General features: G+C 36.7%; 2 protein-coding genes across 2 annotated transcripts in view; both read right to left on the bottom strand.

The window, feature by feature from the left end:
- The window catches only part of CHST2 (carbohydrate (N-acetylglucosamine-6-O) sulfotransferase 2), a 3592-nt gene extending 1969 nt beyond the window's left edge, over window positions 1–1623 (bottom strand). The window contains exon 1 of the mRNA XM_010001676.1: window positions 1471–1623. Coding sequence (XP_009999978.1) covers window positions 1471–1623 — 153 coding nt within the window. The remainder of the gene's footprint in view (window positions 1–1470) is intronic.
- Window positions 1624–13220: 11597 nt separating this feature from the next.
- Window positions 13221–46209, bottom strand: U2SURP (U2 snRNP-associated SURP domain containing). The gene is made up of 25 exons (XM_010001649.1): window positions 46117–46209; window positions 44919–45033; window positions 44367–44500; window positions 42384–42451; window positions 40889–40983; window positions 40773–40805; window positions 40589–40671; window positions 40161–40326; window positions 38838–39049; window positions 37845–37888; window positions 34478–34582; window positions 33287–33353; window positions 33031–33194; window positions 32259–32421; window positions 31675–31754; window positions 30566–30653; window positions 29232–29354; window positions 27855–28011; window positions 27380–27475; window positions 26744–26810; window positions 25586–25748; window positions 18577–18687; window positions 16047–16165; window positions 15050–15226; window positions 13221–13737 (listed from the first exon to the last, which is right to left on the bottom strand). Exons 1-25 carry the CDS (start codon window positions 46207–46209, stop codon window positions 13599–13601), a joined length of 2862 nt encoding a protein of 953 aa, XP_009999951.1. The 3' UTR covers window positions 13221–13598.
- Window positions 46210–55255: the final 9046 nt, after the last annotated feature.

Below are 55255 nucleotides of genomic sequence, written 5' to 3'. Positions count from 1 at the left end.
CAGCCCGGCCGCGGGAGCGCAGGCCCCGGCACCGGTCACTCCTTGGACAGCGGAGCTGCGCCGGCAGCAGGAAACAGGAAACAAAACAGGCGCGGGGGAACCGCTACAAGGCCTGAAACGGATGAGGTCCCTGCTTCAGCGGCCAGCGTCCTTAATTTGATATTTGCTAATTTCTCAAAGGTCCTTGAAGAACTTCTCCAAAAGCATCAAAAGCCCCTGAACTATGTTCCTGCTATTGCTGGGACAGACGTGTGTCTTCCGCCAGTTCTTGCAAATATTTTTATAACCACTGCAGCTAAGTGGGCACTTCACAACTGTCTGTTTAGTCCCCTTGAACTGACACCAGCGGGCTGATTAACTGGCTTGGGGAGTCGTGCTGCTGCCCCGGGCCAGCCCTGCTCCAGCACGACCACTTGCAGGGGGTGCTGGGGCTGCTGTGTGCCGGCCGCAAGCCGCGGCAGGCCCTGAACTCAGCGCCAAGGTGAGTCTTCTGCTGGGGACAAGCCAGGAGAGTTCGTTCGCAGGCACACAGCCAAGACTCACCCTCCCAGCTCTTCATGAGCTCCTCCAGAACCAAGAGCAGAGGTTGTCTCTGCCCCAGACACCCAACTCAGCAGCTGGGCAGTGATGTACCCAGAAACTCACCATCCCAGAGCAGTTATCATGGACTACAAGATTGTCATCGTTAGTGTGCTTTATAGCTACAGCATTGCATAAAGTGTAACATAAGCTGTGGTGCAGTGCCAGCAGCATCGTGCTCTCAAGATGACACACATCCCCAGAATGCACCTGAGAACAGCACTGGGTATGTCCAATGTGGATGGTACTCTTGTGGGACCACAGGCTCCCCATGCCACTGAGCTCTGGGCAGTGCCCAGGGACTCTGGTCTGTCAAGGCATTCTCTCAGAGGTTCCCCCCTTCCCCTGACGGTGACCAGAGCAGGCAGAGGGGTGATCACATGCTACAGAAGCATTTGGTGACTCCTCTTTCTGTTGCTCTCCTTTCCCAGCAGCTCTCACAGCTTCACAGCCATTCACACTGGGATTTCTCCACCTTTCACAGGATATATACAGCCCACCTCTATAGGACAGGCAGTAGGTTTCGCCTGCTTGGAGGGCTGGACCTGGCTCAGACAGATCCCTCCACAATGGATGAGACTGACAAAAGCATTTGCCACAACACTGATCTTCTGAATGGCACTTACCCAACAGTACAACACACACTTGTACACTCATAAAGTGGATAAAACACCAGTTCAGCTGGTATGTATCTCGTCTGGTAGTGCTCTGTTCAAAACAGGGAAGAAAACAGTACAATAGGGTGAAGGAGCTAAATGTGTAAGCAATCTCTATATCCCTTATCAAAAGGATTTATGTACTCCTCCCAGACTTCCTACAGGAATATTAACAGCCAAGCTGACTCTACCAAAAAGCTTATAAAGCTTAACCTTCTAGCCCCAAAGTGCAGGGTAACATCTGCTCTTCCCTGCTCACTCCTCTAAGCCATGAAGCTTCACAGGGCTGGGTGGCAGCACGAGAAGAGCAGGAGTGAACCCCTGCTCCGAGACGCTGCTGCCGCCCACACCCCGCTGTCCTGCGGGAGCTGCCGCCGCCAAACCCCATGGGACAAGTCAGGGATCTTTCAGAACCTGGCACTGACTCTGGTGGCAGTATTAAAATGTTACTGTGACTTTTTCTATAGAAATAACTTGTCAATAGCAGAATTAAAACAACCACTAAATACCTGAGAAAAATTTGTATTGCATCAAACGGTGAAGGGGAAGCCATTTTTACCTACAGTGCTCCAGAGGGAGCATTTAAAGCCACATTCTGCAAAAATAATTTGTATCTAGTTGCCAAAATAAACCAAATGAGCTTACAACAGCTGACTTGTAATTCTAAACGTAGTATATAATAAAAAAGAATATACCTCTGAGCATCTTTGCAGCATAAAACTCTTGCAGTTATTTTAGTCTCTAGTCCTAATCCTTGAGTTCTTCACATAAAAATTTCACTTCTGCTTATATCCCTGTCATAAAGGTACAGAACAAATATTTATGTGGCTTTACATGCTCACTAAAGATGAAGTGACCTTCACCCAGTTAAAGCAGAAATGTTTCTTTTTAATTTTGGAATGCTCTGTAGTAGCATCAGTTAGGCTGCGTTAAATGTTAAGTAACAGCAGTACTGAGACATCATAGTTCATAAAACAGTATCCCCTGCCAATATTGTACTGCAGCACTAATGCAATGAAGAACAGAGACTACAGAGAGCAAAACCAATTCATAGCAGTGAAAAATCATTAAAATACCATGAAGTTCAAATTAGTAGCTTCTTTCCCTTTCACTTGGTTGAAGACAGGTATGGAATTTTGAAAAAAAACCTAAAAAGCCATCTCCACTCCTTACACAACTTAAAATTTAGCAAGTTAACAAATAAAGATAAGCAAATATGAACTGCAAGTATAACATTTGAAATGGCAAAACTAATCAGTAAACCCAAATATTAAAAGTTGTAATTGGATTCTGCATCTTCCCTGGTGTTACACAGCAGCTACATCTCTCTGAATCAGTGAGTGTATGAGTACTGACAGTAACATTGCCTCCCTTATACTGCTCCACCTCTACCTTGGAAAACATGGGGCTGAGCAGCTCTTCATTTGACCTAAACCCTGCAAAATGGAATCTTATTTTTTCAAAACTGGAGTTATATATGTATTTATTCTGTGCAGGTGGAATCAAGCACCCACGCAGATCTCAACTGAAATCAATCAGGTTCAGTGCAGCTGCAATATTCGATCCTCTCAGAACAAGTTTCAGACTTGGTAGTCAAGTTATCACTTTAAGCAACTCAATATCAATGAATATTTCATAAGTTTATATGGAAAAGTTTTATGCTGCCAACTTTAAATTCATACCAAGTTTGTTGTGGTTTGTTTTTTGTTGTCGTTTTTTTTTTAATCATCTACGCATCTGATGGGAAGTTTGTTGTGGTCTTTTGTTTTTTTAAATTATCTACACATCTGATGGGAAGTATTACAAACATAGCAAAAAAACAGATCGATCACTCTGCAGATCTGTTGACAGAGCTGAGACACACTGTTCTGGGACATGGTCACTGTATACATAGAACTTGGGTTAAAAGGATTCTGGATTTTTCCTTTGCACTGTGGGATTTAAAGTATTTGCAGATCTCCAAGAGAAAGAGTGCAGGCAGGAAAGTGGGCAGCAGCCATCAAGAGCTGCAACAGTGAGTTCTTGGCTGTGCTGCAGGCTGGTGGGTTCCAGCTCTTCAGTAAGGCATGGCAGTGTGCACAAGCAGAGCAATGGACTGTGACAGTAATTTTAATTCCCACAAATAGCTGAAAAGTTCACATGCACCCAAGTTTAAAATACAGATTTCTAAAAGTGTAGCAAGATGGCACCAGTGAATCAATCTGCTACTTCCAAGTGCCAACAAAGATCACCATCAGGCAGCTGGCAGTTAAGAATTTATCTCTGTTTCGGCTCAGAAGTAGAGAAAAGGTACGTAGACTTATCATAGATAGGAAGATAAAAGAAAGCGATAGGGCAGGTTTTCTAACAAGCAGCCCAGGGACAAGATCCACACCAAAAGGGACTCTTACAACTTATCCTGCATCCTACCTATATCCTGCCCCCAAACTTAAAAAAATACAATGGAATAGAGCCCCAAATCAGTGAAATATTTAAGTATTTGCTTCATTTTAAACACTAATGTAGCCAACTGAAAACTGAATTAAAATCAGCACCATAGTGAGTTATTTTATGTGTTTCCAAATAATTTCTAGGGCAAAGTGTTTTGCTTAGTCTCTCAAACCTAGCTTGGAGAGCAGGTAGAGGGTATCTCAGCAGGCAGCTCAGGTTTGAAATGGTCTTACCACCTCGTCTATGTGCAGAATCAGTAGAATAAACTTGAGTGATAAATTCCCCAGTAAGTGTCTAAAAGAGGAACATTCTGCAGCTGAACAGATAAAGCTCTTCTCAAATTTGTTCAGACACTTCAGTGTACATTTTCCACCCTCTATTTCACTTCGTGCAGTCTAAATTAGGCTCATTAGTTTCACTATACTAGATCACTTATGTGAAATAAGAAAAGTTTCCTCTCCTCAGGAAGTAAAATTCACCATTAAAAAATACAATTTAAAAATCCCAACACTTTACAAACACATTACTTTCTGTGTGCTTTGATAGAGCAGAAAAGACTTAATCTTTTCCTGTGCAGGTAGTTACACACTACAAAGTCTGCAGTGAGCAATGTATAAAGTGAAGGGTAAGTAACTGTGATTAAAATTCTCCAAATTATACTACGAGAAAATTTTTTTTGTTTTGTTGCATTAAATACTGAAATACTTTACATTGCAGTTTAATTTTATATTTAGTAATTATTTTATGATAGTTACATCTAATATTTAAACAACCCAAATTCTGACCAGTTGAATTACTTCTTCCCCCTTCAAATCATACTACCCCAGGCAGGATTCTCAAACATTCCCCCTCTAACATATCTTTATTTAAGTGATGGGGCTGCAAAAGGTTTGATCCTTACAGGAATATTTCCTGACGTTCACAAGGATGGAGTGGGCACAAGATGAAATTTTCCTGAAGTCAAACTTTAGAAAACTTTTTTTTATTTTAAAACAATTGGGTTTTGTATGAAAGACGGAGGTTTATGCTGTGTTGATTAAGAAATCCTTCATCTAGCCTAATTTATTCAGGATAAATATAGAAGTTGAATTCCTCAAACATTGCTCAAAAGTGAGATTCTTAAAGCTAATACACAAGTTAGATTACACAGTGTGAGCAAAATTCATACAAAATTAAGTAGCTGCCCAACCTTGGAGATCTATGAGTTTATTTAAGACTGTATTTTGGCAACACCACTTGGAATAGGTGAGAAAAACCTGCACAACAGCCTTTAAAATTAGCGATGTTTATATTTTGCACCCTTCCATTTAGTACTGTGCATAACAGCTTATTTAAAGTCTCCTGCAGTAGTAGCAGCTGATTTCCCTTGAAACACACTTGTTTTCAATAACACTGAAGTCTTTAGCAGCCATTTGATAAAGCAATTTGCCTTCTGAAGCACTTGTTTTTTCCTGGATGTTCCTTCTGAACTGTGCATGCAGAAGCAACTGGCAAGGACCAAAATTAAACTAGCTACTCATAAGCCAGAAATACAGAGGGAAGTGGACAACCCATCTGCAGCAAGCTCTTCCACTCCCCTTTCTCCTTTATATTCAGCTCCAGTTGCACAGGTGACATTTTCAATAATTTTACAAATTCCTGTTTGTGCAGCTGAAAGAACTACAGAACTTTATGAATGTCCTCAGGACACAGCAGTGTAGATAAGTCTCTATTTGACTTTTATTAAAATTAGACATCCTGTCTCAGCTGTTGTGTAACTGTTTTATATTCTAAAGGAAATAAAGATACTCTACTTTTATAACTGCATACCTTAAGACAACGGGCAACACATTGTTTCACAGCAAGGGTTTCCAAAACCTATGGCAGGCCTCACGTAACAGCTGCCTTGGGATACATAAGGATGTGCCTCCCTACAACCAAAATGACAAACTAAATTAACATGAATGTTTCAGTACGCTTCACCTTCCTGGTCTGCAGTGCCCAGTAACCCCTAAATCCCTTCAGCTGGTCAGTGCACCTCTCCCTCTCATCAGAATCCCCACAGCGGGGGGCTCTGCTCAGGCTCTGGTGCCACACAGGGCAGCAGCCCACGCTTCTGCTGAGGGACTTGCTCCCCGAGGACAGCAGACACCACGCAACAACAGTCCCTTGGATCTAAGCATTCAGATGATGGAGCAAAACAGCAGGTCCTCATTTGACTACAGATTGGACAATTTTCAATCCCAGCAAAAAGAGTCCCCAATCCTTGTCTTAAAATTCAAATAGAGAGCTCAGGACAAAAGAGAGTGAGAATTCAGTGTTGCTCACATAACTAACATACAACATGCTACAAATTACTGTCTAGGAAAGATCTTGAAACTACTCCATTGCATCTGAATGAAAATTCAGTGGGTGACATAAACAATTCACTATTAACTCTTGAAAATCTTGAGGATTTGAGAAAAACGGACTTTTCATCTGTAACATTATCAAATTTCTACTCCATATCACAGTGAGGACCTTCTCCAGGCTAGCATGAAAGATGAGCACGCCTGCTGGAACCTAACTGCCTAGCGATCAAGCTTTATTGTAAACTATTATTATCATCATCTACTTTAATTAACCTATACTCTATAAAAACAGAGAACAAGAATCTATAGCCTCTCAATTCATACAATGGTCAGAATTCAATCCCAGCCTTATGTCTTAAATTTTATGGCCAGTTCTTTTCCACTTTGCCCAAGGCAATATTCTCCATTCAGTTAATCAGCAGATAGTTCTTTTCCCAAAGTGCAGAGAAAATAAGCTAAAATCCTAGGGGAGAAAAAAACAACCAACCAACCAAAAGAACAAAAAACCCCAACCAAACAAAAAAAACAGCAACCCAAAAGATGCAGATTTTATTTTTAAATTACAAGGATCAGCTGTAAAAAAACTCTATACCATAAGTTCTAAAGGTTCATTTCCAGTCTCAGAGCTTCTCTGCAACAGGGTGGTGTCAGCTGCTACAGTATCTAGCAGGTGAAAACACCTGGCTACATCATTCCTAAAATATCAAAGGTGTGCTTTTTTAGAATGGCTAAAAAGATGAAAACTGGTTTCCACATCCAGTGATGATTCTGGTGATGATCTTGATTGCTATTAATGACCTGAGAAGGTGAATCCTGAGCACAGCCCAATTTCCTGATCCATCTTCCATATATTCAAATTGCATGCATGAATTCCACCCTCCTCTTCCCACACTAACTAAATTTTGTACTCAGAACAGTCTGTCATACAGAGTTAACCTATTCTGCTACATTAAATCTTTTTCATGAAAGATTACACAGACTTTATGCTTGCCCTTTCTCCATGCTCACCTTTCTACAGGCACATTTACTAGACACATGTTCTTACAACTGAAATCTCAGACCTAGATCCAGCCTCAGAAGCCCAAGAACCAGAATCAGGAAACAGATTCCACATTTAGCTTGCAGGCAACCTTTTAACAAGGTCTTGAAGAGTAAAACTGATGATCTGTATTTAGGGCAAGCAGCTACAGGAAGTTTTTCAGTTGTGGCAAGAATAAAAACAGAGCAGGTAGGTCCAGGGACATCACATCTTACAGTGTTTCTTAACTGTCAGCTCTAAATGAAGCTTGTTGGCAACTGGGACTTGGAATCTCTCCCTCAAAATAATGCTCTGGGGTCTAACAACATTCAGAGTTCATATTCCAGCCTTCCCCATCTTGTGGGGGTAGCTGAAGTCTTTTCACAGATCTCACAGAAACTAAATTAACTTGGAGGCATTTGTTTCTCTCTGATTTGACTGATGGGTTTGAGCATCATTACAGAAAAGGGGAGACAACAGCTCACTGCTGCTAGGAGAGATGGCTCCAGTTCTGTCTCCTTCCTTCATGCACCTCCTCACATAAAAAACCTGCCTACCCTGCACTCCTGCCTTTCCAAAGGGATAGTGGTTAAATGAGTGCTAGAGCGGGTGGCGGGAAATGTCATGAGTACATGAGCAGGACGCAGCGTGCAGCATCGACTCAGCCCATCTTACCAAAATACTCCAAATACAAACACTGGAGGAAGTTACATGTTACATGTGAACTGTTACCAAATGAGGACCATCCTGATCACTGTCCAGCACTGTTCCCTGCTCTGAGCCAACTCAACTCACTAAGCCAGCAGAAAGGCAACCAAGTGACAAGCATACAAAACCCAAGTGTTTTCCTTTAAATCAGTTGAACTGGCTACTCAGAGAGCACAAAAGGCAGCAGAGAGGACAGGAAAGAGAACAGGTGGCACAGGGAAGGTGAGGACAGGACCTGCACCCCACAACAACAGCAACAAGCTGCAATGCTGGCCCAGCCATAAAACACAACCTCAGGCTATGCCATGGCATGGGTTCCATTTCCTCTGCCTGATGTTCCTGCAAACAGTTTTAGGTATTGAAAAGCTGCTCATCATCTCAGCAGCAGTTCCAAGGGGAGGTTTTCTTTGTTCAAGGGAGGATTATACAAGCAACCACACAGTGAGTAGCCTGTGTCTTGTTAACGAGTTTCTGAGAAGCAAAGAGGTCACCGCTGACAGCAGAACAGCAACAGCAATTACAGTTCAACAACACAGGCAGAATCAGTGTCAACCAGCAGAAGAGCTGCTGAGGCCAAAGAACTGCCCTTAGCATAAAACACACAAACATCAGTCTTTTCAAGTTAAAAATAAAACCATTTCTGGATATCGGCAACTGACCATTTTATTGTCACCATGTCATTTGGAAAATGTTCTGCATAAAATACAAAACCAAAAGCAAGTAAGACAAAAAAGTTAATGTGAAACTACCATTTCCTCTTTAAACAACCACAAACAGAAAACTTTCCAGCTTATGACAGAGTTACACAGTAAAACATCCCTGCAAAAGAAGACATCAGAAGTGACAAATGGCTTACCCATGAAAACTGCCTGTGGTGACAGAAGCAGGTGGAGGGAAAATATTATGCAATTGTTTAAGACTTCTGCATCCCGTGTGGAAAAAAATACACATGGACAAAATCAAAGTAGCATTACTAGGTATGATTCTTACAAGAGTGGCTTTATGAAGGATCATCAGTTGGAGCAGCAGCATGAACTGGTGCTATACTCAAAGTCTTGCAACAGCTCAGGCAGTAATAAGAACAAAAATAAATTTTCAAATACCACTGTAAACTGTTTAAATAAAATACAAGTTCATTAACTCCATGGCCTTATTTAGAAAAGTAAACTCAGGTAACTTTCAGAATTGAATGCTAGTATCAGGATTGTAATTTGATATATCTGATGATACTAAACAATGTATTTTAAAATAACTAAACTTATCTTCTGGATTATTCCAGTAGTGCTGTCTTCAGCAGTAGAGAATTCACTTCTCTTGTTGGACCTTCATTACTGTCCTACATTCTAATGTTTTCAGCAAAGAAAATGATAGAAAGTATGCCAATATTTACTAAAAAGGCAGCAATACAAATATCCTTCACAACTACCTTTACCTCAAGACAGCGAAATCTGTATGTCCTTATGTAACTATTCAGAGTAGATCATCAATAGCCGAGAAACATCTCACCCCATAATTCCTCAAGCAGCTGTATGAAAGTACAGCAAGCCAGCAATCTAAAACTAGATACAAAGTTCAGACCTTAACTCATTTGCAGAAATACAATGTTTCTAATTTTTATTACAAGCATTAATTCCAACAAAGGACTGTACATGCCTGTGGAGGAAAAGCCCACATGCAAGCTGCCTGAAGTCATCAAAGACATGCCATTTTTGGCTGATCTTGCTTTTCTCATCACAATATTCTAGTTTTTAAGTCATGTTATATGAACTTCTTTAAGATACCTTCCTCTTACAAGCACAGTTCAGAGCACTATTTTCTTTCAACATACCAAAAACACATCTCAAACATCAGTTGATCCTCAAGAACCCCTGCAGATAAGACTGGATTTTGTATTTTAGTGCTCCATGACTTAGTTGTCTCAGACGGTATGCCTGCCAAAGTGGAGGTCTGATACAATTTGTACACAGTTTCTGCTATAAAGTCTGTCTCAGAAATTTATTAAATAAAACCAGTATATTTCAAAGCATTCCAATAAAGGGGATAATCATACGTTCATGGTTGAAAATGCATGGGAGTAGTTTTACATGCAGAAAAACACAATGGATACAATAATCCAGCAACTTTAAAGGGTTCGCATGTGCTTAGGTAGAGCTGCAATCTCAGTACAGAAGGGAGTTTGTAAATGCAGAAAGCAGGAGTACATTGTGTCACTGGGAATGAGGAACTCACATTAGCAAAAGTTGTGATGCTAAATATATGCTTTGGAAAACAGTATCTGTTACCCTTGTTTGTAATGTTTTATTCTTACACTTCAAAACCTCCAAGGGGCAGGGGGAGAACACATGCACTGTGCCTGGTGCCCAAATAACCTGACCATTGACTTTCAGAAACCAACTCTTCCTGAAACAGTATTACAAAAGGTTTATGCAGCTGGTGTGGAGATAAGTTAAAGGAAGTCACAGAGTTTTAAAAAGGCAGTTTAAATATAAACACTTCTGTAATACTAGTAAGAAAAGCTTTTCATCATCATCAGGAGACTCTGTGCCACCAAGCAGCTTTTCTTCACTGAGACAGGGCCCACGTGCTCACAGCGGGAGAGTCTGAGTCTTACAGAAACACTCAGAGAGGTGAGTTCTGGTTAAGAAACAACACAGATTAATTTGTAACTCGGAACCTAGAAGGCCTTCACCAAGTATCTGAATGTCCTGCTGAGTGCTGGGTAGGCTTCACCAAACTACCAGCACAACAGCCTCCAGTACACACCTGGGAATATACCACACACCTTCCATACCTAATGTGATCCCACAGCAAGATGGGCCTCACCAGCTGTTGTCTCAGGCTGCAGGGGTTACTCAGCTGCTCTAGAACGTAGCTGTATCAGGCTACACTCAGTTTCTCTGCTTTGGATAAATCTAAAATCTAAAGCATGAGTATGTACCTCAGGTATCATCCGTAAGGCAGGGCAGGAGAGGACAGAGAGCCTCCTTACTCCCCCAAACCCACAGCAAAGGGTCGAGCGCTGACAGACTGGGGGATGTTAGAGGACAGTGGGCTCGCTCCTCCTGTACAGGCACAAAAAACATTTGGAAACACTCCACGTGGAAACACTGCATCATACCTCCTCAGGCCAGTTTTTTTCACAAGAACATTCTGAATCCCAGGATCCATGTTTAAATTACCCCTATCCTACATCAACTATATGATTTTTCACCCCAAAAAGCTGCAGAAACGAGTCACACTGTAATGGCACAACTATACCTTGTCACTGCAACATGACCTAAGGAAAAATAATTTTCACAGGCAGCTTAATTTTCAGACTTCAGTATTAATCTGAATCTTTTATGAAAGACTTGTTACCAGATGCTGTCTCCTCTGCTCTTTCCTTTGCAGAAAAGCCAAGCTATAAACAAAATTATTTTTAAAAGAAGGGAAGAAAATTTAAAAAGTAGGATAAAAAGATGTTCTTTTCAACAGGACAAAAACCAGACATCCAGCTAAGTATACAGATTCTTAATTGCTCTTACAAGACTGTTAGGTACAAAACAGCTTTTCTAAAGCCCAGGCTATGAAGCAAAGAACAAGAGGTATGAGAATGGTATTTAGAGAATAAAGATACTGAAAAAAGGTATTGCGTAATAAACCTGTTACAAAATAAGTCTAATGGGTAGCTCCTTTAGCTCTCTAGCTACTTGGCTTAAGCCTTTTATAATCACTGATGAGAATTTTATAAAAGCTGAAATAAAAATTAATTATTGAAAAGTATGGCTAAACTATAATGCTAAGTGATTTTCTACCCTGAGGATTTTTAGCTATTAAATGAAATACATAATTGATTCTAAAGACAGAAAATTCTTGTGGCAAACTATCTTTAGTCTCACTTCACCTAGAACATTGTCATTTATCACTTCTCCGTTTATAAACAGCTACAAGATAAAAGCAAAGAAGTTAATTGGATCTGAAGTGATGATCTTCCTGTTGTGAAGTTAGGATTCTCCCTGTCCCCAGCGGATTTTAGTATCTACTTTTTCCTCTAGAAAGCCTTACCTGGTGTGCCAGGTAGGAATACACAGCAATTAAGAAAAAAAGTAACTTTGTTTCTAAGCTACCAAAATCTGTACATTTGCAATACTTTATGCTACAGGGAGAAAGAAAAAAATACAAAAAATAAACTCTGCACCTTTCTAAAACAGATTCTTTATAATGTAATATAAACAAATACGAGGTGTATTATTTTATCATCATTAATGCAACTACTCAGTACTTATTCTAAGAAAGTCTTTACGGTACACATGCATTCATCATACTTCCCATATTCCAGACTACCTCTCAGTTCTCATAAACAAAAAGAATTCTCCACTTAATTCTCACATTTGCAACAATTTATATAATCTCCCATCAGGAAAAAAAATGGGTTTTTAAAATTAAATATGCATGTTTTTCAAAAGACATTTTCGATCCTGCTTCCCTAAGCGTTGCCTCTTAGGCTATATATGTGCACTTGTAACCCAAGACTTTCCCTGGCACATTTACAAAATTCTAACAACGTAAAACCTGCAGATACACAAGTATAATAGCACACCATCATCCAGCTCTCTGTGCCAGTTAAGTACAGCTTTTGCTTTCAGAAACAGTTCACAGGAGGCCAGATCCCTTTTAATTTTAAGTTTTTATTACAATCTCCCCACACCTCCAAGTATAAACATTGAACCCTCCCCCATTTCTCATCCCTGCCCCCCTCCCACCCACAGAGAGGTCGCATGTTAAGAGACCAAGGTGAAGTGATTTAAAACCACAACAATGCCTAACACACAGAACAGGTTTGGAGAAGGGAAAGCCTAACATTAAAAAAAAAAAGTTAAACAGCCTCTTGACTAAAAAATATTAATAAATAAAATATGTAATTAAAAAATGTAAATTTTTCCCATTTTGAAGAATTTGCACAACAGAGGAATAAATTCAATACAATTATGTAAAAGGTGTCCTTAAAATCAGTTTTAGAAAACAATAGTCTACTGTAGGTTGCAATTACTGCACCTCTGTTTAAGGAAGAAGTCATACAGTCTCAGGCTTGCTGTTCTCTTATTATTCCCCATGCAAGCCATAAATATGTTACTGATACATCATAAGTATACAATATACATACACTTAGGTATGATGCATCTCTGCAGAGGCCCTTTTTAAAAAAAAACTATTACTCTAGTGTCACAAATATTAGCTGCAATTAAAATGGAGAAATATGAAGCAAAGATGTACTTGTGAAGTTTATCACAGACTGTTCAACTGCTCTTAAAGCAACACATCACAGTAGGAAAGAAAACCAATCCACTGGATTCAAAAGGTGCTTTTATCTGGCTAGTCAAACTAGAGAGAACAGGAACAGAGCTACCACTATACTGAAAGACCTAAGCACAGTAGCATGTCTGAAATACACAGTACTTCCAAACAAACTATAAATTCCTTTAGAGAGCTGTATCACCAGTGGGGCAAGACAACAACATCTTAATTTTCTGTTCAGATTTTATTTGAAATCTAATTCAAATTGTCAAAGCTACAAAAAGGGGGCACATTTCAGTTATTTCTGCTATGTCACAACATTCTAAAACAAAATATCACTACTGCCAGCAGATCAGTTACACACATTTCTGATGAAACTTCTAGACACAAAAATGTTTCATTTGGGAAACAGTCACAATGAAGATATTTTGTACAATATAAAACAATGACAGGTCTACAGATGCAGATACTCATGAGTATACACGTGCATTCACCAAAAAAAATAACCAGGAATGCTTTTTTGTTTTTTTAACAGACTGTTCAGGCACAAAAACAAAACCGCATCTCCAGTAAGTGACAGCATCATAAAAAATATTAACATCGTCAGTGTTTGCTTTTCTTTGACTTCTTGTGAGATCTGTGAGGAGAACGAGACTGAGACCTGGATTTTTTCCCTGATTTTTTAGGGGACCTGGATCGTGATCTTCTTGATCTTTTGGGTGTCCTGGAGCCAGACGGCGACCTGCAAAAGAATAAAATTTTATGTCAAATACTAACTGATAACATCAAATTTTTCTGCAGTTATTTGGTGTGCATTTATTGAGCTAAACAAGGTAGAAAATACCTTTTTCTGGTACGGGGATACTCTTTCTAGAAGGGTATCTTGCTTTTGAGAAAAAGACAACTTCCTGCATTTTCAGGTTTTTAACATATTATGGGCTTACCTCGAGTGCTTTGGATCCACAAGAAAAGTAACACCAACTCTTACCCTCTTAAAACAACATAAGGAGTTCACAGCCCCCCACATATACCTCAGCCACCTCTGCTCTTGTACTAATAGCAGTCTATATCCATACAGAAGAGAACAGAAATGAAACATTATATTGAATTGCATTACGCTGAACAAGTACTTTGGATTCTCAAACATCTCCAGCTTGTGATGTAACCTCACAGAGAAAGAATGTACACTGAATCTGCTGCCATCTCACCCACACCTAATGCATTAATCTGATACATATCTATCATATATATAATCCAATATTTATATCATACAAACTTTAAAAAAACACAACCAAAACTCAAATACTTTTCTACTTCTGCTAGAATTCCTAACTTATAGCACAAGAATCTGATTACTGTAAGTACGTATTATGTTTCTTTCAACAGCATCAATTTTCCTCAGTATGTCTGAGGATTCTTATATCAATAAAATACTCTACACGTCTAAGAGAAGTGGAAGTTGAACTTTTGAGTGTTGCGCTACAAGAGCATCAAATACAATAATAAAATCTCACTCCAAGTTTAACATTAACTAGAGAACAAATATTTGTGTCAAGTCTAGAGATTGGGCAATAACTATTTCAGAAACAAAAATACATGAGCAGTATCCTATCTAGATTTTTTTCATTAAAAAACCAACCACAGAAGAGGAGCTTAATGTAGGAAAATCATCTGTGAAAGACTGTATGCTCACTATAATTCTGGAAGTTCTATGGACTACAGAGGATTTGTCTTTTGAAAAAAAAACAAAACAAACCTAATAAAGCAGCAAGATGCTTTGGTTGAAAGCAGTATTTCTCAAAATTATTAGTAAACAGGTAAACAAGAAAATAGAAGTGAACAGCCTTGAGCTATCAAGGCAGGTGGCTGTGCACATTTCAAACACCAAGTGTCAAAGATGTTAACCAGGAACACTAGAATAGTCCACTATGAGAGGAAATACTTGCATATCTAATGTGCTCTGATAAAAAACACACAAAAAAACCCCAAACAACCAAAACACACCTGTACACTTAACTTTCCTACCACCTGGAATACAGAAAATACCAGCTTACCTTTTGCCTTTTTTACTGACATCTCTGGGAGAATCTTTATGTGATGACCGAGAACGTGAACTCTCTTTGTGGGACCGTTCCGAGCGCTCCGAGCGCTCTGATTTCGGGGATGGAGACTTGGCGCGGCGGCTTCCGCTGCTGCGGGACGGGCTGGGGGAGGCGCTGTGCCGCCTTTTCCTTTGGGAAGGGAACAAAGTCACGGACATTCACATACACAGACAGAGACGCAAGTGAAAATGCCTATTAATAAGAAGGATTCCTTTCTGTAGATACTTTCTTTTGCCAATGCAACATTAGATCCATTTAAGAAATTTTTTAAAAACCCGAACAAGTTCAACATGTGCAGGCAGACTTTTCCTAGCTGAAAAAAAATTAAGGCTGTGACTCATTTTTATTGGTTGCAGTGTAAAAACATTCTCTCATAGTTTCCTGAAAAGCAAGGCATTGTACTGTATCTACACTTAATAACATGGAAGAGTTCTGCTATACAAGTATTGGAAGATCAGAGTGTACAATCAACTACCCTAAAACTAGCTGTTTTGAAATTTATTTTAAATGAGATGAATAATATATAAACTGCCACAAATAATCTGTGATATGTACAGTTTGTGTACATTTTGGACCAATACACTGCTGTGAATTTACTGCTGAGAGTTAAACATAAGGCTTTTTCAGCCGGTCATTATTTCAGAACATTAGTCAGGGCCAAAATGAGCCATAAGGTAATTCTAGTTCAAAGGGTACGTCCCCTGAGGCATGATAAAAAAATTACAATTCCTTTAAAATTTAGAAAAACGTTCTAAGATTCAAAGCATGTGGGGTTTGGGTTGTTGGTTTTTTTTTTCTGTTCCGGAGGATTTTTGTTTGCATGGCTTTGTGCTTTTCTTTTAAAGTAAGATGCATGATACAACGTATTTTCAAGGCTGCCATTGCATATATAAAGACATTAACTGCAGGGTTTTCCCTTCCATCCACTTTACTCCAAGGAAAAACATACCTCTCTTTTCTTGTTGGTGTACATTCCTCCTTTTCCTTCTTATCTTTGGATCTGGAATCACATTTTTCCTTGTCCTTCTTGTCTCTGTCTCGTTCTCTTTCCAACTCTTTTTCTTTTTCCTAAATTATTAGAAGCGTTCATTAATTCAGGCGAGGTGTGAGTAATTATTATGTAAAGACAATCAAGCTGACCACCACCAAGCATAAAAGCACTGAGTACTGAAGGAACACAACACACAGTCTCAGAAAGAACTAGTGGTCACACCATAACCACTCTCCAAATCTTTATTACTGTTTCGTACACAGCAGAAGCATTTATTGTAACACAAACATGAAAAATGTCACCCTGTGTCAGAAAGTCTAAGTATCTAATTGGAAATGAACAGTATTCAATTTTACAAATTTCAAGGAAACTTTACAGCTCTAAGGTTTTCTAAACTATTTAAACATGATAGAGTACCAGGAACCTCTTTCTACTTAAAATATTTGTATTCATCTTCATTAATCCAAACTGAAAATTGGGACCATCTCCTAACTACAAAACACTATGAAGAGAAAACAGAAATACAAACAGGAGTCTGAAATAAGGTCTACTCTGTAAAAAAAAGTCCCACAAATATGATCAATTTCTATATACCAACAGGGCTATTGTGAAAGAAAATATATACCCTGAGCACACATTGTTTGTCTGTCAAACAGTTAGAAAATTAGTTATACAAAAATAAAGCATCAGCAAGCCTGAACACAGAGATCAAGAACTGTACTTCTTTCAGTTATGGCATATTAAAAAAAGTCCCTCCCATGGCAAAAAATAGAGCTATTTCCTGCATACCTCATAAAGAAGTCAAAGAAGGGGTGATTTAGCCAAATGAAATTAAAGGGTGGGGCGGGTGAGTAATACAAGTGCAGGACATACCAGGACAGCTGTACTAATCAAGCCTCACATCTTGGAAGACTTATGAGTAAAATTTGTGTCCCTTATCATATAGGTACTACTGCAAACTATTGGAAAGAGTCCACTAAAATCAATGGGCTTTGAAGATGTTATTTGATAACATAAGTAGTATTTTGTCGTGAGAAGTAGTAATAAACAATATTTTAAATAGCCATATGTTCCTACTACTATAACAATACACTCTTGGAAAACTCATTCTATAGTAAATGAATTAGACAAAAAATCAGACAAAAAACAATGGGCAACCAAGTTTGTGGGAAATGCCATGAGAACTGTTGTTGTTGTTATTGTTATTATTGTTATCATAATCATTATTACTATCCAAACTAAGGTTATTATGGCATTAAAGCAAAATATAAAAGTTATTCCCTTAACAATGGTGTTGTTATTATTTTAAAGAATGTCCATTATCATGAAATATTTCTTTACTAAACATTACCTTCATCATAGACAGTGAGAAAAGATAATGATTAAAAACCTAAAATATTGCAATGTGGTTGAACTAATTCAACAGAAGCTATCTAACTGTTCTTAGGATTACAACTTGTTTTTTTAAGCTACTGTCACACTGAACATTCTATGCTTACTGTATAAATACCTTCTTCAATTACAGAAAGCACTGACAAGGCAAAACGGTTTAGGATACAACTACATTTAAAAGGAAGGTTACTTATAGAAATTGTTAGAAGTTTAACTTCTAACATCAGCCTCCAAATGTGTAAATCTCCTTCAGTGATCAGCTTTCTTAAATTTTTACAAGTTTCTATCTTCAAGGCACTGTGCAAAATTACTTTAGTGAATTAGTCAGACACTGAGTACCAAATAACCCAAAGAAAAAGTGACAGACAAACCTGGTGCAAACTGCCTATTTCTATTTAGTTTTCAAAAAACTGCATGGGTACCTAACTTCATCACTGATCTGTCAGGCTGTGAAACAAGATTAGAGAAGCAACTGCCACTTAGTCTCTCACTGAACACATTGTCCAAATAGGTTACGTGTCCTTTCAAAGACTTCAGATCACGTGACATCGCATATGTGATACTAATTTTTAAAGCCACTCTGACTTCATAGTCCAGAGAGGACTACTAAAAAATGGAAATGGTACAGAATTATTCACTTTTGGGTGACAGTGTAAGCTGGAGTTATGCAGGAAATCTTGGAGAATCAGAAGCATATATGATGCTTAAATGCTATGCCTTCTCTTTCTTTGGAAGCCTTTAGCACAACAGTTCAGTTACTAAAAGCAAAATGAAAAGTCTGATGAATGTCTTCAATTGACAGCTCTCCCCTTCCTTTCCCACACCTAATGGTTTGCTTTATGTGGTAGGATCTTTTAGGTTTCAATATATTCTAATGATACCCATGTGTACAGTGTGAAATACCACCTGATTTTGATAGAAAAGAAATTACATCTACCCTGCCAAAACGCACTTGAATTTAGAGACATGCAGTTTGACATTACAGTAGAATTTTAACAAGAACCATACGTTGTTACAATTAATGCCACCTTACCTTTGATAAGCTCAATAAAAGCCTAGCACAGAATCAGAGCCAAATATTAAGAACATTTCTTACCCTCTGGAGCAGCTTGTCTCTATAGTGTTCAACCTGTTCCTGAAAACTCTGGCCTGGTTTCTTGGGTCTTTTCCCAGACTCTAACTCATCCTGAAACTTCATCACCTTAAGCTGTGAAAATAATACTGACCATTAGGTTATTTGGCTTCTTATTATCCAGTTAGGCAGGTGGCTGAAAATGAAATTTCCATGATTTATAATCTGTATTCTTCATTCTCTCTATACAAGTTTGTGCACAAAAAGATACTGATTTTATTTAAATTGGATCAGAGCGACAAAACCGCATACTTGTCTGCAGGCACCTGCAGCTGTTTACAAGTTAAGAACTAAAAATAAAGGGATTTTTTTCTGTATTCTACTAAATTCTATTCCCATCATTAGAACACGGAACCCTTGTACTTCTTAGATCATTATCTGGGGTTTTTTTCTTTCAAAATGAGATCATTTACTGCAGGTGTCTTAATCTATTGTTTCATATTCTCTTGTCTACTCCAAATTCTCCTTCAGAAACTGCCTTTTTCACATTTAACCCTAAATATTAAAATCAAATTACTTACATAATTAAAACATAAAACAAATGCATCTCCTCTTGAAAGAAGTGATTTTTACTAACATACTACTCTTTCTTGTGCTATCAAACTTAGCAACAAAATTCAGCTCACTAGAGCTGCTAAATGCAACCCTAAATTTATGGCAATAATATTGGCAACTGAGTCACAAAGGGAAACAAAAGTCAGAATTTTCCCATATAGATTTTTTTTTTCTCTAGATACACTAAAACCTTTCCCCAAGTTGAATCATGTAATAAAACTTCACTCACATCTTTTATCAGTTGTCAATTCTTTATTCTTACTGACACAGCCTTTTACAAATAATCCTTCAGGTTTTTTTTGGATGAGGTGTCATCTCTTTTTTGGGGGGAGGTTGGGAGGAGCTTGGTAATAAGTCACATTGTATTTGTCAGCTGTCTTCCCTATGTTTATGCTCTGACTCTCCTGTATTTCCTGTTTCAATACCAACCTGCACATCCATATATATATACACACATATATATATATGAGTAGAATTTTCCAGTGCTTGAGGTTTCATTTTTAGCAAACAAAAAATAATTTTCTCTTTAGAAACATTTAACTCTTCCATACTGAAAATACACCAGAAAAAAGACTTTGCAACTCTGCCCACTTTGGTTATCTGAAAGGATTCTTACTCTCCAGGTCCTCAAATCCCCAGTATGAAGTAGGCACAAAATCAAACCCTGAAGCTTTCTTCTATCCTCTCAGAAGCAGTAGGCCAGACTGGATATGAAAATACCATATATTCTAATCAGCCCCTCCAATTACTGACTGGCCAGAAAGGAAAGGCATCACAAAAACAAACTAATCACAAGAAAAAATACGTTAAAGAACATAAAACCCAGCTAAGGACAGCACTACTTTGAGCTGGATACCCTGCAGTTACAGAGCTTATGCCCACAACACATTTTTCATTTTAGACTCAAACACGATGGAGCTGACAAGATTTGATTTCTTTACATTTTTAGCCAACAAAGCTGTGACACTCTCTCTGTTCAACCGTATTTTGAAAGCAAGCCTAAGTCTATAGCCCAAAGTAACCAGAAATGAAAGAAAACTAGGAATCCAATCAACAGGCTTTACTTAACTTAATAAGCTAATCTGGATGTAAAGAAATCCTGAGCTTCTAACGGCCTATCTTACATGCATGTTACACAACCCACTGGTGGCATGACATTTAAAATGCTAAGAGGAACTATGTGCACTTAACTTTCAATAACTGGGCAGAGGGGAGGGAACTAAATAGTGATCTTTAGAAGGTGCCTAAAGAGAGAGGAAAATTACAAAAAGCCCATACAAAACCCACTGACTCAACACCTCCTCAAACATCAACTGTGTTAAGACCATATGGTTTCCCGAGACAGCCGTGGTCTTTTACAGACCAATCACCAACAGATCTCTCCCACGTACTTTTGCATCTCCCTTTGAATCATGTAAATTGACTCCTTTTAGAAAGGTGCTGTGGGTAGAGGAAATCAGCTCTAGTATATCCCCTAGAAAAAGTGACTAAGTGTTACAAAATGCTGAGATGATATCAACAGCTAACTACAGGAAGAGCATTCTCTTCCACCTTCCTTCTCCACTCCTGAACCCCAAGAAAAGGGTTCCTCCTCCACCCTGCCCTTGCAGCAGCTGCAGTGCTTGGCTGAGCTTTCCATAAGCCAGATAATTCCCTAATCCAGCAAAAGCTCACCTTTCACCTTCAATTTTTTTCTCCCTGCATTAATGAGATGTACTGGCTCAGGGGAAGAATGAGCAGGTGCCCGATCTCACAGGTAGGATCAGGATACTCCCTTTCAGCAGACGTTGAGCAGTTAGACCAGATCAGCTCATCCTAGACCTTCACGTATAGAAGCTTTTGATACTTGCTTTAAACATCACCACTGTATATCTTAAAAGAAAAGGAAGCACTTGGGTCCCAAAGTCCAGAAAATAATTATCTCAAGAATTCTCATGCTCAAAATTAGTATATAAAATTTAGCCATTAGCTTTTGCCATTCCACTATTTACAGCATATTTGCCATAGTGAACTCTCTTCTTACTGATCTCTTCATAGAGCATACGATGCTAGTGTTATATATCCTTACAACTTTGGCTTAAACCTGCTTAAGGACCTAACTGAATTGACTGCTGTGTCTAAGAAATTAGTATTACAATGTTTTGGCACAGTTTTGAAAAATGCAGTCTCCCACAGCAGAGTTTAGAGGTTTTCAGAGACTGCAGTGCTGAAGTGTCCAATAGCACTGGAGTTCCTGTGAGCAACTGCTACTAAATGCTCCAACATTGGGATTGTGTTTGTCACTAATCGTAAGGAGGCATCTCTCCTAAATTCAAGGTAAACAGCCCCACAACATGTCTCTTGTCTATTGGTTCTCATCTTGAAAATTTCCCCCTCTCTGCTTAAACCCATTTGAGAAGAGTTTAAAAGATTCAGCCTTTCCTTCAAGTTGAAACACTGATTACAGATTAATCAAGGAACTTACAGAAAGGGGTAACATCTTGCTGCCTCGGTTCAGGGAAACCACAGACTGACACAAACTGAAGCCCTGCTGTAGCACTTTGCATTTTGACAAGAACAGGTGTGCCATGGACAACCTATCTTGCTTACAATGAACCTCTTTTCAAAAACTGTTCTTGGTTTTCTAATTTCCTGCTGGCACTGAGTCAGTGCACAGTGGTCTTCAGAGAGCAAAAAGGCTTTTTCATAAGAGGTTACTCTGCACTTACACATCCGCAGAGCTGCACACTAGATACAAGAATTAACTAGGGAGTTAATCACAAGATGCTTGAATTTCTGCTTGAGAGATCTTTTCACTCAAATCTAGGCTGATTACAGACTGGATAGCTATCCAAGCAGACCAAAATGTTTTGTTTTTTTTCCTTAAAACGGACTCGCCCCAACAGCGGCTGCAACAAGTCCCAGACTTTGCCAGAAGCAGAGCAAAATCTTTCTTTGAAAGCTTTGGAATTTCTGCAGCTACAATATTATCAACAACTACAATATCAGTGATATTGATGTATACACGCGAAATACCTCTTTAGCCATTAACAGCTTTTGTGTTTTGGAAAATAGAAGTCGATTCAGAGATCTCAAATCCATCAAAATCTGCTGTATTAAGCTAGTATTAGCAGATAGAATCTGCTGTATTAAGGAAACTGCTATAAACTGCAAAACTATTGGTCAAGCAAGAGCCAATATGTCTCATCTGTTACTATGAAGCCACAATGAGTAATTGGATAACTTTTTGCCATTTTGCAGTGCCCTCAAATGAGCTAGAAACCTTCACAGACTGTAAAGACCAAAGGGTTATATCACCCTAGTGATGGTTACAACCCTCAGATAGCTCCTATGAATTGATGAACAAGTATTCTGTGTAGTAAGCCAAGAAAGGTCTAATACTAATCCAGAGAAAGAACTAATGGAAGCTGTATAGAACTTGAATTTCTTGACAAAAAGTCCACAGGACCTTGAAATTCAGACCAGGCCTCAGATACAATCTACTCTTGTTGACTATGCTTAATCCATCCTCATCCTGTGCTTTAGCCATTCCCTGTTGGAGACTGAATACTACAACAGAGGAACTTTCATTTTGCCTGGTACAGCAACTTTCATCAAGAAACAAGGACAGTATCACCCTTTGTGACATGCAGGAAAAATTTATTTGGCTCTTAGTAAGAAAATAAATTGTAACTCTAATGTCACTACGTATTTTTAGGGGGAAAAAAATATCTGTTTACACACTAGGCATGGGGGTACTAACAGAGCACAGACACGGGATGGTATAACAGAATCCAACCCTGCATCTCCTGGAGCTCTGTGGTTTGTAGCAGAAAGGCTGAACGGGAAGACTCAAAACCATTATTCTTTTACCTCTGATTAGGCTAAAATAAAGGTGAGTAAAGGCAGTTACCAAAGAGGGCAAATCTGTTTCACCCTTTTGGAAGCCCTGATATGTCTGGATTGGTGAAAACCCTCCCTCCTGCTGCAAATGAAGCCTGCACTCTTTTTTTTAGATGATTTTGCGCAGCAAGATGGAGATAGAAGCAAAGTACCTTAGAGAAAGGTCCAAGGAGGACAATGCTGCTTCATTTTGTGAGTTTTTTGCATGCTCTGAGGAAACAAGCTTAATGAACAATTTAAGCAACTAAAGCTCCCATTGTTCTAACAGTTCACAGCACTGAGGTCTCCCTACAAAGATGAATAGACCTTCCTTTTTTATGGGAAAGAGACACCATCAAGACCTTCTGAGATCTGAGTTTAAATGCAGAGCAAAGTGCCAATCTTTCCACATTTAAAAACACAGTAAAGAAATCACTATTCTTCTGTGTTACAAAATAGCCTTAGTTCTTACTAAGTTCTGGAAAGAATTCGCACTTCAGGAAGTTGAACAGGGGTATGGGGAAGGAAAAGGAAAGGTTAACAATGTGTCTACTCTGATGGCAACCATCTGATGGCTGTGGCCAAAGTTTGTTTCTTACTGCACTTTCCCTCCCAGTTGACAAACTGAATTTACTAACTGTAAAGAGGGAGAATTATTGTTTGCATCCATGAATTTCCAAGAAACATTTGAAAAAATGTGTTTCAGCTTCCATAATAGTCATTGTGTCAACTGCTGGAGAATCAGACTTGGCCTTTGTTTTCATGCAGATTTTACACAACATTCTAAAAATTGTATATTCAAAAGCATAATTGCTAAAGCTGGTAATTGGGTGCTTTTTTCTCAGTTCCTCCCCTCAAATTTAATAATGGATATGTTCTTTGGCAGGGTCTGGGTACACACTAACAAGGAACTTTGACTGTGAATGATTTTAAGTAGTACAGAGAGTACTTGCCTGTCAATAACAAAGTCAAGGAGAAATTTTAAAACTTCTACATGTCTGAAATGTTCTGAAGAATAAAAAATTACAGTATTTTTCTGGTGATTCTGAAAGTCTGAAACTGATAATTTACTTTCTAGAAAGAATAAAGATGGGAACATGCACTTGAAAACTTCAAATAATCACCAACTAAATCTGTTACAGGTGGGATACACTGATGAGAGAATTTACAACACTTGTGCAGTGTAAAATTGACAGTGGTTAAGTAAATCAATTCTTAATCTGCCTCCACAACTGCGAGGGTAACATCTATAAAACAGATACTCAATCTGAAAGAAACCCTTTCCATAACCACTACAATCATTAAAACAACAATAGGAAAACCAGTTTCACTTGTACTTCTTTTGGTCTGACATCCTATATTTTGCACAGAACTACTGCCACCATGAGTCAAGTCAGATATAATTCACATTTAGCTTTTCTCAGATTCAGAATTTACTCAGTTCAAATAGCTATGCATAATCAACTTTCAAACTCCTATGTAAAGCATATAGTCCATTAATTTTAATTATCTGAATGATTAAACAGAAGTATACTTGGGAGAAACAACAGTTGTGGCATTTTAAAATCCTATTGTCTGTACATCTCAAAAGAATACTATGGGGCTTTGCCAATGCCTGATTTTAGCTAACTAGTACATTATAGTATCAACAGGTAGGCAGCCACCATTCCACCTTCAAAATACTACCCAAATCATGATCTGTCACTTGGAGACACTACCACTATAACAAGTAGTTTAGCAGCTTATTATTATTTTAAAGAACTAAATAGAGTACAAGAATTTCAGTATGCCATGTATAATGGATTTTAATACTGAATACAAGATGAAAAATCACATGCAGTTTTTAACTTATTTTTGCATGGCACTGCATGACAGAAAGGCTACACTGCTAGACAAAGCTTATGCTCAATTCAAGTTCTAATTACCTTCTCAGACAAATCACAGGCTCAGAAGTCAGCACTAAGACATAAAGGATCTATGCTCATCAACCTTAGCAGGTATACTAACCCCTATGCTTGGAGAAAGGACAAAAGAACGAGTGATCCCTATAAATTTCCACTGAACTGCCCCTTTCCAGGACCACCTGCTTTAGTTGCATCCCCTTCTTTGTTTGATGACTGACACAGTGAAAAGAGCAACTTTTAAATTTAAAAATACAAACACTTTAAGGCAAGAGACAGAGAGAACAAGAAAGGCATAGGACTAAGGTCACATCCAGAAGTCCCTCACATTTGCTAAGAGGAGGAAAGTGTAGAGGAATCCAAGCTATCTAAGGCTATCAGCGATGCTGAAAAAGGACACTGAAAAAAGATGGGCAAATCTCAACACACAGTATCCCCTGACTCAAATTTGCATTTTTTCCTGCATTATTTTGAAAACCAAAACCAGGCTGTAAACAAACATGCCTTTATAAAAATACACCAGAGTAAAAAAAAAAAAAGCATATATAATAGGTTTATAATTATTTCAGTAAAAATAACTTTGTGTTATATGCAGGGAACTTGGGGGGGCAGATTAGAAAGGTGCAAAAGGGTAGCACAAAACACCACGTACTGACCTCTATCTCTCTGAGTTTGGCACGTTTTTCTTCACTCATTTCTGAGTATTTGACTGATGACTTGGATTCAGGCATTTCTTCTTTAATAGGATTGGAATACATGTGTTGTTCTTCTGACTTAGAACTCTGCGTGTCTTCCTCATCTTCACTTTCTTCTTCTTGACTTTACAGAAAACATACAGAATTTATGTATGTGTATATATATATATTTAAGACAATTATCTGTTACAAAATTTACTACCTCTTGTACTTAGTAACTGCTTAGTTATTAGTTTTGAAATCTGTTATGTAATATTATGTCGAAGTCCTGTAGCTACAAAACAATCTCCATCTTTGAGACAGATATCTCAATATATTCATTTAATGAAATAATTCATATAAACAGAGTGCAGATGATTTCTTGACGTTTACAAGAATCAAAACCATACCTAAATCTGCCACAAAACTAGTCCTCTACCCTCAGCAGAATCTCCCAAGTGCTGTAATAGTGCTTTTCAGATATTTTTCATAAAAGAACATCTACTACACTTTTGGTTTTTTATATTCCCAGACTGGCCACTAGAGTGCTACAGCACTACATGCAATGCAGTCAGATATTTAAAACATTACTAACAGATGCTCTCAATCACTTGAAAGAATCAAGTAAAAGACTGCTCAAAACAAACAGATGGCATGGAGGCTCTTGACCAACAGATGGCATGGAGACTCTTGGCATCCAACAAAACATACACAGCAGAATAATATTCACTGTTTGTCTCAAAAGCGAAAAGCAGAGGTTTAGACACATTCACACATATCTGACATCATGACTGCCAAACCATAAAATGCTACCTGAGTTCTTACCATTTTTTACTATACTATTAAGTTATCAAATCAGAATCAACTTAAAGATTATGGTGAATAACTCTTAAAAAAGTGTAATTTGTTGTGTCATGAAAAAAAATATGGGGGTTGAAAGCATGTTGCACCAAAATCCTGATTTTACTCTTTTTTCTTATTGTTCTACTTTCAAAATTTAATTTTTCTTCTGCTCTTATAATACATGTGTGTGTGTTTGTACCTATGTATGTATCTATCTATCTTATAGGGAGTTCCACAGACATTCAAACCTAGAGGAAGAAAATTAGTATGTTCTCAGCAAAATGAAAAAGTATTTACTTTTGAATTTCCTCCTCCTCAGATTCTTCATGCTGGTCAAAAAGCTCCCACTTAGAAGTAGTAACAGCTAGAAGAGACAGGAAGGTAATTTTAACAACAGAAAAAGCTATCACTTCATCTGAAAAAAATCAGTATTTGTAGATATAATAAAAATTGCAATGGAATAAAATTTATCAGCATCTAGCACTTATTACAGACCTTCTATTTCATAGAAATACTCAAAAATGCACATTATCAGAGTATTTACTATTTACAGAGCTCTTCACTGACATTGCATACCATGTTTCAGTAAATCCTTCAAAAGTAGTCAAGTATTTGTCAGTTTGTATAGTCTTATCTTCTAACCAAATACTTAGAAAGACTGCCAACCACATACTCAGATTTTTTTTTTCAAGATTTACTCTTAATGAACTGGAAATTATTTTTAAAGGATGGTAGGCTATTGAAGTAGAATAACAAAGCCAGAATACGCTGTTTTCTTCACTGAAGTTATGAACTGAAAAGAAGTTATGATTGAAAATCATATTAACACTTTTAAACAGATCACCTGAAAATAATAATGATATAGTAAGAGACTTCAAATTTCCAGTTTACTTACGGAAGTATTTTAGCTTAATATACACCCTGGAAACTAACCTTGAGCTTCCAGTTCTGATTCATCCACTGCTTCCCACTTTGAAGGGGCAACTTTGAATATGGGCTCATTCTTTTTTGAGTCTTCAGCTGTATCCACTGTTGGAGAAAGACATACAGGAAAATAATTTTCAAAGCTCTTCAAAAGTTTCAACAGAAAAAAATGATAGCATCACAGAATCCTAATAAAACATTAGATTTAAATACTGAAACTTATTATACCATTTTATTATTTGAAAAGAAATCAGGATTTGGAACCTTATGTGCACACCATTAGAAGATGGCTACTGTGTGTGTCTCTGAAGCAATTAAGCAGTTTTTAAACTAATCTTTTCTAGAACAAATTGAGATTCATCAATTCCACACCCCACAAAGCTACATGCCATGTTAATTCCTGACTGTACTTATAAAAACTACTTGGGAAAAGAAATTATATCGTTTGAAGATTCAAATAGAAAGTAAAACTGAAACTTCATACAAGGAACTCCATCAAGATCGTCATCCAGTGATTTAATTGGGACTCCATCCAAATCATCAATAGGAGCAGCATCAATAGGAATTCCATCCACATCTTCTAGTGGAGCACCATCAAGCTCTTCCTCAATGGGAGCACCATCAAGATCATCTGGTACTTCCTGGAAGCAAACAGTAAGTATTTAAAGAACAAATCTACCTTGCTTTTCCTTACTTCTCCATGAATTTATTTTTATTTTTATTTTTTTAATTAGTAGCATTAAAAATACCTTAACCCAAAAAAACTCAACTTTAACAATTTTTGCTACCAAGTACAGCTGCTCACTGCAGAGGAAAAATGCAATATCCTCCTATAAAAAAATATATGCAAGAGCTTGAAACTTGTCCATAGTATACTGGAAGCTTTGCAATACCTTTATTCAGAAGAAGAGATATTAAGGTGAGGTTTAGCTTAAAATGAGCCCTTTACAGTCGGAGAAATTATACTACATTACACCTACACATTCTAATTTGTTAGGTGCACATGCAGGTTCACCCTGCTCTATTGCAAACCTTCCAATTACACTGTAGAACTTACTCCCACATCCTCTCACTAACAGGCATGTTTCCACCGAGTTACAAAATAAACTTAGCCTTAAATGTACCTCTATTTATCAGTGCCGACTGTCTTAACTTTCTTAAATAATATTTATATGTACCTGTAAACAGATCAGCACAAATTCACTCAATGATAATGGTATCTTAGAAATTTTTAGCATAGAGCTTCAATATATTGAATAATAATTTACACCTGCCACTATGCAATAACTGAAACTCACTACATACCCTGTTTAAAGTAACTTCAATTAAAAAAATAATTAATGCTATAGAAAACTAGAAAGTTAGCAACTTACTGCTCTAATACAACACAGCAAAGATCAAAGTGTAAATGTATCACAACCTTCCTCTGAAACAGATGGCTCTATTACATCCATGTGTGACACTCACACAAGAAGAAACTGGATGATTCAGGTAACCAGATGCCAAGCTATTTAGAACTCTCAGAAATTATAACTAATGCCTGGAATTCTAACTCAAAATTCACCGACAGAAACTATAGAGTATTTCCTGTACAAAGGCAATAGCTGCCATTCTGTTCTAGTCTTTGTTATGAAACAGTTTCACAATATAACTCCACCACAGCACCTAATCTAAAACCAACAAATGCAGCAACAGATTAAACAGGATTTGCATCTCACAATGTCTGTTATGCCTGTATTTAAGAGCAAGGGGCTCAAGGGAAAATGGTTTATTCACCCTAAAAGAGATATCAAAATAATCCTTGCCAGCCCTGTTTTATATTCACACATTTTTCTTCACCATCACTACCAAGGTCACTTACCTCTGTTTCTTTATCTTCCATGATATTTACAAGCCCCAAGAAAATATTCTGTAGTTTGATGAGAAATGGCTCAGGATAGATCGCCCAGTCTTCCCATGCTCGGAAGCAAGTCATCACCCGTTGCTACAAACAGTAGGAAAAAAATGCTAATAAATTTCTATTATAAAATGTAAAGTGACAGGAAATACACCACAGAGCACTACTACTGTAGAGAACTAAGTAGTTCCATACTGGCATATACTACAATGATACCATGTTGGGCAAGACTAGGAATTGTACCAAACTATGCACAGAGGAACTACTTTTTTTAAACTGCACTCGACTTTCCTTTTTCCTTTAAATTCCTGAGCCATCATAAATTTCAGCTGCTTACAGTCCCTATTCCAACAGTAAATTTTGTTCTGTTCAGATGTTCAAAGCAGGTTTCTCTACTAAATTTAACAGAAAATATCTTTCCCTTTGAAAAATAAAATAAAAAATTAACATTGGCTTATGGATATTATTAAACTGAAGTTATGCCTTACTTTCATCTTTTTGTAGAAGCAAACTGTATTTGAAATTATGGGCTTCAGCTCAAACTTGCCACATTAAATGTATCTGGAGATGTAGATATTTAAAAAAAAAAAATCTACTGCCTGTCTTTACCATACAATTTAATAGTTTTAAAACAGGAGATAGCCAAAATTGATTCTCAATCTAGAGAGAAGGTAGGATAACCAGGGTAGAGATCTTAATACAGAAAAACTAACTATGCTGTAAAGCTTTGTATTTAAAGCTTCTGATTTACAGAAATAAATAAACAAAAGAACCATAGAGGCATACTTAAAAAAGAAGGAAAAGCCAGGCTGGACATGAGAAATGGTGAAAAGCAGAGCACTTTATCTCAAAAATCACTTTCAACTACCCATGGTCAGACTGCTTATCAGGCCTCAAAACTTACAGCCTAACTATCATAAAAGTGTTGAAAAGTAACTTTAGGCTGTTATGTCCAGCAGTTTCTTTCCACACTGAGCAGTCCAAATTTATTTTTGAAACTGAAATACAAGGGTGCAGAAAAAATCAAAAAGCTAGAAGGCCTTGTTTGCAATTCAAGTACTAGATAGATGCGCTCTCAACTCCACAATTATGTACCTACTGACACATCTGTTAGATGCTAATTTTCTTACTTAATTTCAAGACTAACTTTGCAAAAGAGAAAACTTAATTTAAGAAATATAAAAAAGCTTAATTAGGAAGCTTCAGGTTCAAACCATCTATCACAGTATGCAACCTCTTGTGCAGGAACATCTATTTATTTGACTTCTATGTCATGTAAGTAACAATGAAATACATACCTTGAAATTTTCAGACTGTAAATGGCCTTGTATTGTACGGTAAGTAGCATTGAGATCAGAGAATATCTGACATAATTTTGTTTCAAAACTAGAATTAAACATATACATTTCTTTAGTTAAACTTTGTAAGATATGTCTTCTGGACATACATAATTCATGAAAATACCTGGGACATAGGACTCAAAAGCACAAGGTTCTGATCCCTATAGCAGCCATGAACCGAACTATAAAGCAAATATGATTACTATATATTAAATCACCTTGGACAACAACAGAACTGTGAAGGGAGATCTTCACATCTGCTGCAGTCTCTCTATACAGCCTGGAAGGACTGGAGGAGGATAAAAGTAGTTTTACAACCACACACACGACGAAATAATTGTCTCAAAATCAAATTTGTATTTTTAAAAAGTTCTTAGTTATGTGTCTATTCTAATTTACTCAGTGAGGCCCATAGTTGCCTGGCTTCCCCTAGGCTTCTCTCAATGTGCAAAAAATAAACTACTACAGCAAACACACACTGCAACAAGAAACAAAGACTTGCAATCACTGTAGTTTTGTAACACAATGAATACTCTCCATCACGCTACCATAACATTAGAAAATCCAGGAAGCAGACACAATCAAATATCCAAATAGGACAAAGCTACTCTCCTTTGGACATTTTTCTTAAATTCTGCTCAGCACCTTATAAACAAAGAACATGTTCCCCATACAAGTTCTCCAAACTTCATGGAGAATTAATAAACACCTCCTAATAAAAAGAGTTCTACGTCAAAAATTTACTTATTTGCATGGACTATATGTAAATACTATCTACAGGCTCTCCTTCTGAAAAAAGGCACAAGTTATTTTCACCTCTATGAGGATCAATGCAAGTGGCCCCTTGTATAAAGCACATACCATGAACTTCTCACATTACAAAGCAACCAGAAGTACTAACGTTACACATTTTCATGCAAAGGAGACATAAATATCAACAGTGGTAACAGTATCCTCATAAAAGTGTTAACTTCTCTACAACTTCTATCCAGAGATGTACAGAACTGAATATGAGGATATTCTTTTTTTTTTTTTTAACCATCAATCACCTAAAATACTATACTTACAATTTTCTATAGTAGGAAGCGTTGGCAACTTTAGCTGAAGAGTTGTATAATACATCTGACACCAGATACAATCTTGCAATCTACAATAAAGAAGGTTCAAATTAAGGTAACTGTAGAGTTTAAATTATCCTGAAAACATATGCATTCTTACATAAAGAATACAAGACAGTTTAAACTATCTAGAAATATCTGATTAGAACTAAGTGTAACACAGCCATACTCTTAGTAAAGGTGCTAAGAAACAACTTCTCCCTTCTTATGTTACAGGGTACTAGCCACTGTAACATGGTATTACACAGTATCACAAAGGACAGATTGTGGCATTCCATTTTTATTTCCTCGTTTGAACACACTATTCTGCTGTTTTCAATGTCACAGTAAGGCAGAATATTATTTACAAGCAGGTTCAGAAAGCATAAAAATATGTAACAAAATCCCACAGGAATAAAAACATACTTAAATTCAAGCTCATGTTTTAACACAGACCCTCAATGCTACCTGAAACTTGTATCGCTCATAAATTATATGCACGTGCTGTTTAGTGAGCTCTTCCCCCCAAAATAAAACACATAAAAGCTCCACACCTTCTTCGGAAGAGGAGTCTTCAGAATGGACAAAGATTCCGTGATGCAGTCCACAATTTCTTCAGCAGCTTCTGCATTATTTAGGCAGAAAACCATTGCATCACCTATATCATTCTTCCGAGGTGTTAATCCACGCAGAATTTCTTCTAACTTGTCCCTCTGTCTGAAATATCAAGCATTTTAATACTTTCAATATAAAACTAATGGTACTTCGAGGAATTTCCATTTAACGATTTGTTTTATTTTTAATAGCAAAATTAAGAAAATAATGTATACATTTCCCCTACCGTAGGCATCCCCATCATGCTTACAATTCACAGCAAGGAACTCTGAATATCTGTCTTCCTGCTTATTAACAACTACTCCATATTTTAATTTCTGATGGACAGCATCAGTAAGTTTATAATAACTGTTCAGCTCATGAGATCATAACAATGTTGAAGAAAGGTGTTGTATACCCCCATAAACAGATACAAACAGAAAATGGGGAAAAACTCTCACCTTCCCAATCTCCTTCAAAGGGGTAACAATGGATTGAAAGAATCTGTGTTCAATGGTGACAAATTTAACCAAATCAAGAATGTATTTAGCAACAAGAGTCATCAAAAAAGACTAACGAAAAAGCACTGATGTTAAGAGAGTTTCTAAGTAATTTTATGACAAGCATGTCAACACTTTAGGGATAGCATATTGTAACTACAAAAAACACAACAGGAAAAAAACAAGGAGATTTGCAGTTAAAACAGCGCAATAAGTAGGTGGAAGTTCATACTCCTCCTTAAGTGCACCCTTCTTGTTCGGTTCCTCCACAAATGCTTCTGTTTCTTGCTCTTCTGACATCCCATGCAAGTATGGATTCAGTGGTGGTGGCCTCCAAAATGATCCATTTTTGAACATACGGAAATCTTCCGTCCTCCACTTGGTTGGAGCATCTCCCTACAAAGAAAACAAAACAAAGTATTTTTATTTTGGTATGATTTTATTTCATTATGCTTGAAATTATGAATTGTCACTAAAACTCTACTTGCCTGAAGAATTGAATAAAGCTTCCACCTATAATAAACGTGGGCTGGAGTCTGGTTTTCAAATAAAAACCTAAATCAAAGAGAAGATACAAAACATGTTACACATTATTTAACCAAAGCAAATTCTAAATAATAATTCAGTAAAAAAAAAAAAAAATATAACCAAACCCTATTCAGAACCACACATCAGCAACTGAGTGAACTCACGACAGCTAAAATCACGTATGCCCGCAGCACGTGCAGAAGAAGTGCTACTACTTCAAGCACATAAATATGCAATCTGCAAAGCAGAGTGCAGAATTCCACAAAGGCACAGTATTTCTCAGAAGTTAAAAGCAGAACAAACAAAGTCAGAAAGACTGTGCAGCCTCACAGCAAAGCAGAAGAATAGTTAGTGCGAAGAGTCACTACCAGAGCAACTGTAACCGCAAGAGGACTGAATACTAAATTACTTTAAGTTCTCCATCAGTTAATTGTCAGAACACTGACAAGATCAGAAAAAAAAAAAAAGCAGCCCCTTATGGGCTGGTCATTTTGACCTGCATATTTTCTAAATTTGTCTATGAAAATAAAAATGAAGCACTTCAACCTTACTGCAAATGAAGCATTCTTAAAAGGTCATGAAGTACTTCCCTGAAAAAGTTTTTCAGAGATTGCATTTCACCAGAAATTTGAAATTGGTCCTTCTTAATTTAATTCATGACAGGAGCTGTGAATTCTGAAAACTTCATTATGTCAACTAAAGTTTAATCCTATTTTTATGAATATCAAAGAAAAATGACGCCCAGCTAAGGGTTAGAAATTAAGCTCCAGGAAGACTGGACATTGGGTTAGTCTGTCTGGTTTGACTGGAAGTTTTTTCCTTTTTTTACTTTATTCTTTGAATTCCTCTGAAAAGTAGGCACTAAATGTATTTTATTTTTTTTTTACTATTTGTTTTATATAGGTACAAATGTATTTCTTAGTTTGTACATAGTGTTTTATTTATATGTACATATTAGTATCAACTGGAATAGAAGTACATTCTTCTTTAGAAAAAGATGGCATAAGCATTTGTACAATTTCTAAGATTTAAATCTGCACATATAGCTAGACATAGTAAAAACAACTCCTCTTCATATTTCAGAAATTCAAAATACTAGCAACCGTGAAAACAGTTAGTGCCATTTCAAACTGAAACAAAGTAATAAGCACCTGAACATTGGATTGTTGATTTCTCGGTTCATGATCATGGCTTCAAACATAGGCCCTTCCCGTACCACAAACTCTATCATTCGATGTATCAAAGCGAGCAAATTCCTACAACAACAACACAGTTAAAGAAAAATTGATTCAGACCTAACACTATATAATTCTACACTCCACCTAAGATACTAAAACTGTGCAGAAGATTATTTTGCTGTATTGTTAAGAAAATCATATACAAGATAAGGTAACACGGAACATATTATAGTCTTGCATCATAAACACTGGCATTCTAAAATACAAACATGCCTAAGAGTGGTGGAGTAAGAATTTAAGAGACCTCTTTCCTGAACTTCCATTAGGTTGTAGGCTTAGCCTACAACCATCTCATGCTTAATAAGCAGCTTAATAGTCCTTATGCATAAAAATGGGCAACTGAACACCAAAGTACAAGTAACTATCCAAAACTAAGCCCTCATCTAAATTGCTCAAAACTAAGATGAAAGTGTTAGATAAAGCTGTACAGAAGAACAAGTGGCTGAACATTATGCTCAAAAGTAAACACATATACTTTAGAATATTCATTAGAAATCACATTCAGGTTTCAAACTATTCAAGTATGAAAAGAAAAGGAAATAGCCTTCCTGATGCCAAACAAGGCAATGGATATACAAAATTTAGATCTCTTTTTGAGCAAAACTCAACTTGTCACATAGAACAAAACTGTGCATCATTTCATGTCAGACCATCAAATATTTCCTCCCTCCTATACTCAAATGAACCAAATCACAATTAAAAAAAATTTGAAATATCTGTATTTATTTCGTTTAGCACTACATCCTGAGACAAGAAGCAGATGTGAAGTGCACATTTCCCAATCCACATCTGAAAATGCAGAGCCACTTTTAAACATGTGACCAGGACATGGACATACAAGCTTTATAAGGAATAGAAACCTTCAGTTTTCAAACTTTTGGGATTTTTTGGTAACAGGATATTGAACTTTCAAATATAGATTATCCACACATATCAAAAGCTTCACAGCACATGTGCTCTGAATGTGATGCAAACAAAAAAAATACAGATTTTTACTTCTTTTTATTTTCTTAGATGTAACAAATGGGTATTGGTTCTTTACACGTATCTCATTAGATTTCCTTTTTGCAATTTTCAGAATTCTTAGAATTCACAAATTGTTACAGTGAAAAGCTGCAGAATTTTCCATTACTTCTTAGTAATGAGGTGATTATTTTCTACCATGTGTATTCCAAGTTTTGCCACAGATATAATGCACTAAATTAAAAGAAAAAACAGCTTAAAAATAGAAAACCTGCTCCTGCCATGTGCAAACTTAGCAAATGTTCTGTTTTATACCAGCTAGCATTCAATCTACTTTTGCTTCAGATATTACATAAAAAACCCAAACAGCTATCTACAGCTCAATTTTCCTGTCCATTTGCGTTTTTATTATCCCAGAAATGTTGTAAAGAGGACACAGTCTCAGTAATTTTGTTGCCATTTTATTTAAAGTAGGATTCTGAAAGTCTAAATAGCAAGACTCATCTTGTTATATGAACTGTATTTGAAAACATCAGTAACAAAAAACGTACAGTTAGCTATCAAACCTCTGAGCTATTAGACCATGAGTTTATTTTAAGGCAAGTTCAATGCAACCATTTCTGTCTTCCTGTAGAACAACGCCATTGCTTTTCATCTAATTTTTCTTTCATCAAGTACAATAAAGTTGCGTAAGAGCAGCTTATGCTTGAACAAGGACATCTGCTTTGGAAAGACCTCAGATGCATTAAAAAAAGCTTCTGTATATTCTGTATCTGAAAGAGGCTGTTAATGCATTCTGTTATATAAGAAATGACTACTTGAAAGTGAATTTCTCAGAAAAAACTTAATTACATATATTCAATATTTTCTGTTTAGTAAATACTAAGATGAAAGAGACATTAAAAACCAGTATTGAAAATTTTCAAACAAGATAGAATGATTAGATGTATTATGCCACTGCAGTTGGAATTTCTGCATGATGCAATGCAGTGTATAATAGTCTTAGCAGTTGAAATTAGAACCTTACATGTTCATCAGGAACAAAAAAGAAAGTATTTTCAAATACAATTCAATTAACAGGAGCTTTTCTTATCATAGGAGCTTTCAAAATTCTACAGTAAATAAAATGGAAACATTTTTCTCTGAAAGCTAATTACTCTGTAAGCACTGTTGAGTTTTCCAAGTCTTTGCTCTACTACTCAGTGTTTCTCCAATCGAGATGCCTCCTGGTCACCCTGACTATTCACGTCAGTACAAAAATTGTACTGTCCTAAAATTTCATCAAAAATATTAGTGCATTTGAGCATCTAATGAGAAATATGTTAATACACTACTGTAACTAGCTTTAAAAATCTCTTTTGTCCCTCCCCACACACGCGAAAAAAAAAAGAAAAAAAATGACTTTGTGACAATTAAAACAGTGTAGTAAAAAAAGATGATAGCTTTAAGTGTATTAATTTAAATTTTCACTTAGCTTAAGTTGGCCAACAAAAAAAGTTTTTCAGTTATAATAAAAACCACAGTTATTGGAGCCGATCGTACCAATGTCTGGTCAAAAACTGTATACTTTCCCAATCCATCCCATGATGTTTTCCTGGTCCCCCGCTGCCGCAGACAGTTCAGCTGGTGTTGCTCACCAAGGCCAATGTCAAAGAGAATTTGGTAATCTTTTGTGCTTATTTAGTTTTAAAACAGTGTTGTGTTCCTGTGTTTGGGAAAAGGTTTTAGCTTAACTGAGCAAGAGTTTACCTATACTAGTGTGAAGGTAGGAGCACTGATGGGGACCAAAATGTAAAAATAGCCTTGCAATACAGAACTACCTTTTCAGTGACCAAAATTATTACCCATTGCACATAAAAAACCAAGAAAACAAAAAAACCCCACAGAAATAAAAACTAGTTTTCAACTGAATCAGTTGCCCAATTAAAACAAAAACAAAAAAAAGGAAAAAAAAACACTACACTGGAGACAGCTGCATCCCAGCTAAGAAATACTCAGGAAATCTATGTCAGGACTTACACAGCACTGCTAAGACAAGCCATTTCATCCCAGGGTTCACTCATAAAATTGCCCTGCAACTACTTCTAGTGCTCAGATTCAATGTAAAAGATAATTACTTAAGTCCATCCTCACTAAAAAGAGTTATTAAGATAAGGATAATAAAGACTGTAAAACACATACATTTCTCTTATGTTTGATGAAAGAACCATTGCTCAGTCAAGCCATTACCTTTTCCTCAGCATCACCATTTTTCTTTAAAATTCCGAAGGGGAAATTTTCTATATTTAGATCAGTAATAATAAAGAAAAACATGTACCTTTCTGTTGGGATAACCACTTTGACTATGGCTTGCGACAGAGTCTGTATATGAAGTCACATCAGATAATAAACATAGAATATGTGAGTATTGTTAACAAGTAACAAGCAAAAATATACATATGCAATGAAAATACTACACAACTATCACAAGTTTTGCAGGCAATCTCTGCTGTGAAGTTATAACTAAGCAATTACACAAAATGCAAATGGTTGTGTCAGTGAACCATAAAGGTTCACTAATTGCAAAGTATCAGAACATTCCTGTCAGAATGTACATTGATGTACACTAAATAGGTACTACGCTGAATATAATTAAGAAAGGAGCTTTTAAATTTATGAAAAGATTCTAAACTATTTGACTTGGATCAAAGTTGGTATTACTTTATTCTCAAGTCTTACAAATAATAGCCCTAACATTTAAGTGTAATTCAAAGAATCAACAAATTCTTACAAATGTAAATCAAGTTCATTTGTGATTACAAGATACTTACCCTTTTAATCAGCTAATATTCCAGAAAAAAAAAAAGTTTGAAAACTGACTCCGTAAGTTCCATAAAATACTTACTCAATGTCCAGATTAATTACCTTCTACAGAAAATACATCAACTCCCCTAGTGTAAAAATAATGCTACCCAAATTAAAATGTAGTATTTTCTCTACAGAAAACAATTTAGATACTGCAATTTGGCAGCCAGCAAAAGGGGGGGACGTAGGAGAAAAAAATCCAGGGAGCCTGGAGGGGGAAAAACGATAGCGAGATATAAAGAAGCACTAAATAAATCAAGACCCGATACACTGTACCCTAACACAGACATGAGACAGAGCTTCAGGAATTAAAGAGGTTCCCTTGGGCTACAGCAGGGAGCCAGTGAGTTTGTACACTAAGGGCTACCAAAGTCAGCCTGAATATTCCAAATCTATGAAGCCATTGAAATATTGGCACAAATGCAGCATTTAACAATGAGATATGGCCCAGGGTGCTGTAAGTTACCTTCTCAAAATCTTCCTTGTTTTTTGGTGGTGGTAACATTGGAGCATTAGGATTCTTCAGTCTCTCCCTAGGCTGGGCATTAAAAGGCAGTCCTGATGGAGGAGGGGGGAGGGTATGCTCCATCATGGAAGGCGGGATGTATATTGGATGTGGTGGTATAGGTACAGCTTTGCCCCAGCCTAGCTTCATTTCAAACGACATTATCATCTTGCCTGAAAATGTGAAAGTAACAGAAAACAAAACAAAACAAAACCACCATTCTATTATAAACAGGTTTGGCATCACTCAAGATTTCTCTATGCCAGCGCAGCACTTAGGTCTGCCTACCATGACTTACTTATTGCTTAGGTTGTTGCTTAGTGTATCACATTATGTGCAAATGAAAGTCTGTTACATGAAACAGTTAATTAATTAACCATTTCATCTTCCCCCAATGTACATTTTTCAGAAGACTACAGTACACAATTACTTGAATTGTTGAGGAGAAAAAAAATTTCAACTTTTCATATTCAGCACATCACAATAAACAGAGTAACTTTTAAATCATATTATTTCTATATTTAAATTCTTCAAAATGTTTAGTAACATAAAATTTCAAATTACGCTGTTCAAAACAAAATGTAATAGCCAATTAGACCAGCTACATACTTACTGCAAGCCTACTTATTAATGGTCCTAAGCAAAGGACCATTTCAAGTAAGCTATGCAAGGGCAACCTTTAATTTTCTATTATTTTTGCCAAGCATGCTGATTTTATTCTCAGGCTCTTCCTAGACAGCGAGGACATAGGTTTTTTTCATCACCTAGTATAGTTTCTTTCAGTTTTTAAAATAAAAGATAGACAAGCTAGTTCAAATGCAAAATTGAATGTCTGGTGTAATAAAGTTACCTCCTCAGTATCAGGAATTTAGCCATTATTCAAAAGAATCTAACACTTAAATTACCAATTATTGATTATATATCCTTTATAAAAAAAAAAATAATGCTGGTAAACTACAAGTAATAGATTCCTTCTTCAGACACTGTTTACAGAGGACAGATTATCAAACTCTACCTCCCTCTAGCATCTTCAAAACAGCCACAAATGTTACATCTTTATCACAGCAAAGCCATGTATATTCTCAGCCCTTGTATAGGCTATAGTTTAATGACATTCAGCTGCCAGTAAGAGTCATTGTAAACTAAAATCCCTGCCAAGGTGTAACTACTGGAGTTCCAGCATATCTATCACTACTCAGACAAAACAACTTGAAGATATGCTTATAATTACTCCTCAATATTCCTACAAAGATAGTCACAACCCAAACTGAGAAATCTGCTTACCATTTAAATTCTTTAATGCTCTTTCAGCATCTCTCCTGTTCATAAAGGCAACAAAGCCACAGTTTCTTTCTCTTGCTCTTTCTTCATCAGTTCTTGGCCACATAATTTTAACACTCGCTAATGGTCCAAAGCGTCCAAATTCCTGACATAACATCTCTTCATTCATCTACGTGGTAAAAGGTAAAAATTAGCATCTTTCTACTATATTCCTGAGACACTCATTATTGTCTCAATACAGTCTAAGCAGTAAGTTTGGCAGCATCAGGTACAGAGTATTTATTTAAATAAATACAGCTTCTACAGTCACCGACTGTACCTGGTCTGTACATACGTGTATGGTTTAAAATAGAGGGGAAATTGTCACTTAAAAAATTCAGCAGGGGCCAAATACGCCAACACTGCACTTCGTTCCTTGGCTCCAAACTTACTTGAGGATTAATGTTCCCAAGATACAGATTCGTTGTGCTTGGATCTCCAACATCATGTGACCCTGGTGCATAATCATCCAGTACTACAATGATGGAGGAAAAAACAGAAACAAGAAGTCATAATCCTTGCCATGCCTGTAAGTAACAACATTATATTGAATGAGAAAAGCAACTATATTACCACCAGATGATCTGTTTCTTCTTGAAGGAGCATCCACTGAATAAATAAAGGAAAAAAAAATATAATTCAATCTACAAATGTTGTAGCCCAAGCAAACATAAAAAATAACATCTACTTACTTGAACGACGTTGGCCATCTGAATCTGACTGAGGTGGTTCAAAACGACTCAATCTACCTTTTGTTTTATGTCTTTCATCACGTTCCTCTTGTATTCTACAAAACAAGTTTAACATCAGTAGCAATACCCTTTTGAGGTTTCTAATCTCAAGTTTTCAATTAACTTTGGAAATATAAGATTTTTTTAATATTAAAGAATGGGCTTGCTAAAAATTTTTAATTGCCAGTATGTTCAAATTTCTGTTTAATCAACTGGAATGTATCTACCAGAATTATTCCAGCTACATTCCTTCTCATTCATACTGTGTTGTAATCAGAAACAGAAATTGTTTTCCATCTCTAACATTAGGGCAAATATACAGGACTCAGTTACACTCAATTCATGTGCTGCTCTTTCTGTTGTAAGACACATTCAAATGTAAAAGTATCTGCTTCTCGACACATTATTCAGTTTGTTTTTAGAACTATGCAAGCTGAAGTACATCTCTGAACTTGAATTACAAGTCTTATTCCTGCATTAATACAAAAGCTAGATATAGTCTGAGAGACACTGACAAAACTTCTTAGTCTTCCTCAGTCTGGAACAGATTTAAAATTGCTACCAACCTTTGTTACACCACCACTGAGAGAAAAGTCAACAGCAAAACCTGAACATCCTCACCCATTACAGCACTTACTTGTCTTGCTATATCTTCTCTAACTTTAACAATGCATGAGACGACGTTAACAAGTGTTCTCATTTACAGGCTCACACTTGCTAACTTATAATGGAATTGCATCTCAAGTTCCACTTGTGAATAATATACTGTCAAAAAAACAAATCTAGCTTTCCATTTTTTACCTAGGTGGATGGCTGGTTGATTCACTCATCAAAGCTTCTCTTCACACCTAACTGATCCAAAAAATCATTTTCGGTAGCTTTGAAAACACAGCCAACCAGTCACTTCCTGGGATCTCTAAAACACTTCATACATTTACACGTAATTTTTTTAGTGAATTGCTCTGCATATTTTTCTGCTTAGGAAGGCAGTACCAAACTGTTTCAAAGATCACAAACATCTCTAACATGCAAAGAAATCCGCTTATTTAAACAAAGATTTAAGGCAGCATACTGGGCTTTTCTGGTTTGTTTTTTGATCATTCTGTAGCCTCTGGTCCATGCTAGATTTCAAAACTGAAGTCCTCTTCAGCAACAGCAGCAAACACTTCCTATCACAAATTAGCATAAGAAAGGGCAGAAGTCTCGGGAACACCACAGAACTAATTAGACGGCAACTGGTTATCCACACAAATAAGGCATCTATACCCAGTATCTAACATCATGTGTTTGCACTCTGTTTAAGGAGTCATACCACTTCACAAACATTTTGGGGGAAACAAACCCAAAAACCTACTCTGGGAAACAGCTTAGCAAGAATGATCCTAAATATTGACTGTAAAAACAAGGTTAAAACCTTCCATCTCCTTTATTTACAGTAAAAACTAGTCAAACTTACTGCTTCAATTCTTCTTTAAAAAGTTCCAAATTACTCTTTTTCTTCTCCTTCTCTCCTTTCTTCAAAGGCTGAAATTAAAGATGTATCAGCCAACATTTCAGAAGACAAAATGAAACAAAAATAAAATGTATATAACAAAATTTTAGATAATTTCCATGCATATTTTACCCACAGTTTTCAAAACAAGTCAACTACAGGAGAAAAAGAAACAACCCCAAAACAAAACCAAAATTAAAAAAAAACCCAGACTTGAAAACATTAAGACTGAGCACTATCAAACACAAAGCTAGAAAAAAAACCACAATAATAGCTTAAACTAAACTTTGTTTCTTCTCCTTACAATGCAGCATGTGTGATCAAACACTCTCTCTACAACATACAAATTTCAACTATCTGTGATGTATTTTGTCAGTTTGTTCCACTTAGAAGCTGACTACAGCCCTAGCAAACCTTCATGTACTAAATTAACTGATGTGTGTACACATATATATGTAAGTTATTTTACTTTTTTTTTTTTTCCAATTATTTTATCCAGACAAACATTCTATGTGAAAGCAATTTCCTTTCTCTTGTTTCCTTTCAGATATAAATACAGGGCTGAAGGAACAGCTACTCTAAATACTTGAAGGTCCTCCAAAAAAAACACTCTGGAATGACAAAGAATATGGATATTGTTATATTTTTTACTGTAATATATGCACCTTTACTAACTACTTTGAACTCTTAAACTTCAATAACATTGCTTTTATAAAACCAAATTTAAATGAAAACGTTTCCGATAGGCAGACATACAAAATATTTATTGTGTTACACACTACAGCTTTGGAAAAACTGGACTTCCTACTCACCCCAGGCAAAGTTGTTTGTTTGTTTTTGTTTTTGGGGATGGTCTGCCAAATAAATAAAACCATTTTTACCTCATTATCTTCAATCACCATTGGACAGGGCAAGTGAGTAAACTGATTGCATTACTTCTACGTATTTATGACATATTTGAAAAGCAGTAATATTCTTACAGTACAAATACTTGCATATGATAGAATAGAGCTCAGCACAATAAAAAAAAAGCTATAATTCATTTATGTAACTGTAAAGTTTTACACACAATGATAAGCAAAACTGCCATCCAGTATTACCCCACTAGTCTAAATATGAGTTTTGTTTAAAGCTGGAGGAAGACTAGGATGGGGTTACCCACAATTATCACATTACATCTTGTTTCCCACTCTAGAGGCAGTATCGTGTATGTTTCACTTAAACTTAAAAATTCTAGTAAGCTCTATTAAAAGACATCCAAGATTACACATTACATGCAAACAGTTGAAACAATAATCACATGTAACTATCAATCGACTTGAAGACTAAGTTTGATCATACTTCCATTACTTTTTATGATGAAATCTCTGTTTAAGAACATGAAAGTATCAAACCATAGAGAAGTCAAAATAATTTAAATAAAAACAAGGTATTCATTTTCAAAATTGTGAAATTTCTATAAATTCTTTGGTTCAAAGAGCTACAGAGACTTCTCAAAAATCAGCACAAAAAATAATTCAAAAACCTCACCAAGAAAAACACAGACTAATGCAAAGGTCAATTTTAATTCTTTTTTTAAGTTACGAAAACCTAAAAAACACATGGCAGCAAGAAGAATTCTAAAACTTCACAAATTCTTAGGACTGGAGATAGTGTCACTTTGGAACAGTCGCTCAATCATGAGAAGTCTCTCTCAATTAGCAACACAGTAAAAACATACAGCTGCCGAATCCAAGTGCAGTACAAGGCATACCATGCTGGGTACAGCACTTACTGGACCTCTGCATTTCATCATCTTGTTATTTGATATGGGATGAAGCAAATAAAAATTTCCACCTTAATATGTGATCAATACAGATAAAACTACTCTGCATGATCACAAAGACCTTTTCCTAACCAATGTTAAATACTTCAAGTATGGGGTTAATATTCAATTAAGAAACTTACAGGCTTTTTCGTTTCTATCATTAAGAGGGATGGAGGCTTCTCATTAGATGGCTGGCTTGGTTGGTTTTTTTGATCTGAAAATCGTGATGAAGGCTTATAGATTTTACCTCGTTTCTCATCTGTTTCATGCTCCTCTGAAATTAAAGACAAATTTTTAAAAAATCATATTAACTAATGCTGCACAACACTGTTCATTAGAAAGGATGCTGTTCTCTAGTCTTGTTCATTCAATTCAATACAGTATTTCATTTAAAAACATTAACATCTTTTAATATGAAGAAAAACAACATTGTTTTAAAATACCTAAAGCATCTTTTCCTCTGGAGTTTAAAAGACAAATCACACCACTACCTACCTAATGAATGAGTCAATGCATAAAGTTTTTAGCTTAAATACTATTTTTTAGTATAAAGAGTAAATATTATAGCATAAAGTTTCTTTTGCTGCTTCTAATGCAACATATTAATTCTACAATGCAATTCAAAGCCAGTCTTAATATTTACTCAAAGTGAAATGACCCACCACCACCACCAAAAAAAAGATTAGTTATACCTTTAGATGCATTAACGATGCCTCCTCTTACAAATGTTTTCACTTTATTACCATCACTTCCTTCAAAGGCAGCAAGGAATTCTTCATAAATTTCTGCAGCAGCCTTCTCATCCTCCTACATAGCAAATGTTGATCTATTTACTATCATCAGAGAAAAATCTTCACTAGGCAGCTATTCTTAAATTAGCTATGCGACATTGCTTTTATTTGCTAGAGTTCATGCTACAAACTGCAGTTTTAGACAGAATTCAAATTTCTGAGAAATGTAGGAAGAACACAGCACATAAATACCTAAAGCAAGTAAGGCCTGTATGCTCAAATATGACTGCTCATTTTACAAGAGTTTATATGGCAATTTAATGTTCAAAAGATGCCAGTCAGAAGAGATGACATGAAAGATCAGGACTATGAGACTGGAGCTCTACTGACCTACTGATCAAAGAACAGCAGGTATTCCATCTTACCCATTACAATCAACATGTGACTGAAGGAGATAAACAACAGGATCATCTTTAAGTATTTCCCAGAGAAGAAGTTCATTTGATGACTTAATAAAGTTGAACGAGACACTAAAATTAGAACTACCATGTTTGTTTAGTATTTCCAACAGCCTAGCAGGAAATATCCCACTCAAATACGGTAAGAGTTATGTGTGTGAAGTTCAAAGTTCACAGTTTTCAAAACCTTCACCTTACCAATGATAAGCTACATATTTATTGAAATCTGGATGCTCCCGAGTATCTTAAAATTCAGTATCAAATGTTAATGTTTTTATTAATCCCAAAAGAAGTTCTTAGACAAAAATATGTTTTACAGAATAACAAAGATGCTTATTGGAACAATTTCAGAGACAACAGGTACTCCTTCTATCTACTAAAATACAATGGTAGAGAGCAAAGAACAAAACAAAACCTAACATGATGACTGTCTTAATTTTGAGCTATAGAACAACCAGCGCATTATTGTACTTTAGTATTTCAGGAAGCCAGACAACTTGATTTCACACACAGGGCACAGAAGTAAGTGTCTCTGTCTTAATGCCATGGATGCCAAGAACAAATAAAATATAACTCACTTTTGTTCTTAGAAAGCTGGAACTATCAAAATAAAGAAATTTGGTGGTAAAGCTGGTCGTAATCTAAAAGCAATTTTTTTTCAGTTCTGTACACAAAACAGAACTTTCATTGTATACCATTACCTTCTTTTTTAATTCTTCTTGCTCCTTCTTGCTCAGAGTCCTTTTGGCAGCACTCATTTTGCCAATACTGAATGCTTTAAGTTTGCTTTCCATTAAAGGCTGCAAAAGGAGTAAGAAAACAAACAATAAACAGTTACAACAATGTCACTCTTTGCCTTGTTCTAGACCAGAATCTTTCTACCTGAAGTGACTTCACCTAAACAAAACAAAGGGTTCCTGTACTTCTCCCTGAATGTGCCATTAACTAATACAATCACAAAATTTAAATATATGTGTTTTTTTCAAAGAAACAAATCATTCTAGGTTTAATGAGAAAGCTTTTAATACACCTTTCAAGCACAGCTGAAATCTGAAGGGTACTGACCGTAAGAGCATGCTATACCACAACACATCACAGTTTCTAAACCTTTGAATTCTGCACTACAGTTCCCTTCTAATCACTGCAATTTTGGGGAGGGGAGAGAGAGGAGTGGAAAAGTTCTAAAAGCTTTTCTGACTCTTTGGCCAGAAAAACGTGCAAGGTTGAACAGGTGTAACTGAAGAACAAAACTGATGCTGAATTTCAGTTATGATTCAAGGTTAAGTGTAGTACTTTTTCCTTGAAGAAGAAAATACATTCTTGAGGTTTTCAAGTCCTAGTTAAATAAAACAAAAGGCCTCACATTTAGCTCCTAGATTATTTCTGGTTTAGGAAATTGAACTTCCATTTCTCCCTTCTTGAAAACATGATGAAGAACGGACTCTGTTTCTGAAAAGCATGTCATTAATATTCTTAAGATTCTAGGTAGGTACTTAAGAGATGGTAAAGAGTTGAGAAAAGAAAGACAATAGGATGAAGACCATGTTCAAAAGACACAGAGAATGGGAAGGAAAAGAGAAAAAAGACAATAAACTTTTGGAAACTCCTAGCTTAACACAGCAATTCATAAAGAAATAACACAAGAAAAAAGCCCCAGAAGAGCAAAACATAAGCTATTAGCCTTTACCTTCAAAACATTTTGGATGCTGTTACACAGTGCACAATGATGCTTACCAAAAACTGCTACTTGTTAAATGGCAGTTCCTTAAAAGAAATAATCAGCTTGACTTAATAAAACATCAAGACAAATAAGGTGAACAACTTAACCATCCTATTAAAAAAATGTCAGGTGCCAACTGCAAAAGGAGTTTCCTCTATCAATAATTTTATTTGTAAAAAGTTTTATTTCTAGGATCAGCTTCCCACTCAAAAATTTTAGGTATGAAAAAGCACTGTGAAAACCAACATTTGGAAATACCTTCAGTTTATAGTCTTTGTTCAGTATCACAAACACTTCCTAAATCTGTGCCAAGTGTACAACCAAAACAGCTCATATTTCTTTAAAAAATGTTACCTACTTCACTATTAACATTAATGCATCAATTAACATTAATGCAGCATTGTCTGTGGAGTTAGCTGGTTTATGACACTGTTTGTCAACATCAGCTGCTGTGAAAGGTTTATCAGGAGCTTTTCATGCACCTGTAAATTTTTTAAGTTAATAAAATCCACTTTTCTGTTGTCTGAAATCCAGCTTGTATCTCAGTATGAGAAATACACAACCTTGGCAAAATGGGGCATATTGCTATGGCACAGCAATGCAGACAAAACAAATACCACACTCCTTCCCACGGTTTATCCTGTTATCAGGAAATCATCTCTCACAGTCATGTTACAGGATACCTCCAGATTAGCCACCTGAATAGTTATAGCGACATAAGGGAAGAACCTGTAAGGTAACGAGAGTGCTGGCACTAAAATGGCCTTAGTTCAGAAAGCATCTCAGAGAAAAAAACAACACAAAAAAAAACCAAAACAAGCAACACTTTCAAAGTGGCTGGAGTAATATAAAGTTAATAGGATTGAAATAATTTATGCCTGCTAGTTACATTTCAGTAGACAATTATAACATTATTAACAACTATATGCAGATTGTAACAGAGCTATACAAAATTTGAAGGTCTTCATCTTTCAAAATACAGAAAATAATACATTGAAAAGGGGAAAGTAAATGATGGAAGCAAAGAGCAAACTTCTAGCTCAGTAATCAAATCACTGTATGAAAGCAAACTCTCATTAAACATAACAGTGCATTTATTATATGAAGGCACAAAGCACTTAATTCCCAGTTCCACAGACAAACACACACATTCAAGAGATCTAAGAGTCATTTTCCAATTTGTAGCTTGCAAAGCAAATCAATAAAGGGATCTACTTCTTTATGAGAAGTTTATACTACTACAATTTGAATATTATCTTACAGCAATTCAACAACTGGTAATTGACTTTTTCATATATAAAATCAAATTGAACTCTTGAAGAAAATCCAAACCACAGAATGAATTGTCTGGTATTAATGCTCTGTTTGGCTCTTGCTGCTTGTTTTCATTTTAGCTCAGAAATAGGTAGGCATTCAAGCAACATATCAACTACATGAGGAGGCAAAGGTCTTCAGCAGGGGAAAAAAAAATAGTAGGTAATTATTTTTACCTTTTGCTTTATTTTTCCTTCTAACATAATATAATTAAAGGACAAACTTAGGACCACACTATTTCATTTTTGAGAAGCAAACTACACAAAAAGAAACTTTCATATGAAGTGACTCTTGTGATTAATCATCTTGTATTTGGAACTATTCTTCCATATAAGAGAGAAACATATTCAGAGTCCTTACAGCTTCTTCCTGCTCAAGTATCTATGATGATTTCAGTATCATTCAGCAGAGCTTTCTGAAAGTTTCAAGGAATATTTTTAAACATGAAAATCAATATTTAGAAACATCTACAGATTACATAGCCAATGCACCATAATCTGCCTGCAAAAAGTTGTTTTCTTTAGAGAACAGGCTTGTTTTGAGTTTGTGGGTTTGGTTGGACTTTTTAAATTGTTTTTTTATTTGTTTGTTTTAAATATTTCAGACTTACATGTGTATCAGCAGATCCAGTGGTGTGTACTGTATCTGGCCCCCTGACCTGAAGACAGAAGGAAGAGGAGGTGAGGCACAGAATATGAAAATAATCAACCTCTGTTTTTTTTATTCAGTTCTTGGAATGTGATTTTCCTTTCAACTTTGACATCCAAATACACAAGAACAAAGACACACGTAAAGTATTTTAATTCTATATCTGAACAGAGTCACAGCATGAATAATGTCAATACATTGGAAATAAGGGATTAAAGATAGACTGTTCTTGCTACCGCTAAAAACATAAATTTTCACAGCTGGATTTTATAGATATGCCACTAATATCACTGAAGGAAAACAGATTAAGTTTGTTACACTGAATCTGCAAGAATTGTTATTAAAGGCTGCTAAAGATAATAAAGGGCTTGATTATGTTTGCCTTACTATAAAATAATTTCCAAAACTGCTCTTAATATGTTGTGCATAGATGGAAGCTGGCAACCTCAAGAACACTGATTTTAGTCCAATTTGTGAGTATGTGCTAATTAACATTATTACTTTAAACTGTAACTGAACTTTAACAGGTCAGCCTGCATCTATATAGAACTTACACAGGCTTTTTTTTTAAGTCAGGTTTTTAAATGAGTTGAAATGAGGGAGCACACCCAACAAACAGGACTGAGCATATTTTTAAATTATGTAATGTCCAAATTACATACATAATTTGTACATATGTGCAAATGTACAAATTACAGCAAACCTAACTGACTTAGCATCTGCTATTAAGACATAACCGCCTGATGCACAATTCATATCTAAATTGAAATTTAAATCAAAATAAAATATAGCCATTAGCTGAAATCTGTTCACTGGTTACAAAACGTTAGCACTTCTTATTACCAGGAATTTTTAGTTTCTATCAGAAATGGTAATATACAGTACTCATCTCCAGTTTTCCAAAACAGACAAGTAAGAATCAAATGATACTCTTAGAAGATAATTTACTAGACCTCACTTTCATTTCACATCATGGTTTTTCATCTACTAAGGCAGAAACATTTATCTTTAGGTAAGTATATTTCTATGTTTTACAGTCAAGAACATAAAAAGGTACCAGACACTAAATCTGTTCCTCCAGCAACAGAGCAGACAATACTGCTCAGAAAGACTTCCAGTGCATACCAGCACTGGAGAGTCTGTTGGACTAACAGCAGGGGAGCAGGCCACTGATCAAAAAGGTCTGAAGCTCACTGAGCTACAAGTACAGCAGCACTCCCCAGGCAAAAGGGACCACAGGCACTGTGCAGAAAGCCACCCTCAATGTTAGCCAAGCAACGGGATTTCTACCAAGGTACACTCTGAAAACTTCTAAAAGCAGCTTTAGCTTTTAGACTAACTTTCTCCAACAGTAACTAGAAGATTTGCAGAGCCACATTATCATCATTGAATCAGAGAACGATTTGAGTTGGAAAGGGCCTTAAAGATCACCTAGTTCCAACTCCCCTGCATGAGCAGGGACACCTCACACTAGACCAGGTTGCTCAGAGCCCCATCCAACCTGGCCTTGAATGCTTCCTGGGATGGGGCTTCCACAACTTCTCTGGGCAACCTGTGCCAGTGTCTCACCACCTTCGCACTCAAGAATTTCTTCCTTATCTCTAATCTAAATCTCTCCTCTTCCAGTTTTGATCCACTCCCCCTTCTTCTCTCACTAAAAGCTCCTGAAAGAAGACCCTCTCCAGCTTTGTTGTAGGCCCCTTTCAGGTACTGGAAGGCTCCTATGAGGTGCCCACAGAGCCTTTTCTTCTGCAGGCTGAACAGTCCCAACTCTCTCAACCTGTCTTTATAGGAGAGGTGCTCCAGCCCTCAGACCATCTTCGTAACCCTTTTCTGGACTCTCTCTAGGAGTTCCATGTCCTACTTATGTTGGGGACTCCAGAATTGGACACAGTACTCCAGGTGGGGTTCTCCTTACACAGTTTTTAAGGTTTTGTCTTTCCATCAATAACTTCAGTTCATACATTTGGTCCTGCTTCTAACCATCAAGCAACTGTACCCACAAAGCACAAGATGAAATAATTCTTGACAAAACTTACAGATTGCTGCCTGTTTGTTTCTAAACAGTCACTATTACAAAACTGACTTCTCATAGCACTGCACTTCGCATCCACCTAGACTGCTGTGACAAAGGGGGCAATTTTGTTTCCTTAGAGTTACACCAGATGACTTGACTAGCAGAATCGTAAAGTCTAACATTCACAGAGAATCGTTTCAGTAGATGCTGCCCACCTGTGTTGAAATCTAGAACAGGATTATTTTTCCTTCTTCAGTAGCTCAACTGAACTAACTGTTGAAACATACCTACAGCTCTGTCCTGCACCTGATGATGCCTAAGATGTGAGGATAGCTCCTTCATGTTCAAAAGAGAAAACATGATGCATTCATCTTTCAGTCATTACCAGCATAAATCTACAAATGTTCTCTACCACTCTGCTTGGAACCTTTTTTTTTTTTTTTTTTTTTTTAAACCAGACTGTTTTCTAGCTGGATCACTTTCTCAGTCTCCTTCAGTGCACAGGTCCCTCTAAGAATTGTGCCAGTTTCACTGAAATCGCAACGCAGGCTGCTGAAATGGCATTCCAGTAAAATACAGCCATGTCAAAACCACAGTATTGAAGGCTGGGTCACTCAAAGCTCCATTACTGAGTCTAGCCAAGTTTAATCAACCTTCAAAAGAAGAAGAAAAAAAATTTGAAATGACCATATAAATGAGATTTGTGACAAATTTCTATCAGAAAGCCAAAGCAAAGAGCTCTCTCTTAGATTTTGTTGTTTAAATTTTCTTCCAGCTTCATGGAAGCTTCCAAAGAAAACACAGACAAAATGACTGTTCTCCCAATCTTCCTTCTTGTCAGCAGTGCAAGTGCCTACAAATCCAGTTCTTCATAGTTTCTCCAAATTTAACAATGTCTGTATAAAAGTGGCATGATCATGTTATTTCACAAATATTTAAAATACACTGCGTAACATAAACAAACTTTTTTTTTCCATTAATACCAAAGCCATTTAGTAAAACAACAAAGAGCAACAAAAGCTGCCAACAAAACCCAGAAGACAATCCTGTGGCCTTCCAAATGCTAAATGTTATTTTTACAGCTGTAATGGCTACAACTTAAACATAAATAAAAGCCCTGCCCTTGCAGAAAACTAATAGCTTCAGGGTAAAGTGTTTATGAGAAACCCTGGTGTAAGACACTCTTGCCCTGCTTCAACACCTTCCATCCATTCTACTCTTGCCCTTCTTCAACAACTTCCATCCATTCTGCCCCCATACTGGGCAGCTGCTCACACTCAACCAGATTCCTTTTTCATCTAACCTAGAAAAGAGTTGGGGAGGTTCAGCCAGATCAGTTTCTAATTCATAGCAGGCTCCTCTACTCCCTCATAATTAGGCCAAATCAACTAAAAAGGACAATGTTTGGGAAGGAAAATGTAACTGAGGCTGTGACCAGTTTTTCTCAGCATTGATACGAAGGAAAAGCAAATGGAATCGCTGCTTGAATCGTGATATTAAAATCCAGTAAAGATGGAGCTTTTGGCCAAAAGACCAAACCATATTTTTTATACTTTCATTCTCTATTAAACAGTCTTGAAAGCATGCTTGAGAACATTCACAAATCATTTTATAGCTAATTTATTTATTTTTTACATTTACTGGAATAGTGTATATTAATATTATCTGCTACTTGAACAGACACCACTTCAGATACAAAAGTAAATGGAAAATGGTTTTCTCCAAAGTAATTGTAAGGAATGCTATTCCATTATAACCTTAAACTCAGATAACATGAGAGCTGCCAACACTTACCTTTCTACTGCTAGAGAGGAAATGAGAAGGACACCTCCTGCTACACTTCCATCAACAGAGGAACACACGCCTCTCCTGCTACTGGGTGACCAGTTGAACAACACAGGGAAAGCTAAAGACGATGAGTTTCACCATCCTGCAGAACTCTACATCAAACTGGATTTCACCACATGTACAGATTTCCACTGCCACTCTTCATATACTAACTTTCCAAGGGAAGTTAGCCATTCACAAGCAAATAACCACTTGTCTTCAACATTTAATTCACACACAACTTACTCAAAAGCCTGAGAAATGCATTTAGGATTAAGAAATGTTATTAAAACCTGTTTTAGAATGAAAAATGGGAAACCTACAGCTTGGTCTAAGTGGATAAGCTCTTTGGTACTATTTCATGAGAGCAGTGGACATGCAATAGATCCACTATTCTCAGAAGATAAAATAAGAAAATGGCACAGTCACTGAGGAGATAATATTTCATTACATCAAGATCATAATTTAACATAATCAGTACATACCATTTTAGAATCCTAACCTTCACTGACCTCCTGGGCAGTCTTGTGCAACCTTTATTTTACCTTCCATACTTTTGTCCTTCTTTCCTACTTAGATTTCTGGAAATCTTAAGCACATACCTTGCTATCCCAATCTCAAAGTCACAATGGAATAGACAATGCTTTTGCAATACAATTCACATTGGAGACTCAAAGATATTTAGAAGCTGACAGTATCATAAAAGGCAGCTCCTACCACAGCAACACAGGCAGTAAGTGCTCCTCGACCCACACCATCATCAGAGGAGGCTTTCAAATGGTTAATCCAACAGCTGACTGAAGTAGCCTTGTTTTTACACTATAAAACAAACTAACTGGCTAGATCTTCAAAACCAGTACTTAGAACACTAAGACTGAAGAACAAACACCCCCCATTCTCAAGGGGAGCAGCAGTATCTTCCTGTAAGTGTTAAAGCCTTCAACAACTAGGCTACAGCTCTTTACAGAGAAAACAAAATGTCACTGTGTCTTCCCTGGAAGACTAGCCAGAAGCCAGCAAAGGCACATCTTGGAATTGCCACTGAAACATACCCTATGGAGTCTATGAGACATAGTTGTTTTGCAAGTACAGTTATTTTTATAACTTGCAAATACAGTGTACCAAAAAGAAAGGGAGTCTGTAGTAGTCCCACTGACTTTAATAGGATGGATGACTCAGTATGACAAGCGTCTGCACATACCTCTGCTGAACTGAGATCTAGGACAAAAACCAATTCTTGCAAATAAACTACTATTGTGTATTTTAAAAAATAGTATAATCACTATGCAAATAGTAAACAACAAAACGTGTATGATATAACTGTGGAAAGAAAGGGATCGCATATGGGTTGGGTTTGTGTACCATGTTATTGATTGCAGTAATAAATAAATTATTGTTCTATGTCTAATTATACTTGAAATCCCAAAATATCTTGTTCCCTGGAAGTCATTCTCCCTAAATTAAGACTTACTTTACCACTAGTTTTCTGACCATTTCTTACTTGCAGTTTCAAGCCAAAGGAAAGATCCAAAGATTTTTTCCTAGCAATATTTGGAATAGATTATAAAAGAGAAACAAAAATAAAACTCTTCTACTCTAATAACACCAAGTAAACATGCAAAGATTCTCAGTAACTGTTTTCCAGCTAGTTTCCTAGCAGCAGAAAAAAAAAGATAATTAAAAAATCCTGTGTTAGCTGAATACAAAAATGGGTAAAATTATTAATCTATGGAGCACTACAAATCCCTCAGCCAAAATGTGTCTTCTCCCTTGACTGATTTACACACTCCCACACCAAAATTAACAAAAACCCTCTCCAAAACAAACAAAAAACCCAAACAAATAACAAACAAAAAAACCCCAACACTTCTGGCCTAAAACCCACAACAAGGATAAGTGAAAGAGACTGTCACTGATCGCTGATCCTCAAACCATCAGCTACCAGTGCTCCCAAAACATCCCTTCTCCTGGCGGGACGGGGATGCTTAGAGAGCAAGGAGCCCTGTGCTGTTCCCACTCCCAGCCAGCCAAGCGTTGGATCCAGTGCACAGCCCGGGACAAGTTCGCCAGAACTCCTGCACTACTGGGACTTCTGGTCTGCAAATCCAACAGTAACTACAGGAAGCTAAGAGGGTACAGTGAGAAGAGCAAGGCACAGCACGGGGATCTTGCGACATGTGGAATTTCATCGCAAATCAAAAGAAGAACCCCGATCTCAAATTATGGTTTTCCTTCCCACACGCAAATTGGTAACTAACCCCTTCAGCCCAAGGCGGATCAGGGCTCCCGACACCACCGAAATTAACACGTAGGC

The sequence above is a fragment of the Chaetura pelagica genome, unplaced genomic scaffold (assembly GCF_000747805.2).
Source record: "Chaetura pelagica isolate M959 unplaced genomic scaffold, ChaPel_1.0 scaffold207, whole genome shotgun sequence".
Taxonomy (NCBI): Eukaryota; Metazoa; Chordata; class Aves; order Apodiformes; family Apodidae; genus Chaetura; species Chaetura pelagica.
The sequence above is the reverse complement of the archived record's forward strand: the minus strand, read 5'-3'. Positions and strand labels throughout refer to the sequence as shown.

Coding starts and splice junctions, on each gene's coding strand:
- U2SURP (XM_010001649.1), bottom strand. CDS start 46,209: ATGGAAAGCAAACTTAAAGCATTCAGTATTGGCAAAATGAGTGCTGCC. Junction 42,452..44,366: donor TGATAGAAACGAAAAAGCCT/GTAAGTTTCTTA, acceptor CTTTAATTTCAG/CCTTTGAAGAAAGGAGAGAA. Junction 29,355..30,565: donor TACAGTCTGAAAATTTCAAG/GTATGTATTTCA, acceptor TACTGTTTGTAG/CAACGGGTGATGACTTGCTT.